Below are 72,089 nucleotides of genomic sequence, written 5' to 3' on the forward strand. Positions count from 1 at the left end.
CGGCACGCCTACGGACGAACGCATAAAACACGCGCAAAGAAATTTCTCGGTTGTGCCTATGCGGAGTCAGTTATTCAAGGAGCAAAACTCCCCATCATTTCTCTCTCACCCGCGCTCGTTCTCGCACCTGCGCAGACACGTAGAGCGCCTCGAGAAATGCCACGTCCCGCTTATATAAATTTTGAAAATGCTGCTGCAGCCACTCGCTGTCGCAGGGCGCGGGCTGCGAGCCCCTGGGTGGCGCAAGCAGAACGTCGCTTCGACGGGTGCCGTTTCTGGCCCTGGCAGACAGCCTCCCAGTTTCGATTTCGCGCGCTCTGATAGCCGAAATTCGCTGTGCCAGTTTCGCGGATAATCGCATTTGGCGAGATCCTAAGAAGTTGATATGGCTTGCGCCAAGTGTTTGTTGCAATTTACCAGCTATCTGAGCGCGCTGAAATTTAATGTTCTAAAGTAAATAATTTGTGTTTTTTAATTAGCCACTGAACACCACGTGTCACGCGTCAGGCCCTGGTCGCCACCTCTGACGGCGTGTCTCCTTAGGAACCACCGTTTTATTTAACAATGGCTATTTTTTAAATACAACCTAAAGTTTTCGTAGAATAACCCTGCATATATAGAGAATCAACGTGGCGTCTGTGCAGCGCATCGGATGCAGTGCCTGGCTTGTACGCGAAGTACCTTGGTTGAACCTACCCTCGTTCATTTCTTTCGCGACCAACTTTCCAGTATTCTTGTGAATAAACAAGTCGCAAACAGTGCAAAGTGCGACGAGCTGAGGACGACATTTTTCATTCAGTTAGTAGTTCGGCCAAACACCTTTCCGTAAATATGTTATTCTAATAAGGGTGCCTGTATTAGCACCTTAATGGGGCTGGTTTAGCGATAGAATACACCGCTGAAACGTTTAGTGGATGGGGTTTTGCTTATTTATATCTGGTGCTAACGTCTGTGTAAAAAAAAAAGTTATGCTGAAGTTCCACTGAAGATGTCTAAATATACGGTAAGCATACCCCCAATTTTAGTTGCCGCGACCCCCCCCCCCCCTAGTTTAAAGCTCGCTCACCACGAAACTCAAGCTGACCCCCCCCCCCTCGAAAAAAAATATTGATGTTGAAACAGCCCCAAATTTCAAGTTCGACTTGCCCCAATTTCAAGTTGGCCCACCTCTACTATAGGCTGCCGCGTGCATCTTCTATGAAGCCCTTTGTACGTCTATGAGTATGCATAAGTATGATCAAATGGGTGTCTCTGTGATCAATATTTTTTGTTTCAATTGTTCCTTATCACTTATAAAAAAACCAGTCGTCACCGTTTGAATTAATTGGACAAGTAAATGCGTTAACTTCACTAATTCCGAGTTTTTGCTGATGCAAGGCATTAAACTCCGACGCTACCATGTCTGTAGGTTGTGTGTAAGTCGTACTTTACGAATTTTCTTATGCATTTTACTTTGACAAATTCAATTAGTTTAGTAACGCCTGTTGCGCCACGCGGAGGGCCTGCGTGGTTCGGGACGATTGTTCTCGTATGGACTACGTCACACAAACCATCGGTTTCTGTGCGACGCGGCGAACGCCGTCGCATTAAAAGCACACGTGCGACACTCGGATCCCCGCGAACGCAGGGTGCCCTGCACCAGTTCGCTGTCACACTGGGTGTCCTGTACGCGTACTGCGTCGGCCGTTTCCTGGAGTGGGACTGGTTGGCCGTGTTCTGCGCGCCCCCTGCCGCCGCGTTGCCCTTCCTGACCAGAACTTTTGCGGTGGAGTCTCCTCGCTGGATTCTACAGAAGGGTGACACCATGGGCTCTTTGAAGGCGCTCATTACTGTGCGTGGTTCCAAGTCGCTGGTAGGTGTGAGACTTACGCAAGGTTCTTTGCATCCTCGTAGACATGCACCGAGTTTCAAACGCTGTGGTGTTCCTGCTAAATGTATTGTTTCTTTAAGAACGGTAGCACTGTGTAAAACCCCTTGCAGTGCTTGTGCGTGGTTTGAGATGTTTGCGATCGTTTGCAATGCACTAATATTCTTTTTTTTTTTGCAATCTTCTGACTCTTCGCGCAACTATGAGAAATTCCGAGGTTTATTTAGTTCGTCTATAATTTTATTGTGAATAATTATGGATAATAGAGACTTCGACTTGAACACTCAAGAAGAGACATCAGGATTGCTATAAGCGGTGGGTGGCTTTTACAGATTTATTTTAGCACTTCTGGAGAAACCTTGAAGTGCCTTTTTTTTCTGTTTTGCTAGATTGCTCGCTCAAAGCATGGCTCCGACTACGAGCTTGTAACGTGACTACGATTTCACTATGTACTCCATTATTCTTTGTTCTCCATGAAAAGCAAACTAAGCTGGCTTGAACATTGCGTTGGGCGTGTTGGTCTTTTGTTATGTGATCGAAGCGCTACGGAACGAGTTGAAGGCGACGCAACGCGGCGCTGTGTGTCAGTTTCCGTGCGTGCCGCCTTCGTCTCGCGACATGTCACCCACTTAACTCTGGTATCGCATCACATGCTAAAATAGTAATTGCTTCTGGCTTGCAAAACGTTTTACCTTTGCCCTTTCAGTATTTTCGATCAGTCGCAGTCAACTATATGTAGCTTCAAAGTCTGGACATGACTATGTGAGGTCGCGGATTGCGGGAAACAGGAAAGCCAAAGTGGGGACTTTGGCAAGGCATGACCATTGCGTATAAAAAGAATACCCGCTATTCATCTATGCGTGTTAATACACACACAGACAAAATACACACAAAATACACACAGAACGAAATTCAAAACAGCCTGTTGGGTGTTGATAACACAGGAACAATCTATGACTCAAGGTCTAACAGCATAACTCTTTTAACGCTTAACGCTTTTTTTTTACGATTCTTGCGTAATGTTGCCCTTCAGACCGACATCGAGTTCGACGCCATCCAGGCAGTGTTGCCAAAGTACAGGACCCCAGTGGCGCACTATTTGCTCGCACTGCTGCTCGTGGTGTCGCAACATCTGAGCGGCATCAACAGCGTCACCCTTAGCACAGTCTACCTGGATCACGGAGCCGACTCGACCAGGCCTTCCATGGACAGCGCCATGACTCTTGCACTACTGCAGGTGCGTTGGCGTGCGAGGAAATTCCTGTGTGCTGAATAATTCCGATGTTTCTGTACAGCCGTAGCAGTGAATTCGAAACGCGAGAAGCCTCCAAAAATGAAGCAGCGAAAAGTGTGCTCGTGGATATGTGTAACAAATGTTGGTAGACTCGTAAAATCTCACGAGCTATTCGATAGTGTCTGTTATAATTTATCCCTATATGCATTTTATCAACGTCGTTTCACCGAGCGTTCTGTCGTACACTCAAGTATAGTTTAGCCTCCCCTATCAGAGGAGCTCAGAATCTGCCAATTTCTGTACAAACAAGACATTCCGTACGATTCCCGTAATCAGCGTGTCTTCCCATTTTGTCCCTTTTCTCGGCGAGCTTGTGGCGATCTCATTGCATCGTCGGTGTGTCTGGTCTTTCCAGCAATCTGTCACCGCAAACATGACCTTTCTTGGAAATACTGCGGGAGGTCAAAAATTCCTTCTGAAGGATATAATCGTGATGTCTTGAAAACAATAAGGGACACATTTGGATCAGGATGAGAGTGAAATGAACCAATGAACAATTCATTGCATCGAGGAACCACGCCGTAGCTAAGTGGATAGGAATTACCATGGGGTCGGCAGCTTATGTATGCTCCTCAGCTAGGGGTATTGTGCTTTGCAGCGTTTAGGAGTTTGAAGTTTATTCCACCATTAGTTTTATTTAGTGCACCAAGAAAAAGCAACTCCGCAAGCGCCTTAACGAAACATCGTGATGACCACGTCTTGCCGTGGCTGCTGCCTAATGCATAGGCAGCAGCCAGTGAACTCAAAAATTTTTTCGAGACGACCTGCATCAAGATTAAACAATAACAAAAGATAGATAATATTGTTGCAGCACTGCGCGACTGAGGCACAGAAAGAAGAAGTAGAGTGGGCGCGCGTGATCTCGGGGTACTCTGCGCCGGCTTGGCCTGGCCTGTAGCTTCCATCTCGGACCTCGTTTCACCCTGTAAATAAACATCATTCGTAACATCTTTGGTGGAGGTGCGGGGTAAATCTTGGACGATCCTGGACGACCCAGCTCTACGAACTGTCTGACGGAGTAGGCGCTTAGCCGGTTTACGACCACAAGCAGCGGACATGGCCGATTCCGGAGTAGGCAGTGACGACCCCACCTGTGGCGGACCAGACAGCAATCACGCAGGTCAGGCTGGCTACTGGACACCGCTGCGAGAGCCACCCACCTTTTCGGGGAAGGCGAACGAAGATGTCGACGACTGGCTTAAATACTACAACAGAGTGAGTCGCCACAACCACTGGAGCACTACGAAGCAGCTCGATAACGTGGTTTTTTTCTCGCTGGAACCGCGCTCCTCTGGTTTGAAAACCACGAGAGCGTTCTGACAAGCTGGGACAATTTTATAGAAGAATTCACCAAGTGCTTCGGGGACCTGATCTCTAAGAAAAAGAAGGCTGAGCAGACGCTTTCCCGACGAGCTCAATTACCTGGAGAAACGTGTACAACGTACATAGAGGCTGTTCTGAAATTATGCGGAATCGTCAGCGCTACCATGACAGACGAAGACAAAGTAGGACATCTGCTTAAAGGAATCGCTGAAGATGTTTATAATTTTCTTATAACGAAGGAAGATCTTAGTACTCCGTCTGATCTGAGGAAACACTGCCGGGCGTTTGAAGCGCTGAAAATGAGAAGGCTTGGGCCAAAGTTTGGACGCTGGGACAACGTTACTACTATTGCAAGTGTGCCCGTCCCAACCCACGACATCTCCTCGGTGATTCGGCAAGTGGTTAAAGAAGAGCTTGAACGCCTTAAAGTTGTTGACGACGCTCATGTGTGCCATCAGTGTGCCTTTGATCATCGCTCTCGTGTGCCACCGGCCACCTGGGCACCTCAGAGTTACCGAGAACCTCGCAGGACCTATGCTGATCGTACGGAGAGCAGTAGCTTGCCACCGCAACCGACAAGTCTGGGACGCCGGCAAGATGCACCACAACGATTTGTTCCGCGGGCTCTTCCCTCCTACAACCAGCCTGAGAGCACGTTTCCACCCATGTCACCGGTGTCACCCGCGACAAGCCGCGAATCCCGCATTTGCTACAGCGGCGGTGTGCCTGGGCACATTTCTAGGTATTGCCACCGCCGCCAGCAGCGTGCTCCACGGTTTAATTCCTACACACCCCGCGTGCCCGCTGACGAGCCCTGGCCGTATCCCAGTTCCTTCCAGTGGCTGCAGCAGGGACGCGCGAACCGCAGTGACTCCGCCGTTTCCGATCGCAGCCGGACACCACCACCAACACGACAACGACGCTCTCCATCACCTCGTCGTCACTCGTTATCACCGCCAACATCAACTAGCTGGTGCGACCGACGGGGGTGAGGCCGCAAAATGCTCATCTTCGTCAAGACCCCCTAGTGTAAAATTGTTTAAAAACAAAGCGTGCATTTTAGTTGACAATGTGAGTGCTTTTGCTTTAGTTGACACCGGCGCGGCAGTTTCTGTTATGAGCCTGTCCTTCCAAAATCGTCTTGGACAAAAAGTTATGTTTTCTTGGGATCGGAACGCTACCTTTCGTAGAGTTGGTGGGGAAATGTTACGCCCACTTGGGGTCTGTTCTGTTTCAGTTACGATAGGGGACCAGACATTTAGAAGTGAATTTACTGCGCTTGAACGAACAACGCATGACATTATTTTAGGAATTGATTTCTTGCGTGAGTGGGGGGCAAATTTGGATTGTGGAAGTGACACGATTTCTCTTCGCCGCGACGCACGAACTTCAATGACAGATAGCACTAGTGATGCCGCGGACGTTCTTTCCGTGTCACAAGATGTGACTTTGCCCCCTCATACTGCAATGTTTGTACCTGTGAATACTTCTCGCCCTCGTACAGGTTCTTGTTGTGGTTTAGCCGAGCCCGACTATAACAATGCGCTCAAGAAAAATGCGATAGTCCCTCGCTACCTCGTTGTCACCACTGATGGTTGTACTCGTTTGTGGACAGTGAACGTTTCAACCCAATCCATAACATTGCCGCTAGGACTTAAACTGGCAAGTTTTGATGAACAAGCCATTGTCAGCGTTGGTATGGTCGAAATGTCAACTGCCGAAAAGAAATTCAACCCAAATTCCAAGCATGATAATTCTGCTGACTTTAAGCGCATGATTAACAAGTCGCTGTCTTCTAGTGAGGAGTGTCTGCTGGAAGCTGTGCTCGCTCGCTACGCCACAGTGTTTGATTTTGCTCAAGGCCAACGAGCCTCCCATACACCACCGGCGTCTCGTATGCAACACCGCATCCATACAGGGCAAGCAACGCCAATTCGTCAGAAGCCCTATCGCATTTCACCTTCAGAGAGAAAAGTCGTCGCCGAGCAGGTCGAAGAAATGTTACAGAAAGGAGTGATCCAGGAATCATGTAGCCCTCGGGCTGCTCCTGTGATCCTAGTGAAGAAAAAAGATAACTCATGGAGATTCTGTGTGGACTATCGCCGCCTAAACACCGTCTCAAAGAAAGACGGGTACCCCCTACCACGAATAAATGACGCCGTCAACTGCCTCTACTCCGCGTCGTATTTCTCTTCTGTTGATTTACGGTCAGGATATTGGCAAATCTCCATGCTTCCCTCAGAAAAGGAGAAGACAGCCTTCGTGACACCTGACGGTCTCTTTGAGTTCAACGTTATGCCCTTTGGCTTATGCAACGCTCCAGCGACATTCGAGCTATTTATGGATACCGTGCTCCGCGGACTCAAATGGGAAATTTGCATGTGCTATTTAGACGACGTCATTGTCTACGGCCGGACAGTTCACGAGCACAATCAACGCCTGTCAATCGTTCTTGACTGTATCCAGCAAGCAGGCCTTATTTTAAACTCGAATAAATGTCATTTCGGGAGCGTCAAGCTCTCGTACTAGGCTTTCTGGTCGACAAAGACGGCATACGACCAGACCCTGAAAAGATAGCAGCGGTTCGCGACTTCCAACAGCCACAATCGGTGAAAGATCTGCGAAGCTTTTTGGGCCTTTGCTCATATTTCCGGCACTTTATCAAGAATTTTGCACAGCTTCAATTGCCTCTCCCTTCACGTCTCTCCTTCACAAAGACACTCCATACCTGTGGACTGCTGACTGCGAGTCGGCGTTTCAACAGCTGAAATTTTTGTTGACTTCTGGACCGGTACTGCGGCATTTTGATCGGGAGGCGTCAACTGAGCTGCACACTGACGCCAGCGGTGCGGGTGTTGGCGCTGTGCTTGTTCAACTCTGCGATGGCCGTGAGCATGTAATGGCCTACGCTAGTCGGACACTTACAAAAGCGGAGACAAACTACACCGTTACTGAACTCGAGTGCCTAGCAGTCGTATTCGCCATTCAGAAGTTCCGTCCGTATCTACATGGCCGCGCATTCGCGATAGTGACTGACCATCATTCACTGTGTTGGCTGGTTGGGCTGCGTGACCCGTCTGGTCGGTTGGCCCGCTGGGCTTTGCGCCTTCAAGAGTACAGCTTTTCCGTTAACTACAAGAGCGGGCGCTGTCACACGGATGCTGATTGCCTATCCCGTCTCCCTTCGCCTCACACTAAAGCTGAGGATGATGACTTTGATGACTAACTACCTAGTTTCCATCTCTTCCGACTTTCCAAACCTGCGTACCTTCGAGAGCGAGCAACGTTGCGACCCTACCTTGAAATCCCTACGGGCAGCTGCACGTGAGCAAGCAGGAACAACACCATTTACTTTTCGTAATGGTTTGTTGTACAAAAAACAACTACTCGGCGGATGGTCCCCCATTGCTTCTAGCTGTGCCCGAAAATCTGCGCTCTGCTGTCCATCGTTCCATGCATGACGATATCACGTCCGGGCACCTTGGCTTTGCACGCACACTACACCGACTTAGAGGTTCTTCTGGCCCAAGCTCTGGAAAACAACGAAACAGTATGTCACCAGCTGTACTCTTTGCCAGCGCCACAAGCAAATGACGACGGCCCCAGCAGGCTATTTACAACCAGTTAGGCCACCGACGCAACCCTTTGAAAAAGTCGGCATCGACTTGCTTGGCCCGCTCCCAAAGACGTCAGCTGGCTACCGCTGGATCATAGTATGCGTAGATTATCTTTCTCGCTACACGGAAACGGCAGCACTTCCATCCACCACTGCAGCCGATGTCTCTTCGTTTTTGTTGCATCACGTCATACTTCGTCACGGCGCTCCCCGTGTTGCCATCAGTGACCGTGGACGGCAATTCACCGCCGACGTCGTTGAAGAACTTTTACAGCTTTGTGGTTCTGCATATCGGCATTCCACTCCTTACCACCCGCTAACAATGGCCTCACGGAGCGGACGAACCGAACCCTTACCAACATGTTATCAATGTATTTCGCTGCTGACCACAAGAATTGGGATGCCGTCTTACCTTTTGTAACGTACGCGTACAATAGTGCCAAGCTCGAAGTTACTGGATATGCGCCGTTCTTTTTGCTGTACGGACGCGCTCCCCAGAGCTTTCTGGACACTATTCTACCAATATCGTGACAAGAAGATCCTTCCATCGCCCAAACTCTGTGTCGTGCTGAGGAAGCACGTCGACTGGCGCATCTCAGGACGTTGTCCTCACAAGGCAACAGCAAGATTCGCTATGATGCGCGGCATATCACCGTCAGCTTTACTCCCGGTGATTATGTTTGGTTGTGGACACCTGTTCGCAAAAAGGGCTTGTACCGCAAGTTTCTCGCCACTTACACCGGACCATTCGTTATACTCAGCCGCTTGAGTGATGTGAACTATGTCGTCGCCAAAGTGACGGCAAGTAATCGGCGTTCACGTGCGACGCAAGTTGTTCACGTGGCCAGACTAAAGCAGTACAATCACAGGTATCTTTAACTCGCTCAGCGAGCTTCGTCTGCCCCCGGGGAAAATGTCGCAGCACTGCCCGACTGAGGCAGAGAAAGAAGAAGTAGAGTGGGCGTGCGTGATCTCGGGGTACTCTGCGCCGGCTGGGACTGGCCTGTAGCTTCCATCTCGGACCTCGTTTCACCCTGTAAATAAACATCATTCGTAACAATATAATGCACGCCGTTACACCCAGTTTGAAAAGAAAATAAGTGATTTCCTCAGCAAATGTACACCTGGCTATACACCAAATGTACACTTCGTAGCTTTACCGAAAAGCCGGGCAAAATTGGAAGAGTCAATTTTTTTAAGGCTGTTCAATGCAGAAATATGTTTTTCACCCTCAGTGGACATCAGTAAATGTATGATAATCCCTGATAACACAGTTATTGAAGGCATGAGAACCAACTTGCTCAGTAAATCACGTGTCTCAGGGAGCAATTGCCTAGATGGCTCGATGCCTGGATGCCTGAGACAAGCACCGACTCCGAGATAGTCCTCCTCAAAGTGTAGTCTCGAAAGCATTGTGCTTACACTAAGCTTTCGCACGCATGCGCGAGGGGACGTCGCCGGAAACATTAAATGCAATGACAATGAATTTGACCCTAAGTTAGGGGAGTGTGCCCAGAAATGGCCTGCTGTGGCCGTGAGATTCGCAATCTGTGTACAAGCCTTGGATTTCTGCAAAAGCGACACGTAGCCTAAATTTATTAACTAGAAAGTCATATACAGTTCTCATTGAATATTTTTGTCAATCAGTGAATATAGCACATTTAGTGATGTCTGCCGCCCTTTGGGATTTAATGCCGCAAATAAATAAGCATTGTTATTACCGCAAACAGTCCAAATTAATGTGGACGCTTTCCATTTGCAGTGAATGGCATATATCATATAAATGAGTCCTTTGTTGGTCTCCTTACTTTTTTCTTGTGCAGTAACCTGTGCATGTTCGCTCTTTAGTGTGCGCGATAGGAGTGGTCATAATTGAAACAGAACAGCAGAAAATGCACGTCTACTCAGTGGTAATCCAAAACCTAGCGCCCATTTTCGACTACCTGTCCGCTAAAATCAGCTAAAACGTGCGTAAGTGTTGCAGTACAATCGCCCACAACTATCTGAAGGCGGCTTTTAGAAAAGCTTACTGCAACATCAATGTATTTCGCAGCAAGTTTGAAGGACGGATATCTCGAAATTGACGCTAGCCTTAGAACTTCTTTTAAATGGACATGACTTCGCTACTGCTCGGCTTTAATACTGAAATTTGGAAAATTATTCAAAAACGAATAATAATAAACTAATTTGGCGAATACCTTTAATTAGAGACTTAATCAGGGACATTGTGAGTTTTTGCGCGAGTTATGTCCGTCTCTTCAGGTAACTTGCGTGAAAAAACTTACTTATTCACTCTGTCCCACGCTGTTTCGTTTAAAGAGCCCCTATAACCACTCTGCGCGACAAGTTGATTGAGCAGTTTATCTTTAACCGTGGGCTATACTCTACACGGGCGCTCTGTTCTCCTTGACAGGAACTTCATCAGAAGAAGCGTCGAAAATGTGTCAGTACTGTACGTCACCCTGGCACTCTTTTCCTGTTTGATGACTCATCAACTTTCGCTTTTCCGGGACACCTTCGTTTGAAGTTAACCTGCGTTCACCGGTCGTCTTAGAACCTTGTCGTTTCGCTAATCATGCGTTTTTATTGATTGGTGTATGTGAAACAACGTCGCCGCTCTATAACGTTTGGAGCTATTGCATAGGTAAAGATTATAACAAGGGCTAGTAACTGTTTTAGGAGTAAGGCTACCAGTTTTGAACAAATCGTATCCTCACTATGCTGTTTTAGTAAAGTTATTCCCTTCAAGTTGTTATATCTTACCAATGAGGTTTCGCACTTGTGAGAATATGTTAGCAAATAGAAGACTTATGGTAATTGTAAAAGCCCCTGAGTGACCAGCTAGGTTATTCTCCGTGATTAGATGCAAGCTGTGACGGCGCCTGGATTTCCTTTTTATGCTGATGCTCATGATGATGACGGCAATGACGATCACAGCGATGAGGTTCATTAACAAAATGAAAAGTGGGTGGTGGTCCTAAACAATGTCTGCCCACAATTCGGCCTATAAGCAATGGCATGTTTGGGTGCCGCATCTAATTCGCAATCTGTCCTTTCCGTTGAACAGGCCTTGTTCATTGTCGCCTTCTCGGCTGGCTTGGGGCCCGTACCGTGGATTCTTGCCGCTGAGCTCGTTCTACTCCGTGGCACAGGACTCGAGTTTGGAAGCGTGTGCGCAGCCAGCTGGACCGGCGCTTTTGTGACAGCCAACTTTGTGGCTACAACTGACACTGCACGGATGTTCGCCGTGTCCCTCTGGCTGTACAGGGTCATCGCCCTCACCGGAGGGCTGATCTGCTTCACGCTGCTCCCCAACACTGATTGGATGTCCATCGAGGATATCCTGCTAATCGATCCTGTCGAGAGGGTAAACCAGCCTTGTTGGGGTCCGCGACGATGCAATACTGAGAGGAATCAGCGTTGTCATTAGGGGGCTAGTTCGTTCATACTCGAACTATCATGCCCTGTGGGTTACAAAGTGGGTAAAAAAAGGCTAGAAAAAAAACCGAATTATGGACAGGAATAAATCGCAAAGTACAGACTCATACCTTTCTAATTTGTGCGTGTGGGCGTGCGTGCGCGTGGGCGTATTTCTGTGTCTGTGAGTGTTTCTTTTGTGACTAAAAGTGCACGGCATTGGAGGTCTTCGAGATTGAAATGAGCGCCTTGTGAGGCCCTTCATAGTTTTCGTGCAAGAAACTTCTGTTAGGCCTAAGTATTTCTGAGCAAAATTGGATTTGCCAGACCAGCCCACTTTAGGATAATCGGCACTTGTGAACTACTTGCCGCGTCCTGCCGCGGAATCTTTTGCCTCTGAAATTCACGAAACTACCTCAGGTTCTCGTCATGGCTAAAAATTTCCGTTTCATGTCGTCCGCACCGTTTGTAGGTCTCTGTAAAGTGAAAAGGCGATTTACTCAAGGACACATCTAAAACGCAGAGCCAACTGCTGCTCAAAGGGGGCCTGCGTACTACCCGCGCGGTAGCTTTGTAGTTTGCGCTGGCTTAATGGTAGCTGGTAGCGGCTAGTAGCTTAACGGCTATGGCGTTGCGCTGCTAAGCTCGTGGTCGTGAGCTCGATACCCGCCGCAGGGCGCGCTTTCCGATGAAGGAGGCGTGAAGAAAAAAAAAACCTTTTCTTCCATTTAAGTGCACGTTAAAAAGTCTCAGGTGGTCAACGTTAGCCCGTATTACAAACCGCGTGCCTCATAATCGAATCGTGGTTTACGCACGTAAAAATCCCTGTAATTTGTTTTGGCGCACATACAAGCGTCAGGTAATGATTTCATCCTGCATGCTCCATCTAACTGCTGATTCTTCGTGTACAGATGCCGCCTTCACCTTGATCAGGCACACCTTTGTGAAACTTTTCGCTGCGTTGAGGGACGTTTTCGTTCGTTAAATGAGAGCGCTGCCCATTGTAAATGAATTAGCGGTGCCTATAGACGTCCTCTTTTGCAGTATAAATGAAAGTGCAAATTAGAATTGAAGGTTGGGCGAGATACTGCTGGCTCAACTTTGAGACGGCGCGAATGCTAGGGACGCACAGATAACGACAGCTGGTGGATCTCCTGATGCGCCCTCTCGGAGGTCGTGTGCACTAACGCACTGGAGAGAGGAGTTGTTGGCGCGGAAGAATTTTGTAGAGGGCGTAAGTTGACATACATACCTCCCACTCTCAAAATGCCTTCTCAAATGAACTGTCAGTGCTGTTAACCGCCTTGTAGTTTCACATACAATTGGTGTATATTCCACATACACCTGGTGCGTGACCACGACGGATTCGTTGTAACTGAAATAAAGCTCCTCCTTTTACGCCAATACCATTACAAAATGCAGGTATTTCTTGAAGGGACGAGGGTAAGAAGGGTGGCCGTATCACTCTTTCTAGGGAGGAGGCTCTCCTACATTTTTTTTTACTTCTCACTGACTACAAAAGTCAGATTAGGGCAGTCATACATGCAATCACTGGCCTATATGTGTGTCTGCATAAGTTGCAACAACTATTTATATTGCCCTTCCCCTCGGTTTACAGGCTCGAACACGGAAGATAAGATTAAAGAGCCAAGGGCCTGTCTTCGCCCCGCCTGGTTCGGGAGGGCATGCCAGCACTAGCGAAGGCATGGCGACAGTCGCCAAGCCTCCAGTACCAGAGAAGCTGCATCCAGGTATTGAGGAAAGCTCACTGAAAAGCTTGACGCCAGATAAACAGTCGTCAGATGTCGCTCAAGCCACACCACAGGACCTGACAGCCGAAAAGCCGCAGTCAGCTGTCAGCCACTCTCCTACAGAAGCTTTAACAACGGAGAAGTTGGCTTCGGATGTCTCCCAGGGCCCGTTGAACGGTTCGGATAAAAACCTTGCCGCGGTCAATGAGCAACAGCCACGGGATCGCGACCATCGCAAGTCACCTGTCTCGTCCCAAATGTCGACAGCATCCAAGGCAAGTGCTGGTTCAACGCGCTGAAGGGATAGCGCCAGGAAGAAGTGAAGGAGGGCGCGAAACCAGACGAAAGGCGTCGCCATCGCCCGTCTGGTCTTTGACAATGCCGCGTACCTTCAGAAGTGGCATCACGTTTCTGCAGCTGCCCCCAGTTAAAAGGGTAAATAAAGTGAACGTGTGGACGCACCGAAAGCTCGCCTTATGACCTCATAGCTGGCTACTCGCCACTTGCCTTTATTTTCTATGCATGGTTGTATTCGCTCATTTCGAAGTTGCAAGAAAAATGATCCCAACCTCCCTTCGCTAGCTCTGTAGCCATGGAGCTTAGAAGTGTCCGTGTATTTAAACTGTTATTCAATACTCTTATTTCCATACATCACATTCTTACATTCTTATATGCCTGCCGCGATATCCCAGTGGATATATGGCGTCATTCTGCTGATCGCGAAGTTGCTGGTTCAACCCCAGTCACTGCGACCGCATTGCATGGGAGCGAAATGCAAAAGCGCGCTCGTACTTAGGTGCTCTTTGAAGAAACCTCAGTGGACTGAATTATTTCGCGAGTTCCCCACTGCGGCCACGTCAGCAGAGGCTCCGCGACATCACGTGTCTAACGGTGTTCGTCACAGGCTGGCACAAGGCAAGTATGCTGGTTCGACTCCCAGCAAAAGTTTTAGGTTTGAGTACGTCAATTCACTCTAGCCTAATTAACTATGCCTTAACATCAAACGTCGTGGCTTCGACTCCCACTACAGGTCGTGGGTTGGAGTGCCTTCAATAACTCGTTCGAAATTAACCGTGCCACAATTACCTTCGCCTGAATTACCAACCAAGGTCGAGGGTTCCACTCTCGCCAAAGTTCGAGAGCGCGAGTCTCCTAACTCTGTCTTAATTACCTGTGCCTTAACACCAAAGGCCGTGGGTTCGAGCGCCATATCTCTGGCTTAATTAACTATGCCTTAACACCAACGTTCGTAGGATCGACTTCCACCAAAGGTCGAGGGTTCTCCCACCAAAGCTTGTGGGTTCGAGTGCGTTTGTTATGGCTATCTTAATTAGCATTTAACCAATTAACTTGGCCTTAGTAACACCAGAAGTCTAGGGCAAGGACATTTGAACTATGGGTACTTGAACAAAAACAGGGGGATTGAGATTGAGATAATTTAGTATAGAAAATAACAGCAATCAGAACATCGACAACTGAGAGTGGGTTCCAAAGGCAAGAAGTTTTCAAGTGAAGCTTTCTCAGCATACAGATCTACGGTTTCGCCGAAGTCAGTCCATGGCTGGACCGGTTCTTACCAAGTAGATTCCTCATCACTCTTTGAACGAAAAGAAAACAAAAGCAACCTCGTCTGTCTGGCGAATTCATATCACGCTTCTTTATCATTTTTCATGCGTGCAGAACCAAAGGAAAATATCTAGAAAACACGGTCCAGTGAACAGGTATTTCATACAATCGCCATGTTCTCCTTTTTCTCCGGGGCCCCTCTACTATAGGCGTGAGCCACAGAAACATTTGCATGATCATTTGCGACTATCGTTTCTGGTTCCTAAGCCCGAAACTCTAACGAGCCGGGCCAGCGCTCCTTAAGCCGTTGCTTTAGTGAATTGTGTGTTTAGCTTCAGCGTTGAACGGAATAATATTGCGTATATTTGACGAACTTACCCCCGGTTCTTAGGCTACCTTACTATATCACTACTCCGTGCCATGCTAATTCACATGTTTGAGACGCTACTCTACATACTAATGTGATCAAATACATGAAGAAGCTTTGGTCACATATTGAAGATTGTTAAGTGGTACAGCCCTAAAGCTTCTCATTATGTGACACATCGTATTGTTGACAATAAATGGGGAATGAAGCATGAGCAGTATAAGAGAAAACCGACACAACGGAGGTCTTTTATTGAACCATTTATTATTAAAAAAAATTCTGGGGTTTCATGTGTCAGGACCACAATATGGTTATGAGGAACACCGTAGCGGGGACCTGCGGAATAATTTTTACAACCTGGGATTCTTTAAGGTGCACCCAGCCCGCGGTACATGGACGTTCTTGCATTTCGCCTGTATCGAAATAAGGCCGTCGTAGCCGGGATATGATCCTTCATCCTTAGCAGGCTTAGCAGGCGCAACGCCGAATCCACTGCATCACCTGGGTGGGTCTAATTATTATGTCAAAGATTAGTTGTACCGCTAGGTATAACAGTGCTGGCTGGTCCTTCCAGGTTTTTCATTACAGGATTTGTGTTCGCGTTTCTTCAACGAAATGCAGACAGAACTGAGGAGGCCGATGGTCGGAATAAACTGTGTTTCTCTCTCATTTATGTGGCTGAAGGAGAAAGGAACGCAAAAGTAAAGAGAGAGGGTAAAGATGATAAGAACGTAGCATGAAGTATGTACATTTGCATACATCCCATGTGCGTAGTGCATCACAAAGCACGCGCATGTGCTAAGCGGCGCTAGAGATTCACAGCAAAGTACAAGGTTGGACCACAGACGAGACGTGTTGCTTCCTCGATTCAGATTTCCCGCTTCAATTACCTCCTCGAGTGCGCCGCTACAGCACGGAAGCTGCGCTCAAGCACTAATCTCAGAGGAAACAGCACGTGGTGAAATTGTCAAGAGCGGTGTTTCTGGTTGCCTTGTGCTTTGATTGTGATTCCACGTCCATAAAATTTTCCGCTATAAAATAAGGGCTATCTACTGCAGTTTTGTGCCCTAATGAAAGTAGTTACAGATGCTTTGTGAGATTCCTTCTGGAAGCTGACATGTCTGACATATAGGGTGATTTTTGCTGTACCTATCTTATCAATGTACCAGCGGGTAAAATGACTTTTAAGAGACCATTTTGAGTCTGGCATTTATAGGGTCCATTGATTGGCGTCCATCTTCCGTTCATGAACGTCTGTGTTAAGTTAAGAATGCGCAATTAGAATATGGTGTACAACTTTGCAGGCGTCGAAGTACCTCAGGTAGGACGTGACGATATGCCTTCTTCGGATCCAACCGAGACCACGAACCGGGCAGGTAACATGCTTCCTCCGAACACCAATCCAACCCAGACCAGGGACCTCAGAGGAAGCAGTCCCGCGGAGAGCAGTCGTGGCATGGACGCTGAGGCACCGACGTGCCGCATCTGCTACCACGGAACAGTCAGCGCCGATGAGGAACACGGACCTTTGTGGTCCCCTTGCTCTTGAAGGGGCTTGATCGGCTTGGCCCACGAGCTATGCCTGGAGAAGTGGCTCCGAAAAAAGGACACTAACCATTGCGATGTCTGTCTGCAGTGCTTTTCCGTGCACCACAAGCCTGTGGTACCCGAGTCCGTTTCGAAAGCAGATTTTTGTGGCAAGGTGCACTTCAGTTGTGGAAGGTACAGGCCAATGGTATTAAGTCGATAGCAGGAAACTAGCGCTAAATGCATGTCACTAGCAAGCACGTTATAGTTAGCAGCAATTGGTAGCGCAGCGCACGCGTAATGAGGTGGCTGAGGGTTTGGCTCCCACCGGTGACAAGTTATCTTTTCGTCCAGTTGGACTTCCTTGTTCTTGATTGTCTTTAACTATTCCCTTTCAAGTGAAGCTAATTTCCCCGATGCTTTTCATGGCTTCATTGTCTGCTGGCTTTATGTGGTCATGATGGACCAAATCGAGCCCCTCGGTTCCCCTTCTTCTCTCGTTTAGTACAGTTAGCGTCTTTCATCCGTCGGTTGGTCCGTCCTCCATACGTGCGTCAGATATATTATTTGGTCAGTCGTTGTCCTTTTTTGCAGAAAAGGCTGGTCAAGGTGGCTCACGGCCTGCAGTAAGAATTTAGCTAGGTCAGTTATTGCTCCATCTTGCAGGAGCAGTCCGAAGATGTATACGACTGCTGTTTTATTTGACGCGCCCACCAGTTATGTCAATTATGGTCATAGAGAGGCAAGACAACGTGACCATTATGCCACTTTAACTTCCATGTCGAATATGTAGTATTGCCTCGCCATCTTCTTCAGTCGTCATTGAGTTCGACGAAATCAATATGGCTTAATTATTGCTTGCAGTGTATATATCTGGTAGGAAGCAAAAGTTATATAACGATGCAACGCATACCTGGTATGCTTTTGTCCTTAGGCAGCCATCTCGAGCACCAAATAGCAAGGCACAGCCCTTGGGTTATCGCACGTATTCCCTTCTAATTTCTTTCTTTTCGTTCTTGCAAATCTTAGTGGTTCTTTTTGTTTCCATTCCTCGCATCCAATTATCCGTCTCTGTTTCGCAGTTTCTTTGTGATGACTCCTGGTTGTCTATCTACAGTTTCATTCACCCAGAACATGGATGCCAACTTTCTTGACCTCTTCCTCCATTCTCTGTTCACGCTTTTCTAGTACAGATATTTGTGCACTTCAGCTGCCAGTTCTTTTTAATCCATGTTGCTGAGCCTTTCTGTTAAACTAATTTTGCTCTGTGCTTCTCTGACTTCTAAAGAGAGCCAACCGATGTCAATCTGCACAGCCTCATTTAGTTTTTTGCCGTAGCCTCCCGAAGCTAACCGGCCCAGTTATCTTTGGTTACCTCCCAACCATGCCAAGATATCCAATTTTAAGCACAGCATGGCATTTGCGAATGTTAGCGCTGGCACCGTTACTCCTTTCCAGATTCCATTTACCAGCTCGTATTTATTGTGGCCCCACAGTGTTCTGTGTTTCTTTACTGCACTATTCTGCTTCCTCTTTATTTTGAGATTATCTTTATGGGTGCTTGAGTAAGCCGTTCCTTCATTTATATATAAGCCGATTTATTTACATTGCTTGACCATATTCAAGCAATATAAGCACCTCGGCGATCGCTGAGGCATTTATATACCGCAGCTCGCCGTCGACGCCGGGCGCACAGTTGAGATCATTCTCGAGAAAACGGCCCCGATGACCCTGTAGAGCGTGGAACCGAAAATGGAGTTCCCATGGAGCCGCTCCTCGAGTTTCAGCTGTGACTGTACTGCGTTTGCCGAGCAGGCGTGTGACTTCTTTAAATGCGTAAGAATTTGTATGCCTACTCAACGAGGAAACGGGATGCCCGTCCGTCCGCCACGTAAGACGAAGCGCGGCAGCAGTAGCGACCGAATTGACGTTCATGCTGCTTCTCGCTTCAGCTCGAACTAAGCGGCCTCCACACACCGCACAGAAAGCTATCAGCACTCATTGTACTCTGTCCCCATCGCAGATTGCTTTCAAGATAAGGCCCGCGCGGCCGTCACATACGCAGGCTCCGCCGCAGTACGGTTGATCACGGTTAATAATGACTCGGCGGGGATGGATAAGGTGCTAAAGAGAGGCGACGGCTTACAGTGATAGGAACGTCAAGCCTGGCGCCGCCAAGTGCAGTAGTTTGCTTGCGTGTCCCATTCACCTTGCGTCGTCATCCACAGCGGTGCGTGTCGGCGCAGCGCTGTCGTTTACGCTGGTCGGATCAAGTTTGATAACAATGCTAATGACACCGCGCTTGGTGGAAATGTGGTAGTGCCACGGCTGTTAGGCATACATAGACAACTCCCAGAGGAGTTCCTGCGCGAATCTTTATAAGCTTATTAGAAGACTTTAGGGGAGTCTTTTACTCGCTTTGCTACGAAGCCCTCATTCTATATTTAGGTCATTTGAACTTCATTCTACGTTTCAAATAAATAGATAAGAAAAATTAGACGCAGAATCTCTTGTGGTATGTATCTAAAGTGTGCGTAAGCATTTGCTACTAAATACCCACTGTTTTTCGTCGTGTGTTGCTATGTTCGGTATAATTGCGAGAAACACCGTGAAAGAATCTTGAAATGGAGAAGCGCCGTTGCAGTACCGAAATGTTAACTGACATCAGTATGAGACGACGAAGAATAGGGGAGTAGTAACAATCTTCACTCATGTTTAGAGAACCCCCAGAGGATGTAAACGTGAGTTGAAATGAGAGAGATTCTGCAAATGAAGCAAATATATACAGCATTCATTATGTACAGTCACTATTGATAAAGACTATCGAACATATTCTCATCTAATGTTATGTTTGTCATTTCGGCCGACATCGAAGTAACGAAAGAGCGAGTATTATTTCTTTTTGACAAGCAAGAACTTGTATTTTTTCCTCCAAGACACGTAAGAAATTCTAATCTAACATTTCCCTAATCACATTCGAAGTATCGAATTACATTAGGTTCGAGCGGTTTTACAAGAAAGAAAACAATATTATCATTTGCATAAGGACGTGATCGCGATGCATTAGAGGAGGAAAGAACCCACGAACGCATAAGTTTTCGTAGAAAAATTTCTAAAAGAGTATCCTCACTAATAATTTTAGACTTTCGTTGTACTATTCTAAAACATTTAGATTACGTTTGCATGTGTGATCTCAGGTATATACGAATAAAACATCCCAGACGAGACTGGAGTCTCTTATACATGTCCTCGAGAAACTACATGGCCTATGTGCACGCCTGTGTATAATGAACGCTTTGCAATGCTCTAGGTTTGCTAACCAAGAAAAAGGCACAGCAGCGTTGCTTTAGACAAAGAATAAGGCTCCACTGATCATTTACCTTAAAATTGACTATATTGTTATGTTTGGCCCTCCTACACTTCTTTTTCCGCGGGGAAAAGAATGTAATTAAGCAAATGATCCAAATCCGGGCGTGTTTTCTGAGCCAAACCCACAGTCTGATTATGAGGCGCGACGTAGTGCGCGACCGCGGCATAATTCGGAGAACCGCAGTTTATTTAACGTGCATTTAAATCGTGGTACCCGAGAGCACTCACATATACCCCTCCCGCCGTACCGAATGCGGCCCTTGATTTAAACAGTGAAATGCCGTTATCACGGGCTTCAATACATTAAAAAAATGACGCACAAGTTCTTCGGCAATACAAATTTATTTTTTCAGTGCTTTATGCTTGTGTGAACATCAGCTTTATATTTTAAGCATGTGGTTCTTGCTGATGCTCTCGAGCACATTTTATCCGGAAGCGAAGTACCTGAAGTAATCAATAGTTTTCAGGACGTAATTCACGCCTTTCGGAAATTTCGGGAAAGCACATCTCTGCAATGAAACAAAAAATTAGGTCAAAAATCTTCGAAGCAGCGTAAGATTGACAGAAATGAAGTTGATCTCACCTGCAAGGCATCCGCAAAAGAATCAATATTGATATTGTACTTTTCTGTCCATGTCTGGAAAAGCAGATAAGGACACATAAAACGATAAATGTATCAATATTTCAACATAATACTAACTTTCTCCGGATAACAATAAGCAGCCTTCAATGAGGCTATTCTGAATTTCATATGAACAAGACTCTTTGCAATAAACATTTCCTATATTTGGGTGCTACATCAAAAGGAAACTAAAAGATGTTGCTTAAAAAAGCATGTATCACTTTTTGTCAATGCCGCAATTTTACGGGTCATTTTGCGCTGTTCTGTCGAATCTTCGCCAAAGTCCCATGGTACGTATGAGCGACAATGTGTCCTTGCATCAGCAACGACGCAAAAGCGGGTAAACGTGCTCAAAAATAATTGATTCGCCATCGCGGCCCTGCGTAGGTGAGTGTCCAGTGAATCTGCAGAACACCACCGCTATATCTGCAGGAGGCATGGGCAATGTTTTATTGCTTTTGAGCAAAGGCGGTACTGGTAGTTTAGGGTAATGGTAACAATGGGAGTAATGCTAATTCTGACTGCATGCCGCCGCCCAAAGCGGCCCTGCAACAACATTGAAATCGGAATCGGTTGGTAGGCTGGTAATTTTATGTACGAAAGGGTAGAGACGTCGCTTGCGCGTCGCAAGCTGCCGTCGCCACGGCAGCTTGCGCAGTAGTAATCTTTAGCAGGAAACGTAAGCGGAGAGCAGTTCGAAATTCGCATTGTTATAAGGAGCACCTTATCAGTTTTGTGTTCGGAAACTTGATTTGTGCTCAGTCTTTATTGAAACGTTTGCTGAAACGTAAGTGTAACCTTCAGTGAAACGTATTACAAAGATGCATGCACTGTTCGCTTCGCTCTGTTGAGTGCGTAAAGCCCCTGCCTTGTGGGAGTACGAGCCACTGCTCCTGGCCGGTCCCTGCCGCCGGGATCGGCCCACATTTTTTGCTAACGAACCCGAAGTAGAAAAATGCTGAACACTAAGAAGCTAACAGCTTGGCTGTAAAATATGGATACACGGAAGAAAACACCGTGGATGGGTATAAACGCTATTTGTTGTGGGGCGGGCTAGTCATAAAATAATAAATGTATAAGGACAGCCTGGTGTTCCTGTTTTGGGGACGTAATTTTTTCGGCGCAAACGACGAAGAAAAGATTCGGTGATCAGTCGACTCGTTTCTTTCTTTCATTTTCATTTTTGCGCTGTTTTAATGATTTAAGAATGTGGACGATATACTATATTATACCGGTTACAAAAATATAAACTCAGGCTCTCTAACTATAGCGTCAATGCGTTGAGCACATCGGATATTGTGGGAGTGCTTGGTACACGTTCCTTTTAAAGCTAAGCTCTAACGCGCCCGTTGCTGCTGCGAGCGTCGGCATCGGCGGCGTATCGGAGCGAATAACTGTAGCGAAAGGTGAAAGCGCGAACGCGAAACGGAAGCTGAAATACGCGAGCCGCGAACAGCGGAGACCAGTGAGGGCGGCCCCTTCAGTAACGTGTGCGCGGGAAATAGTTGTCATGCGACCTCCGACTGCTCGAAGCGTACTCGTGTCTGGTCTCCGCCGAACCGCTCGCTTCGTACTATCATGTGCTGGCGTGAGCTCTTGCTCGCACATATTTCGATTGCCACGGTTAGCGATTCTTTTCTAATATGATTGTATGGACGACACGAATTGTGTGGTACTTTGTGTTAGCCAGCGGCACCAGCGATTACAGTGGAACCTTCAACGAGTCGTGTTTAAAAGTCGACGCGCTTAACCCGCAGATCGGACTTTCGACGATTTCCGATTCTGCTACATGTCTCTATCAAATTCTTTGCGTCGGTATATCGCCAAATGAAAATGCGCATGGAGATGCGGTCAATTTCGCATTGGGGGAGTATCGTAGTCGTCAATAAATATTTTTTAAACTATTTCTTATTTCGCTATCTACCCCTACGCAGGAGTCCTGTGCCATCGAGTGTAAGTAATCCAACTCGATAGCCCCATGGAACTTGAAGGGATGGGTATGCTTCTCATGCAGCAGACGTAAAAGAACATGGAACAAAAAATACGTCCTTGGCTGCTCGTTCTAAGGTTGTTGAGGACAGCCGGGCGCGGAACTCGATATAGATGTGGCATTCAATTTCTTGTTATTGTCTGACGGACTTTTGGGGTGTTACGTGCTAAGCCACGATTTCATTATGAGGGAGCTGCAGTGGGGGACTCCGGATTAATTGTGACCACTAGCTGATCTTCAAGTGACCCGAATGCGTGGGACGCCGGCGCTCATGCATTTCGCCCCCATGTATATGCGGCCGCCGCGGCCGGGATTTCATTGCGCGACCTCGTGTTTATCAGCGCAACACTATAGCGGCTAAACCAACGCGGCGGGTGTGTTATTTACTTTCGTCGCAGTAAAATGCCTTGCTAAAACCAATTCGCCAAGCTTTCTCATTGAATTTGGAGAAACACACCGGTAAGCGGACCCACTCGAAGTAGTCAGAAACGACGAATTATCGAACTTGCTCGATAAAGCACCGTTTCTATGGATACGTAGCACAAAACATTCCCCTATATAGCTAAATATCTGCTGGTTAATTGCCACCAGAACCGGAGCTTGAGCAAGCCATAAACGGACAGAGGCCTCTAATAAATCATGGAGAGGTTTGCTTGGCATAGCATGCTTAGCAAGCAAGGCGCATTCTACTTCTTTGTGTTGTGTTCGATCGCATTGACATAAACCTGAAGGCACTTTCGTTTCTGTCGGTGTTCTAGTTCGGTGGTAGGCTCCAATCGTTCACAGTAGCTCTTTACATGTTCATGGCCATGTTACTGAGGCAAGTATAGCGTACCTTTGTTGTTGTAAATCGCGACACAGTAGGACTAAAGAGGCTGTTGCATGTGCGCATGGTCGTAACCAGGTGAGCCCCCCCCTCCCAGTCTGTACCTGTTCCACTCAAGAGTTGGCAATCTTACAGAGAGCTACTAGTTTTCTAGAAATTATAATTCCAATACGGCGTAACGCTCAATTATTGAAAAACAAAGCATAGGGTTTCAAGTTGTGGACTGTACACTAGAGGCGTGTCTATAGATTGTTGCAGGTAAAAGTATTTTTATTTTTGTATTCTTCTCACAGGGAAAACAAACGTGGCTGCTTGGCTCAACTTGTACGTGCACTCGCCGGCGACTTTGTAGATCTCCGTGGTAGCCTGCGAGACAGACGTAAAGTGCTGGTCAGACCCTACGTATGTGAAAATAAAAAAATAATATATAAAAAATAAACTGTGCCCGAACCCTTTTCCCGATGACTGTCGATAGGTAATGCGTTAGCAATGATGCTCTATAGCCCCAGAATGCAGTGCCACTATCGAAATGAGTCTGTGTAAGGCGTGCACTGCAGTGGAACTCCGTTTTGCGCTTCTTTAAAAAGTAATGCCAGTTCCGCGGAAGGAAACCTGTCGAAAAGTGGAGTTGGTGGTCGTTATCTCAAGTTTGAACTCGTGTTTAGCGCGATGTTCATGAAAGCCTTTTGTCTTGTTGTGGCCGTTTTGCTAGATTGGAGCTTCGCTTCCGGATACCCCACGCTCTTCAGTTGCGTGAGGTTGTGATCAAACCAGTCTTTCGCAGACCTTGCAGCTGTGGGAGCAGTGTGGCATCCAGCGCGTTATTCAGACAGAACAATATCGATTACAGCAACGAATGTATACAATATATATCTTGTAGCACACTACTACGCCCCACTATGGTCCGGTCACAAAAGATGACGGCGACAAGCCCAGCACGCTGACGGTGCTCGAGCAGTGGAATCAGTGGAATAGCTCTTTTACCTGATTCAGCGGGATCGGCTAACATATAAATTTACCAGGCACCATAGTTTGTCTGTTTTTTTTTCACAAATTGGCGACTCCGAACTTCGTGCGATCGCTCCTAGCTCCAGCTGCCTCAGCCGATTCGCTGGGCCTATCACCGCCAGGAGCTAGAGGCCCGCTGTCATTGCAGAGCGCATTCTATCCGGTTAGCCGTGGCCTCGGATTCTTCCGATTAAGTACAGCCGTTGGCGCCACTACCCGGCGAACCCAAGGTCTGCGCCCTCAAGAGCCCGGAATTCTGGTCGTTGGAATGGGAACTTGGAAAGCGACTTCGGCGTTACCGAGTTCGATTACCTCGGCCATCGCGTCCACTTGCGCGTCATTCGTCCACTCCCGACCCGCGTCAAAGCCATCCGTGAGTTTCCTCAGCCATGCGCCACCAGGCAACTGCACGAAATTCTTCACCTTGCCAACTATTAGCGCCTCTTCATTCTGTAGCATCTACACAACCTTCTGTCGAGCCTCCAGACACCGAATACTCCCGTGGCCTAGATGCGACGCCGATGACCGAGCGTTTACAGGCACCAAAGTAGCCATTGCCGGTGTGACGCTCCTCGTGTCATCAACTGCCATGGTTGACGTGGACACCACTGTCGGTTCAGTCTTGAAGATGTTCGTTTCTAGTGCTTGGCAGCGCATCGCCTTTTCCAAAAATTTTTGCACCCTCTGAGCGCCGCTGGAGCACGTTCGGCGCCGAGAACTGCCCGCGATCTGCTTGGATGTAAAATATTTTTGATATTTTCGCGAGCGATACTCCTTCCATGTCCTTGCCAACCATAAACCACTGATATCAGCACTCACGGTCGAGGAGTTCTCTCTGAACCGTCCATCGGCACCCTCCGTGCGAGGAATCTCTCTGGACTGACATCTCTGCTCGGCCTCCTACTCTTGAAGTTGCGGGTTAACTTGCCTATGCTGGCGCTTGACTTGGGATGATTTTTCTTGAAAGTGGCCAATGGCTTGTCTCCACTGGTGCTTTGCTTGCACTTCTTGTTCTCGATCCTCGGCCGTAGTGGCCTCCCCCCGCACGGCGCTTTGCTTGCGCTTCTCGCTTTCAAAGCTCGGGATTTGCGCGACGTCGGCGCTGCTGCTCTCGCTCAAGCTCTTGCTGCCGATCGCGCCGAGTAGAATCCGTGGCGTTAAAGGGCGCGCGCCGGCGAATCACCTGCTCCTATACCACTCTCCTGCCCCTCTTATGGCATATCACCGATAGTGGGTTTGCGCCATTATCTTGCCTCCCTGCCGCCACCATGATGCCTGCCCTTCGCCTCCGAAATGCATGGAGCGCCGGTGCGTGCACACTTTGAGAAACGCGTCATGCGGTAACAGGACTTCTCTCTCGCGCTTCCTTTTAGTCACGCTGCGCCATCTGGTAGCACTGCTGCGAAGCATGCGCGATGGCCTACAAGGGGAGAAGTACACTGCGCTGGTGGCTGCGATTGCTGAGATTTGTTCGCTTGATGGCCGCACATTCAGTGGCACATACTTAGTGACCCCCGTTGGTTTACAAGATACCGCTGTCGTGCGGTGCTCGTTTCGTGGGCCATAGAGGCAGACGTCTTGACGACCGCCAAAAGGAACAGGAGAACCTTATTAGCGATGTCAATGATGGCTTTTTAGCGCAGCACTGCTAGTCATGCACACGTTTACCAATAAAATTATAGACGCAGGGGTGACCGCACCCTAATTATCGCAGAAGCTGTGCAGATATCACATGAGCACGGCTCGTCCTTGAGCAACGTGTCACTGTCCTTTATGCCACAAGGAAATGAGCTTCCTGGGAAGTACTGGTATTTAGGTTAAGCGACAACATTGCTCTATAACGTTTTGTAACTTCCCTGTATCATCGTTTCGATAAACAGACTTGGTTGTTTTTGTTTCATTACACACTTTACATCGGTCTTTTCTCATAATAAATTGTAGTTGCTGGAAGCACTCATTATTGTCTGCCTCTCCTTCCGTAATTCCATTACTTCGCGCTATGTTTATTCACCACAATAATTAAGCTCACCTGGTTACTCTTTCACATAATTGTGTTCCGGTAATTTACAAACGTCTTTTATCTTCTCTCCTTTTCCTTATCACATTTGTCCCCTTACCCCATGTCCATGCGCACAGTATAGCCAACTGGAGTATTAATGTTGTTAACCTCTCTGCCTTTTACCTCTTGTACATTTTCTCTCTCTCTCTCATGACTTCAATGAGGAAAAGTTCTAAAAGCTTTTTCTGGATGGTAAGTTATGCATTACACTGAAATAGAAAGATAGGTTTCCGTTCCCTTTATAGGAGTAGTTGACGATCAAGCATAACTAGGGTACTGGTATTGTAACGGACACAACAGAAGAGATGTCTTTAAATATGTGGAAACTTTATACTTTCGTTCTACCACAGGATAGCACACTGGTGTAAGAGTCACCGTTTAACACTCACGTTGCTAGCGTCCTCCCCCACAGAGTAGCAAAGGCGCCATGCAGCGCATATCCTGTCTATTTCCTATAGTTGGAGAAACACAAATTGCGTATAATTAAAGGAAAAGCAATTTCCAACATGTCATTGGAAAATAGAAATATAATATAGATGTATCGATCATTGAGCTAATAGTTTTGTACTTCAAGGGTGATCCCTGAAAAAAAATGTTGCAGTTTAGCCCGAAACGCGAAGCCCCGATTGCTACAGAAAATTAATGGATGTGGGCATATGGGATGTGGGATGTGGGCACGATGTGGGCATAGTAGTTTTAGCAGCCGCATAAACTTGTAATCATTCGCTTACTAACCAATATAACAACGATAGAATGTGTAAGCGTAACTCAACTTGGGCGCAGGACGAATAAATACACCCTCAGAAGAAAAGGAGGAAATGAGGTATTGAGGTTACTCCTTTAGGGGAGGAACTGATTTGCCACAACGATTCCTCCCTTTACGGGGTAAATGCGAGGAGAGGAAATGTTACTCCCCAGGCGGTTACTCCAACGACGACTAACAGTTGCCCTTTTCCGATGCTCTTCAAGGGAGTAATGGTCATTCTTTCCGATGCTCCGCAAAGGTACAATTAATGAAATTAGGCATTTATACACTGATAAAAAATTACTAAGCTGAAAAAAAGAAACGTAAGGTACCCGAAAGCAAGATTCAAACACACGCCGTCACGCTCACAAATCAGGTACTCTAACCACTTCACCACGGCGGGTAAGTTGGCAGGATAGAATATTCAGAGAAGGTAAAGTTTCGGAACGCAGGTGCGGCTATGTAGAAGCGACTCGGCATTTTCTGAATGCTATGCGGGGAGAGTCTAGCGTTGAGTGTACTTCAACCATAAGCGACTGCAAGAGGAAACCTGCCCGTTATTCATAGGGTGATGGGATATTGAGACAAGGTGAAGCTTCAAAACGCAGGTGCGGCAATGTAGAAGCAACTCGGTGTTTTGTGTATGCCATGCAGGGAGAGTCTAACGTTGAGTGTACTTCAACCATAAGCGACTGCAACAGTAAAAAAATGCCCGCTATTCATAGGGTGATAGGATATAGAGACACGGTAAAGCTTCGGAACGCAGGTGCGGCAATGTACAAGCGACTCGGCGTTTTGCGTATGCTATGCGGGGAGACTCTAACGTTGAGTGTACTTCAACCTTAAGCAACTGCAAGAGGGAATCTGCCCGTTATTCACAGGGTGATAGGATATTGAGACAAGGTAAAGCTTCGGAACGCAGGTGCGGCAATGTAGAAGCGACTCGGCATTTTGTTTATGCTATGCGACCAGAGTATAACGTTGAGTGTACTTCAACCATAAGCGAATGCAAGAGGCAATCTGCCCGTTATCCACACGGTAATAGGATATTGAGACAATGTAAAGGTTCGGAACGCAGGTGCGGCAATATACAAGCGACTCGGCATTTTGTGTTTGCTATGTGGCGAGACTCTAACGTTGAGTGTACTTCTACCATAAGCGACTGCAAGAGGGAATATGCCCGTTATTCACAGGGTTATAGGATATTGAGACAAGACAAAGCTTCGGAACGCAGATGCGGCAATGTACAAGCGACTCGGCATATTGTGTTTGCTATGCGCGGAGAGTCTATCGTTGAATGTACTTCAACCATAAGCGACTGCAACATGAAAAAATGTCCGTTACTCACAGGGAATGAATGAATGAATGTGTGGTTTTTATTGGCGCAAGGGTCAGGTATGGCCAAAGAGCGCCATGCAAGTGTTAGTGATTTCGCAGTGGAGTTATGAATTCTGTGAAGTTGATGTGACGTGGCTGTAAAGGGGCCTAAAATATCTGTAAAGTGCGTAAAATGTACGTGTAATAAAATTATGGCGATGACAAATGACGTGCACTATGAGCAGTAAGGTGCATTGCAAAATAATGATACGATATTAAAAAATGCACAGGTTTCTAAGATTAACTAAAGCACCATGGCCTCGTTAGAGCCCTTGAGACACAATGGCCTGGAGGCATGTGCTATGTAGAACAACTATCACAGCGGCATCCTCTGGAGGGAGGATGCGCTACGAATTTATTGGGCTCATAACATGCAGGACAACCTCATTTAAAAAATTGAGGACTGCTTTGGTATCGAAACATGGTTCTTAACCAAGAAACATAACTGGGTGAAGAGGTATGCAATAACGATATGCAAGAGGAAAATGCTTCTTTTTTTCAGGTTCGGCTTTGCGACACTCCAAGAGGACGTGGAGGACGGTCAGCCTCTCACCACATCGACCACAGGTTGGCGGTTCATTTCCAGTAAGAAGAAAATTGTGTGTACCAAATGTGTGCCCTATTCTGAGGCGGCAGAATAGGACATCTGTTCGCCGTGATTTTGATGGGGAGGGCCAAAAACCTAGCTGTGGCTTTATAACGTGCAGTTTATTGTCTATTTATGCGTTCCACATGCGTTGCCAGTGTTGTCGCAGTTTCTTACGCAAGAAAGGCTTCAGATCTGTGACCAGGACAGCAGTTGCAGAAGAACTGTTTAGTGATGTGAGTGATGTGGCCATTTTATCAGCCAGTACATTACCCTCGATACCTCTATGGCCAGGTACCCAGCATAATACTACATGTATATGTGATATATAAATACTGCGTAAGAGGGAGTAAAATTCAATGAATACACGATTTTTAAGCTTTTGTAATGAAATTAACGCTTTTACGAGGCTTAGCGAGTCTGTGTATACAATTGCTCTGTCGAGTTTTAATTTCTGTATATGTCTTACTGCAGACAGTACTGCATAAGCTTCTGCGGTGAAGATACTTGTTTGCGGGTTCAGTAAGTCAGATATAGAAAGAGAGGGACCAACAGCAGCATAAGATACACCAGCATGTGACTTTGACGCGTCTGTGTAGAATTCGGAGCAGCTGTACTTGGATTGAAGTTCACGGAAATGCATAACAGTTTCGATGTCAGGTGCGTGTTTTGTGACCTCTACAAAGGATACGTCACAGTCTATCACTTGCCACTCCCAGGGCGGTAATAGCTTAGCTGGAGGCATTAGGCGATGCTCCAGAACAGGGACATGCATTTCTGTGCTAAGTGCTTTTGCACGCAGTGAGAAAGGAAATCTCATAGAGGGTTTATTATGATAAAGTGTTTGACACGTTATGTCGTTAACCGTTTTGAGACACGGATGTTCTTTATTGGAGCGCACATTGAGAAAATAGGTAAAGCTGATGTATGTTCTCTGGAAATGTAGTGACCACTCGTCTGACTCTGCATATAGACTTTCCACTGGGCTTGTTCTAAATGCGCCAGTGGCCAGTCGCATACCTAGATGATGAACGGGGTCTAACATTTTTAGCCCACTCAGTGCAGCAGAGTGATATACTACGGCACCATAATCCAACCGTGATCTAACGAGGGTCTTGTAAAGATTCAACAGGCACTTCCTGTCGCTACCCCATGCAGTGTGGGATAGAACTTTCAGTAAGTTCATGGTTTTTAGACATTTTGCTTTAAGACATTTTAACGCGATAGCGTTAAGGAGCTCGTGTCGCAGAAAAGCCGGTGTCGGCGTCCGCGGCGTTGGCCGTGAGCGATAAATCACGGCAGGCACTTCATAAATAAAAAGCAACTTCCAAGACGGGCTGGGTGGGAATCGAACCAGGGTCTCCGGAGTGTGAGACGGAGCCGCTACCACTCAGCCACGAGTTCGATGCTTGAAAGTGGTACAAAAGCGCTTCTAGTGAATGCGGTGTTGCATTAGAAACGTGCCGTAGAAAGTTATACTGCGGTGTATATCGGTAATTATGAGCATGTAACTTACACAAGTCGCATTTACACGAGTAGCGAAGTACGTTTCCGATACACTTCTTCTGTGCTTACCGCACACGCAGAGCCATCTTGCGGCAAACACGGAAGACCCCCTCCTCTCAGTGTACGGCGCTACCCCGACAGATGGCGCGCCACGCGCGCATTGGGGCTGTGCGCGGACCGGTGCCAGGCGCGTCGCGGCCCCGACTCCCTCTCCCCTGACGACGCTTCGCCGTGCTCCCACACGGGTTGCAGAATCAAGCGCCGTTCCTTTCTTTACATTACTATCTACCTATCTCTCTGCCCGTGCCGATGACGACGTTTGGCTGGCGTAGATCGTTTCCCCCTCCGAGACGCCGAGTTCTTTGGTTCGTTCCGTTTGCTCAGGCGCACGTTTCGTTGCCGCTCCGAACGCTGCGTTGCTCGACGCTCAGCGCGTGATAGGTGGGCGCAAAGTCCGATGCGGGGCGCCTCGTAAGTGATCGCTGCGCCGTAGTGCATTGTCTTACACCCCTTGGCGGGTCGACGGGAAGCTGTCGCGTTCCACTCTTGAAGGCGAAGCTTAAGCGTCCTCCAATTTTATGTGTGAAATGAAGGTGAGCCTGGAGTCAAGGATAACACCTAGAAATTTGTGTTCTTTGTTAACAGGAATTTGTTTTCCACCCAGTTCTACACGGCATAATAAATGGCTGGGGGGCAGTGAAAAACGGAGTGTATTCATCTTAACGATAAAAAGAGTGCAGCTAAGCAGGCCTCCCTGGGGTACACCAGTTTCCTGTGTAAAAGGACGTGACAGTGCATTACCGACTTTTACACGGAAGGTACGGTTTGACAAATAGCTTTCAATTATGTTCAGAATATTTCGACGGATGCCCGTTTCCGACAGGTCTCGCAAGAACCCGTAACGCCATGCCATGTCATACGCTTTTTCCATGTCAAGGAAGATCGATAGGAAATACTGTTTATGTATAAATGCATCGCGGATATTTCCTTCAATGCGCACAAGGTGATCGATTGTGGACCGCCCTTCTCTAAAGCCACACTGAAAGGGATCGAGCATATTGCTGAGTTCACGACATATTGTTCACGACATATTGTTCCACGAGCATATTGCTGAGATCCCGACTTAATCATCCCGCATCCTAGTTCGCAACATACCTCTATGAGCATATATTACTACAAACACATGTCGGTCCTTAACTGTTTTTACTAATGCATACACGTCGTTTGAGACAGATTCCAAAAGCTAAATTAACATTTCCGGCAAAACTCCTCTCATAATTGATTTCGGTAGTTAATTCGAGCAGCAAAGAAACAATGTCGCGACATAATGTAATACTGCCGCATAAACGCGTCATCTACGAGGCGTTCGCGTAACCTGGCTCCTCTCTTTGGCTTCTCCATGGACACACTGCGCCATCTAACGGCACCGCCAAAAAGTGTTCGCGTAGCACATGTGTGAATATATGTTTAGACAAGATTGTCTAACGTGGTTGCTGTTCAGCCCAACACCGGAGAAGATTTAAATTGTTAGTGGATATCTATCTATCTATCTATCTATCTATCTATCTATCTATCTATCTATCTATCTATCTATCTATCTATCTATCTATCTATCTATCTGTCTATCTGTCTGTCTGTCTGTCTGTCTATCTATCTGTCTGTCTGTCTGTCTGTCTGTCTGTCTGTCTTTCTGTCTGTCTGTCTGTCTGTCTGTCTGTCTGTCTGTCTGTCTGTCTGTCTTGAACCGTTTGCCTGCCAACTTGTGACGCTGGGAAATCTGTGAGCTAATGGGTAAATCATCAGGCTGCTCTGCTAACGGAACCGGGCTCGAAGCCAGCTACCACAACATCTTGGGTCACTCCGTATGTGACATTGGGTACGTCCCACTCATAAGATAGCCTGTATATGCCGCTGCTTATGTGGCGCCCTTCAGTGAACCTCTTTGATGCCAGCATGGGTATCTAATTACGTGAAACTGGTTATGCCCCCGACTTCAACGCCACCTTGCGTCACAGGGTGTGGGCCGGGTATTACTGTAACAATTTTTAAGATTTATCCCGGGGCTACCGTATAGGCCCGTGTAAGGGCCGCACTTTTTCAAAGTTCTGACAACGACCTTACAAGGGACTGAACCTTTTGGTCGAAATGGTGCATCTGCAACCGGCGCGCGTACACAACCCGGATCCCCAGGCGTACCATTTCTTCAGAGGTCAACGCGCATCTCTCGCTACCTAGTAGAGGCACGCGGAAGTACGGAGCGCGCGAAAAATTCGCTGATGCGTGCGCGTGGCATCGGTGTACCGAACGCGATTACTTGTCCTTTGCGTTTACAACAAAATTTTGGTTTGTCAACATCGAGGTGTGGCCCTTACACGAATCTATAACGATATACACCTTGAAGCGCACTACTACGCCCCACTATGTTTCGGTCACAAAATATGACGGCGACACGCCCAGCACGCTGACGGTGCTCGCGCAGTGGAATCAGGGGAATTAGGCTTCTACCTGAGTGAGCGGGATTGGCTAAAATATAATTTGTGGATACCAGGCACCAGCGTCTTTCTGGTATTTCTTTTTCCATAAATTGGTGACTCTGGTCTTCTCGTCATCGCTCTCAGCTCCAGGTTCCTCGGGAGCTTCGCTGGATCTACCGCCGCAAGGAGCTCGAGCCCCACCGTCTTCGCAGTCCGTCTTCTGTCCAGTCAACCGTGGCTTCGGATCATTGCGATCAAGTAAAGCCGTTAGCGCCACTACCCCGCGAACCGGAGCTCTCCGCTTTCAAGCGCCTGGAATTCTGGTTGTTGTAGTCGGAACTTCAGTTAATTACCGTGGAACCCTTGGTCCGTCATCCCTGTCTCAGTTCACAGTTGAGCATAACCGACCACGTCGTTGGAGAGCTTCAACCTCCTGCTAATTCGACTGTTCACGGTGTTTTAGGCTCCCCGCCCGTCGACCACCACAATAGGGGTCGACCGCCCGTCGAGCCCCTATAACCACCTTAACGCGACAATAATCCAGCGCGTTATTCCAACGGAACAGTATCGATTACAGCAACTTACAATAGAAGAGCTCGGCGACCGCAAACCTACCAATTTGTTGCGTCACATCCAAGCTTTGCCTGGAGAACCGGCTCCTTCATCTGAGAGCGCATTTCTCCGGGAACTTTTCCTGCAGTGCCTTGCACCGCAGGGGCGCATGATCCTGAACGCGTGTTCATTCTTGACGTTCGAATTTCTGGCCCAGTTAGCCGACGAGATTATGTATGTCAGTTTTCCGTCCGTGGCCCGAGTTCATCACCCCCCTGACCCTCTGCCCCACGGCGCAGCCGCTGGCGACAGCTATGCGCACTACCTTGAAGCTAACGAGGAACTCACACGGCAAGTACCCCGACTCGCATCTAAAGTCGCTGCCATCCGAACACGCCAGTCGCGTTTTTCGACGCGACCTTGCCATCTTAGCCCCGGTCACTCTGAATGCCTTTCTTCTCCTCCCGTTACGCTTTGCTCGTTCCACCGTCGTTATGGCTCTCGGGCGAACCAGTGCAGCCATCCCTGCTCTTACGCGGGAAACGGCTGGTCTGAAGACTGACGGTGATCGCTGTTCCCGGCTCTACATGCAGTCGCCTTATCCAAGTCGGTGACCGTGTCCCCAGAGTGCACGATCTCGTCGACGCTGGCGCAAATATTTCCGTCCTTCCGCCTACGTTGGCTGAGCGCCGGCATCCTCCCGACTCGACTCTTCTCGCAGCCATCAACGTATCGACCATCCGGACCTACGGACAAAAGTCGGTGACTCTTGACGTCGGCGTCAGACGTACCTTTCGCTGGATCTTTTTCATCGCGGCTGTGCGCCAGCCCATCAGCTGAGCCGAATTTCTTAGGCACAACAAGCTCATCGTCGACGTGTGGCACAGCTACATATTGGACTCCAGGACGAGATTAACCGTCCAAGGACCGTCCTCCACCGCTTCCGCCCTCCACCACTACCGTCCTCCACCGCTACCGTCCTCCCCTGCTTCCGCTTCTCCAGGGGCACCTCGCCGATCTGAATGCTTATTCAGCCTTCGTTGCTGAGTTCCCGGATGTCTTTCAAGCCACCGCTTTCAGTCCTCGGTCGCTCCCAGCGTGACACGTCCTATAAAACGACTGGCCCTCCCGTGTTTGCCCGAGCTGATCATCTCGCGCCGGATCGTCTAGATGTCGCCAAAGAGTAGTTTGAACACATGCTTGACGTTGGCTTCATTCGTCCCCTCTACCAGTCCTCCGGCCTCGCCACTCCATATGGTTGACAGGAAGACCTATGACGGGCGCCCCTGTGGCAATTACCGTCCTCTCAACAAGGCCGCTGTCCTGTACCGGTGCCTTATACCCCACATTCAGGAATTTACGTCTGCACTGCACGGCAGCACCACTTGTAACAAGGTCGACCTGGTGAAAGCCTATCACCAGATTCGTATGGAACACGTATTTCAAAGGCCACGGTTATTATACCCTTCGTCCTGTTCGAATATCTGCGCATGCCTTTCGGCCTTCGTAATACGGCCCAGACCTTTCAGCTTTTCGTTACCTAGATATTACGTGGCTTGACGTGCTCATTTGCCTATCTTGACGTATCGTCGTCTACAGCGCCACCGCCAAAGTACGCGAGGTCAATCTACGTCGAGCACTTGCAAGTCTCAGCAAGATTGGTCTTGTCGTTAACGGTCCAAAGAGCGAGTTTGGTGTTACCGAGTTGGATTTTGTCGGCCATCCCGTCAACGCGCACGGCAATCGTCCACTCTCGACCCGTGTCACAGCAATCCGTGAGTTTCCTCAGCCATCCACAACCAGACAACTGCGAGAAATTTTTCGCCTTGTCAACTATTAGCGCCTCTTCATTCTGCAGCCTCTAGACAACCTTCTCTCGGGCCTCAAGACACCGAATACTCCTGTGGCCTGGATGCGACACCGCTAACCGCGCGTTTATAGGCATCAAAGAAGTCATTGTTATGCGACGCTCCTCATACAATCATCTGTCATGGTTTTCGTGGACACCACTGTCGGTACAGTCTTGCAGGAGTTCGTTGCTGGTGCTTGGCAGCCAATCGCTTTCTTTTCTAGAAATCTAGCGCGCCCTGAGCACCGCTGGAGCACGTTCGGCCGAGAGCTGCCCGGCATCTATTTGGCTGTAAAATATTTCGACATTTTCTCGAGGGACACTTCTTCCATGTCCTTGCCGAGCATAAACCATGCACTGATTTCTGCCCTAGCATCCACACCACCCCCTACGCCCCTCCGGAAAATTCAACAGCTCGCCTACATTTCTGAATTCACCAGCGACATTCGTCACGTAAGCGGAAAATCCGACGCCATTGCCGACGCACTTTCTCACGCTGCCGCTCGTGAAATGAACCACGGCCGACCGCTCATCGACTTTACGACCATGGCTACAGCTCGGAGTGTCGCGGCCGAGCTACAGCTGCTTCGCACGAGCGGCATCTCTCTGGTATTTGAGGATATATATCTTGCTTCCTCCCTACGAGGTGCCCCTCGTTTATGATACGTCGACCGGACGTCCGCGTCATTAGGCCAAGGTTACCAGATCGCTCGAACCACAGGTAGCCAAAAGTGAAACTTTTGGGTAGCCCAAAAGTAGCGAAGAAGGTTTGTCTTTTTGTGAAGGAATATTTAAGCATATTGAATTAATTGTCGGCGGGAATACCTACATAGTTTTTCTACGCATGACCACGCATGACCTCCGTGCGCATCTTCACAGAAGCCATGCGGCACGGAAAACAGATGTTGCACAGCGGCAAGAAGTGCAGAAACGCAGGCATGCAGGCAAATTCTTGATAAGGCAAATGCAGTCTTCATTGTAAATGCATTGTTTTATTTTTCCAAGAGCACCAAAAGATCACTAAAAGAACAACACACAAATAGCAACGCGCAATAAACACGTTAAGCAATGGCATGCATTCCGGCGTTCAGTATTATTAGTTGCAGCTCATGATAATTTGCGCTTAACACCACACAATGCACTAAACGAAAAACTACAAGAAATTGCAAAACAAAGTCTAGCACAATAGATGGCGGTTGGTAGAAAATCTAGTACGATAAATCGACACAAAGAAGTATTCTATGATTAAGCATCACGAGCTTATGGCGAAGTGGAAGTGCTTGGTCCGTACAAGATATCAGAGCTGAAATGGGACGGAAATTCCTGGCCCGGTTTAAAATCCTTGAAGCAGACACCGTTCCTGGCCAGGCCAATGTTCAGGTGAAGGAGCGCTCGTCTCGTTAGACATTCAATTTCAAAGGTCGGTTTTAATGAGCGAGACCTGGCTGTACACTCGTTCGACGGCGGCATTTGATACGAGTAGAGATAGAAAAGACAGGAGGGAACGGATGGCTGTGGTTGCTGTGCGGCAACCCCAGAGCATATGTTCTACGTTGGCGTTGGAGCACAGGCAATTTGGGCAGGAAGGGTCCGAGCAAATTGCCACGGAGGCGCCATGCGGCAGGCAGGAAATTCGGCAAATTTCCATTAGGTTCAGCTCCGTGTTCTTCCTTCGTTGTGGCGCCGAGTTCACCCGCGACGCACCTTCAACGTGAGCTAAAAGCATCTCAAGCTTAAAACGTGGGACGCCGAAAGTTCACATGTGGAGACAGCAACAGTCTGTGTTCGCTGGCGCGCACGCGCGGGTAGCGTTGGTTCGCGGATGGAGATGTATTTCCTGAGGCCACGTTTCTTAATTAAAATCATCAAAAGGCTGCGATCCTTGACCTTTTGATGTGCATATGTGTTCTCTAACATATAACTTGCAAATTTTGATTTTGTACCAGACGCGCTCAATTTTCTTAACCTGCTGTCGTCTGCATTTTGATTCCAGCGTCTTTCATTTGTGCTTAACTATTTCTACTTTTTTTACACAGGAAAAAGATGTAGCCCTAAAATAGCCACATAACCAAAAATAAAATTGTGATGCCAACTCAGACATAAAGAAGCCCAATTTGGCTATAATTAGCGCAATCTGGCAACCCTGGCCCTCGCCCACACCGCCGGGCCGTCTTTGATGGTCTCCATTTTTTGCTCGTCCTGGCGTTCGCGCAACACAGTGACTCGTCACTTATCGTTATGTGTGACCAAGCATCCCTGTAGACGTCCGTAGCTGGTCAAGCGCATGCCTCAACTGCCACCAATCTGAAGTGCATCTCCACACTGCGACTTCTCTTGGCACATTACCGTCCCCGAACGCGCGATTCAACCATCTGTACTTCAATAGTGTTGGGGTCCTTCGTCACTGCGGGAGCCATCGCTACCTGTTAACCTGCATAGAGGGGTTCATCAGATGGCTTGATGCGATGCCCCTCTTGGACATGAACGGTGGAATCAATAGTTGGAGGATTCACCATACTCTGAATTAGCCACTACAGTGTCCCTTCCAACATTACTATTGACCCCGGTCGTCAATTCGACTCAACATTCGACTCAATATCTCGGCTACTCGGCGTCAATCACATCAAAACGACTTCTTGACACTAGATATACAATGGGGTCATCGAACGCTTTCACCGTGAAGAATTCACTAATGGCTTCAATTTTTCCTACATCACGGATCGAGCTCCTTCCTTTCGTTATGCTTCGCATCCGCACCACTTCTCGCAGTGACTCTTCCATCAGCGCTGCCGAGTTTACGTTTGGCGCCACTCTGCGAGTCCGGGGGGAATTCTTCGACAACTTGCCCACCGTACGCGCTAACGTTTACGACTACGCCTACCCTCTACGCAGTGCTATGCGTAATGCCTTTCCCTCAGGAAAACGACGTCCTTCCCGGCGTGTATACGTCAACCCTATCCTTGAAAACTGCACGCACGTCTCTGTGCGCCTGTATAACGCTGTACGTCGACTCTTACGGCCACCGCATGATAGTCCGTACAACGCACTGAAGCGTGCACCTAAATACTTTCTATTGCTGATCAGCGGCTGGGAAGATACGGTCTCTGTCCACCGTGTAAAGCCTGCCTACTTGGCCTCGTAGATTAAGCCACTCCTGCTGTTACACTCCCTCCCCACCACTCCAGTCATACTCGCCGCGTGCGATTCGCACTACCGCCATTCGCACTTCGCCACTCGTCCAGATCACGGCTTCCTTGCTAGAAGCGGGGATTGTAGCGAATGTATTCCGAGAAATTCCTCTTTAACCAAGGGCCTCATGTCGACTTTGCCAAGCGGCGCTGAATAACGCGGCATGTCCAGACGGAAGCACGAGAGTGGAGCCCGGCTGGCTACACACCTCATATATGACGCGTCCCTGTGGTGGCCATACTTTGTTTCACTACTTTACTTTATTGTTAATCGCACTAACGACGACATTCATTGCGGACATTGGTTCTGCGGGCATTTTTTTGGTGATGAAGAAAGGAATATGCCCAGTATGCCAAGTAAGTGTAACTAAGGTTCCATGAAGAACGGCGTCCACGCTGTTGCAAAGACTTGGCGATATTAGCTGACGTGAAAAAAGTTCATTAATGTCCGGTACATATCGAGGATCGACTTGTCATTTGCCAAGTTGGCATCAAACAGGTTATTTGAACAGCAGCACAAACCTTGTGCCACATATTCGGTAAACCAATTTGTTCGGTCGGTAGGTTTCGAAGTCTTTTCCACTCAGCAAAGCACAGCGATATGCTGTCCCTTGGCCAATGGGCTACACATGAACCAGGTTGGCCGGAAAACGGTTTGAGATATACATAGTAAGATCCCGAAAAGTCCGTTAAGTACGAAAAAAATGCCAATCTTTTAAAAAAGAGCTTCACATGACAGCTAGCTTCTTTTTGTTGCCCCTGTGGCACTATATTGCACAGAAAAAATTGGTAGGACCGATCTCATCATGACCGCCGACGATAATGCGTTTAGCATTGAATCACTATAGCGACGGAAGGTATTGCCACTGTATAAAGGACATATGTATGGGGCATGTGCTCTAGCGTGGCTACTGGCTCCAGCTTCGGGTGGATGAATTGATGCTACGAGCGTCCATTTTCGACATGATAATTTCTGCCGATTGACTCAATTTTCTCGCCATTCGAATTATTCCCCTCGTCTCCCTTGAGGGACCCCCACGCTGCATGCTTTACCGCCTTTCGTGCCGAATCTTGCACTTGGGTCTCTCTAATGCTAGCACCAAGCGTTTCAAAGAACGTGCCTGCAGGAGAAGGCCGATACGCACAAAACCTAAAAAAAATTTAAAATTCTACATGTTAAATTACAACGTTTTAAAACGCAATAAATGTCGAACAGGCTCAAGTCGTGACACTCGTTCGCACGTGTTCAAAAATGTGGCTACGGCTGACTGTCCAACAAGAGCAATATTCTCCGTATATATACATACATACTAAAAACACTAACAGCTAATGTCCTTGCCACGTACAACCTGCTATTACCTGCACATGATCGCATTTGCTGAAACACGTGGCCACAACAGGGCGCTCTGACTGTTCTACAAAAGCGAATACCCCGATACACACAAGCACATGCGCACACTTGAAGAATGGTAAAAAAATCGAATGGCTTATACCCTGGCCGCTTCCAACCTAGTATTTATAGGCTAGAAAAACCCCAGCACATCTAACAACATAAGCAAGTTCAAAGCACGCGGAAAAATCATGTTTTCGTCACCCCCACGGAGCACTTGAGGAACACGTCTGTCCGCCGCAGCTGCTCAATTCAAACTTCCCTACAAACACTCTGAGCGAACTAACAGCACGACTGCACACCCTATACGTCGCTTCTGCACAGCATGGCGCTGAGAAGCGTATATTGAATATAATGAGGCAGTCGGGCTCCTCTCTCGCGGCTCTTTCTGGACATGCTGCTCCATCTAGCAGCGCTGCCAAGACGTCCGCAAATAGCCTCACGTGCCGTAGCGTGCGGACGGTGAGGTATTGCCGGTCCCTTTGTGTTTTTCCATATTACCTCATATAATCATCCTTTGCTCGTTAGACAATCTGTTGCTTTTGGAGAAGCTGTTGACTTAATAGTTGCCAACATTTACAGTGTCATCAGAATAAAACCCTCACTCACTCCTTCTCTTGCCGCAAACAGGGGCGCAAGTGAGCGAAAGGCTCATCAAAGTGTGGCACACATCAGTGCATTCCTGGCGCAGTGGGAACGACGTTCATTGAAAAGCAGCACCTGCGCAGTGCGTCACTTGAAGGACATGTATGACCTAACAGATTTTCGACCAGACTGGTACCACCTCGTGATATGCTGCCTGTCTTTGCCACTTTCTGAAGTTCAGAACTAGCAGTTTTTCTGATGTGCATTGTGTGCACACCATGAATTGTAGGTCCTTTCTCGGGCATCGATATGGGATGTGCTGGCTAGTGGCTACAGGTCTCTGGCATATAGTATATATTCTACAGTATGCACGAACACAAAGAAAGGGGATAATTGTGGCACATTAGCCCGAAGCATCGGGCTGCTATCCTTGCGAAACCAATGTGAAGTGGCTTCGATTCTGCCGAGCACGGGAGAAATTTCAGCGGTTTCTCTGTGGTACGTTCGGCATGTCGAAATAATCTATCCTGAACTCAGTTGGTTGAAACGATGCTGAGCTCCTCTCCCACTGCACCGCTGCTACACGCTGTGCCGGCAATAGGCGCCGCCGCAAAGCCCTTTCTCGGATCCGGTTCTATTGCGCCGAGCATCTGAGAACATACGATATATTTTTTTACAATAGTGCGGCACATTCCCAAGACAATCACCTAGTAATCGATGTTGGCATCAAAGACCGTCTTTGAAGAGTATGACACACCTACTGGCACATAGGGAGAGACACAGTTCGGTATCAAAGAGATTCGTTGACGACTGAGTGCATATTCAGTGTATCAAGTCGGCATCGAAGAGGTTCGTTGATGAGCGGCACATGACAAGTGCAGCATTCCCTGTGGCTCTTGTCGGCATCAAATATGTTCGTTGGAGATCAGCACACAGGTACACATTTCCATGTACCTTGTGGCCTATGTTGGTCAGGCGCTTGGTTTGGAACCCCGTTCCCTGAGCACGGCAGCCCTGCGCGCTACCCATTTAGCCATGGACTATCCTGAGATCCAGGTTTGCATGAAAATGGTTAGAGACATAGATAAATACATAGATGGAAAGTACGTAAGGTACCCTAAGAACGATAATCGCATTAATACTTTGGACCACACACTTTAAGAAACAAGCGATGTCGTAATCCAGGAGCTTTGCCTTTAGCGTCTCCGAAACCTTCACATCCCGCTGCAAGTTTCCTGTGTTCGGTGGTGGTAAAGGCCAATAAATAGCAACAATATATTCCCTCTCGGTGGCTAGATGGGGGTTTACTATGGATACGTGAAATTTTAATGCTATTTCTAGGATATGCTTTATGTTCCTCCTTCCTTCATCAGTGGGGTGGGTGCCGTGAGAGGGAAAAATATTGTCTGTGGACAAGAGTTTTTGATTTTTGGCCTTGCAGGATAGCTTACTTACAAATTTTTTTCAAGCGGTTTGAAAGAGAAAAAAGAAAGATATTGAAATAGACGTTTCCTACGTAGTCGACAACATATATCACATACCTGTAGAACTTGCTCAACCATTATTGTAAACAAACCTGCAGTGTCGGTGTAATTTGGCAAGCCTATTTAAGTAACATTCTTTTTCCATCACTGCAGTACCTCGTGAGGCTCCTGATACTAGCGCTAGAGGTAGCCAAAAATTTTGAGTATCGTTCATTCCTGTCGGGAGGCTCCCTGAAGCACTCAGTCGAATTTTGCATGGCGTTGAATACGTTGCAAAAAGATTAAGCCTCGGCCTAAGTGTATGAGATACATACCTTAAGGAAACCTGATGAGATATTGAGCCGCTGGGTTGCTTCCTTACATGAGAAGAGCACTGCAGTTGCCACTCGACCAGTTTTCGCAGTTTCCAAAGGATCTACGGAATGCCATTAAAAAAATGAGCTCTATGTCACGTTCTCAGTAGCACTCGCAAAAAACATATAGCATCTATGCATGCGCAGACTGAGCTTCGAAGCACGTTATTGGCTACGCATTGAGCAAATAACTTTGTCATAAATAACTATGTGTAATAAAAGCCTTTGCTCTGCTAGTTCTCGCGTGATCAGTTAACATAATTGTGGCACCGCAATAAACGTACGACGGCACAAGCACCATGGACAGGCATCCAAGGTGTCATGATATTGACGAAGTTTCAAATAAAGCCCTGAACTGATTGTGGGAGGGAAGCCTTCAACCGGGACGCAGAATTATTGAGAAATGAATTTAATTAGTCAATAAATAAACGTGTAATAAAAAGGAAAACAAATGAATAATCAAAGACGAGAAGAAAGCCGATAATAAATAATATAAAGCAGTGTATAGCAGTGTAAACCATAAATGAAAACTGAGAAAGGTAAATTGTGAATAATAATAATAATAATAGTAATAATAATAATAATAATAATTTACCTGTAAATTTGTGTTTTTATTTTGATTTTATAAATTTAAAATTTATTGAAGGTGAAATGGATCAATCATGGAAAAAGCTAAATATTAATAAATGATAAGGCAATCGTTTTCTGTCACAGATGCAATTATAAATGGCTCGGCAAACGTTGCTGTGGCTGTATCCAATAGCATTGCTCCAAGTGAGAGTAAAACAGTATTGCATAAAGGCAGCCACCAGAAAGATGCCACCCGAACACATCTCTGCAAGTAGAAGTTAAGTGGGATAAGGGAGGAAGACGAAGTGAAAGCGTTCTATTTGGCCAATCCCCCACAGTGGGTGTGCGCCATCGCTTAAGGAGTACCATACCATACCATACCTATTGTGTGCTTCATGCCACTGTGTTTGACAGCGAAGCTGTATGTGGCTAGGGCTCCATTCATTTTTGTTCTTCGTGAACAAAAAATATTATCAATGGCTCATACTGTATAAGCATTCATACTCCCGTAAGCAGGCATAAAATAGAATGGCTCATAGCCCCGTAAGGCTAAAGCACCCAGCAAAGTGAAGTTAACAGTGCCTAAATTCCTTGTAAACACGCACACAACATACGCAACTGCATGTCCAAAACTTTCATCAGCAAAGGCTCATAACCTCGCGAGCAATGGCTCATACCCCCATGAACCATGGCTCATGCACCTGTAACTAAGAAAAGCAATGCAATTACTCATTGTCCCGTAAGATTCATGGGTAATCACATTTCGTGCGTTAGCTGCGATGACACTACCCCTGGTGTCGTCGGTGATGTCAATGTGCATGTGTCGGTACCAAAAAAAGGGAGCGGTTTACATGTTCAGCGTTGACAGTGCTTGCGATGCCACACCAATCCGGCCCCACCGACTACCGAGCAGCGTACGTGCTTGATTTGACATTATGAAAGAATGTGATTGCTGTTGTCAGTGAAATAATGGCCATCGATCAAGACGTTAAATGAGCGTGCTTACCTTTCATCACGATAACCAACCATCGCGACACCGAATTAGTTCGCATCTTTGTAAAAAATCATGTGTCCCACACGTGTCGTGTGCTCAACGACCTTCACTGAGTGGAATGGCTCATCGTTTTGTGTGACGTTTTCTACTGATCTGTCACGTTCACGAGGGCGTCTTTCATAAGAAAGGAGGAAGGCAATGCCACGAGGCTACCTGGAGTCGGCCATCCACCGCCTAAATCGCTCCTGATGAAAGACATCGCCAGTATAAGCATGAGTCTCTCCCAGTGCAAGGTTAGCCCCACAGAAAAAGCAAAATCAGAGCGTGGGTTCACAGTCTTCAGAGGTCGTCGTTTGAAAAGGAATCTACGCCAGTCATCACCATGGTGTGAGTTGACGAAGACTAAGGGTGCCCAGTCCTTTACGGTAGGGTGCATTGCTACATCAACAAGGGAGAATCCTATGCAGTCTTAATAGATAATTATTAACAAAATTCTTCGACCGCATAGCACCAGCCAGATAAACGAAGTTCGCATCAACGCCCACAAGAACGCATTTACGGTTGATGCGACAAATGCAACTATACTAGAGAATTTGAAGGGAGTTTAGACATTTGGCAGCATTCCTGTGCGTCCTTTCAGACTGTATGGGAAAGATATCGTAACTGGCGTTACCTCTAACGTGAAGTCTCAAATCACGGACGAGAACTCATGAAACCTGTGACATCTACAGCTCGGATACTGAATGTTCGTCGCTTCGCGCAACCACGTCGCATTCAGATAGTCTTTGACTCAGATTCCTCAGCAGCGTTTGTAAACGGAGGTTATGTGAGGCATCCTGTGCGGTCATAAGTGCCAAAGCCTCTACAGTGTCACAGATGCCAGCAGATACGTCACGTGAGTGCAGTGTGCAAGAACATCATGACTCGTCGACGATGTGACGGGAGTCACCAAGTGGAAGACTGTCAAGCGGATGCACCAAAGGGTCCTCACTGTGCTCGATTACTGGACGCGACCTCGATGTTGTGTCCAAAAATCGTGCATGAAACACCAATATACAGAAACATGGCGAAAAACAATGCTTCAGGCAGAGAGGCAGCTTCATTAGTGCGCCGACGGTGGCGCCGTTCACGCCAAGGTACAAGCGTGCCAGCAGTACAACCAGACAACATCAACCGAAGCCTCAAAAGTGCCCCGCATCTTGTCCGCACAGCCGTTAACAGAATCGGCAAGGGTATGGAAAAACCGAGCTATCGCTGCCGTTATATCGTGGCCTGCTAGAACGCCCGCAGTAACTAGCCCCGCGCAAGATGCTGCTGAGGCTGCGTTGCCTTTTCTTCGATCGATAGGGTTCTCACGAGGATCAGGCGGACGAAGGTTCTACGATGCGTGCTGCTCACAAGCTTGATGAACCAAGGTCCAGTGCATGCTTCGACAAGTGGTGAATACGAGGCATGATGTGCTTTACAGTCTATGCACGCCATCTGCTTTAGGTGCGTTACAAATTATGTATGCCCTACAGCCATTTCTCGCGACTCTACGGTAGTATCTCAATATGGTGCTCCCAGCGAGAACTTGTTCTTTTGAAGAGTTCATGTGTCGATATGTTTTTACCTAGGGGAACGCGTGTAACCTGCGTTGGCGCCTTTCACATTTTCGACATCGCATATAAAAATATCAGCTCTCTTTTGTGGCTGATGGCGAGCCCACCATTCCATCTTACTATCGACTATCAGAATATGTACAACTTTGGTCACGGAAAGACATTCCCAGAAGCAATGTTCTTTTGTGCACACGTCGTGACATGGTGTACTCCCGACATTTGGTCACCGAGCATGCTTCTAATGAATACATCTGTCTGATGCTAACGCAGAAACAGCGCATGTTATCGGTCATTGGAGGCTCAATACCACCGAAAGGGAGATTTGATCGCCTACATCTTAGTTCAGTCGTCCAAATGTGCTCTGGACCATGTAAGGTCATCGAAGACATTAACGCCCACCACCCATTATGGAGCATTGTTACGATGAATAGACGCAGTGAAGAATTGGCAGAGTTCATTCCTAACAAAGGATTTTAAACTATTAATGACTGCCCTCCTACATTTCTCCGAGACCCGACGTACAGCAGCTCCTTACACCTTCTATGGTGTCCAGAAACCTTCTACCCTCAACAACTTGTTGCACATATTCAGAGACGCATATTAGCGGCCACATACCTGCATATGTACAATTGCAAAGGTTCCTGCTGGCTCCTCCACCTCGTATTTGTTGTAATAAGTGGCAAGATTGTCATACATTGGTGGACAACTCTTTCTCAGAGCAATCGTCGCCGCCTGATCTAGAACGTATTATTACCACAGCTTTTCATCACATAACAAAATTCATGCTCATATACGTACCTAGAATTTCCATCCACACCGAATATGAAAAACTACCGTCTGTGGGTCACCACACCGTGAGGGAATACCGAAAAACGAAATCTACCTCAGACCGTACTATCTGTCGCTGAGTTCAACGGCATGTCCGTCGGCACTTTTGCAAACTGGGCACTAAGATCTGGAGAGGATAGTGTACTTCCCTTGATCATCGCAAACCACTCTAATATACGGCAGGTATCGTAGCTTACCATTTCCCCTTCAAGAAAAGTACCCGTTACGGGTTCTGGTATTGCACAACGTACATTGTACACTGTACAATGTAGAAGCGAGGTAGACTTTGCAGAGGAATACTGCAATATGATTGTGGCTGTAGCTTCTGCTCCACATTCAACGGTCGACCGACAAGCCCCACCATTCACATATCACAGTCTTGACATCATGTTCACCATGCAAGAACTAAACGCTGCACTGGATTCATATCGAAGATCATCAGCGGCTGGACCACACGGTACCACATACGCTGCGCTGCGTTCTCTGGGGGAAGACGCGCACATTGTTCTACTCTCCTTTTTCACCGCACCGTGGAGCTCCGGCACTGGGCCGGGCAAGTGTAAAAGCAGTCGTAATATAGCGCTTCTGAAGCCTGGCAAAACACCTCATGCGATATCTTCCTACACGCCTATTGCCCTCACCAACTGCGTAGGCAAGAACATGGAGAGAATTGTGCTTACAAGGCTGTGTGTTTTCGCGAAAATTACAACCTTTACCCAGACATGATGCCGTCTTTTCGCAAAGGAAGATCCTCCATCGACAATGTTATTGACTTGGCATCAACCGTCTAACAGGATTAGAAGCGTCGACGCTTGTCAGGAGCACTCTTTTTGTCATATTGTCATATGCCCTCAGGTGCATATGACAATGTGTTGGATGATGCCATTCTTGACGCACTTGAGGAGCTAGGATTTGTGGAGGTAGCATGTTTCACTGGTTAAGGAACAACATTACAGGCCGGACCACATTTATGACGAAAATAGATGGGGAGACTGGCGTCACAAAATCAGCCGCGGCATTCCTCAAAAAGGCGTACTCAGCACTACGTTGATCCATATAACCCTTATTGGCTCGCCTATATGTTGCCAGAGACTGCCACCATAGGCCTATACTCTGGCAACATCTGCATATGGGCTTCTGGCATTCCATGGCGACAACTTAATGCAAAACTACAACGTGCAGTGTCGGTCACCTCGAAGTATTTGCAGCAGGAAGGTCTACAGTTGGCACCTGCGAAGTATGCAGAACTTGCCCTTATCCGCAAGGTGATGCACCGCTACCACATACCATCGACGGCACAGCCATACCATACATATTGCACCACATATTTCTAGGAGAGATGATTGATCGATACTTCTGCTTTAAGCAAGTGTCGATGCTCAAGTTGAAATTAAGCAGCTTCATACTCATGCTTAAGTTTATAGCAGGCATCAAGTGGGGCCCGTCAGAGAGATCATTCCTACAGCTATATGAAAAACTTTTCGTATGCTACCTACGATACAGTTTAGCGATTATTACAAACATTCGCGCCTCCTTCCTACGTGCACTGGAGAACTTACAAGCTCAGGTATTAAGAAAATGTCTTGGTCTGCCACCCTGCACTACGACAAATGGCGTGATCGCGGAAAGACGTGCACCTCCTATAGACGCTTATCCTTTAAGCGAACCTTTAAGGGTGTGTCCTCGACTACTGACCTGCCATGAACGTCACGGTTTATCGACCATTCGCGTTCTACGCCTAGACAACAATTTCTCGGTATATCTTTCGCGCTGTGCCAACGTCCTTCCCTTGTGCTTTACCACGGCAAAAGCAACGGCAGTACCAGCGTGGACTTCGCCAGAACTGTGGTGAATCTGTCCATTCGCAGTGTGAGGAAAAAAACATTTATACTCTCCTCTAGACTTAGAGAACTTACTTTACCACATATATCTGAAAATTATGCCTCCTCCTTACATATATTTACTAACGGGTCGGTGTCAACAACCATTTCAATCGTGGCATTCGTAATACTGAATATGAAGATTAGTAAGCGGTTCCATCACGACCAGCAAAATATATCAACGGCGGCAGAAATTGTTGACATTCCGGAGACAATTCTTTACATATTGATGCAGCCGCGTCAGATTTGGACTATATTTTGCGATTCCAAGCCTGCATTTCAAGTGATCGTTTCTGCCCTCAGACGATTACTTACTATGCCCATGCTCAATAGGTAACCGATTTACACGATGTCCCCCTTACAGCTAGCAATTGCACAAGGCTTCAGTGGATCCCGGGATTCTGTGGCTTACGTGGAAATGAGCTCGCTGACTCGGGGGCAAAGATGGCCCTCTCTCGTTTAAGGTCCTCAATTATTTGCTGCAATATATCCCCAGTGCTGCTGAACAGAATGTCGTCTGTAAACTGAAGGTTGCTGAGATGTTCGCCGTTGATCCTCACTCGTAAGCTTTCCCAGTTTAATAGCTTGAATGCTTTCTCCATGCCTGGAATGAATACCGTTTTACAGACTGTGTCTGCTTGCTTGATTTCATCATGTATAGGTATCTTTCTACTTTTCTTGTGGAGAATCAATCTGGCCCTGCAATCTGTGTAGGTGTTTTCCAAGATATTTACGTACGCCTCCTGTACTCCTTGCTTACGTATGCCTCTATGACTGCTGGTGTCTCTATTGAATCAGATGGGTTTTCATAATCTAATAATGCCATTTACAAAGGCTGATTGTACTCTGCACATTTCTCTGCCACTTCATAAATGACATGGATGTGATCCATTGTAGAGTGTGCCTTCATGAATTCAGTCTGTTCTCCTGGTTGATTCAAGTCAAGTGTTACCCTTATTTTATTGAACACTATCTTGCTGAATATATTACACAATACTAGAAGTAAGCGAATGGGCCAATGATTTTTCAATTCTTATGCATTTCACTTTTTGTCGACTAGTATAATGTCGGCATTCCTCCAGTTAACTCTTGAAGTCGTCAGACGTTTGGTTTAAAGCGCCGCAGGCTTTTCAAGCATGATATGTCATCCATTCCAGGATTAATTCAAGAGGGATATGCTGGCGGTGTACTAAGAAAAAATGTTCTTTTTCTTTCGGTTTCTGCTTCTCGACACTCCACGAGGATGTGGAGGATGGTGAACCTTTCCCCGCACATAATATTGGTTGAAGGTTTGTTACAAAGAGCAAAAAATAATGGTTAACATAATTGTGTCCTATCCTAAGTCTGCAAAGTAGGATAGGACCAGTTCGTTGTGTTGTCTTTGTAGCAGGCCGGAAACCTTACTGTAGCTTAATTACGTGAGGGTTTTTTTTTCGTTTCAGCGTTCGACAAGCGGTTCCAGTGGTTCCTCAGTTTCTTTCGTAGGAAAGGCTTTTACAAGTCACTGGGACAGCTAGCGGTGTCATTGATAGCTTGCAATGCCATTGATGTGGTGATTTCGTCGGCAAGCACATTACCCTCGATTCCTCTATGCCCAGGAACCCAGTATGCTGTGAGAGGTCCATTAGGTGCATAAATAATGCACGAAAGGGAATAAAGTTTAATAATTAGAGGAGTTGTTAGCTTTTACGGAGACATTGAAGCTGTTAAACGCCTAAAAACTTTGAAAATATTTCTCGCTTTTATAAATTTAACTTCATGTATTTTACCACTGGAAGTACTGTATATTCCTTTGCCCTAAAGATACGTGTTTGGGGTGCAAAATGAGAGATTCAGAGAAAGAGGGACCGACAGCATCGTAACACATGCCTTCAAGCGACTTTAACGCATCCGTGTAACGTTTGGAACCTGAATACATCGAGTTAAGTTTTAAAGAGTGCAATTGAATTTGTTTCTGTGAAGCATGTTTCGTGACCTGAAAAACGATGTGTTACGTTATACCACTTGCCACAGCTGCCGTGGTGGTAGCAGCTCCGTTTGAGGCATTAATTAAGCTACGTCCAGAAAGCGAGACACTCATTCCTTCGCCGAGTTTCCTCACATGCATTCAGAAAGGCTGTCTCACTGAGGGCATAGTATTAAACAGTGTAGCAGACGTCGCGTTAATCCCAGCCGCGTAATAGGCGTGTTCAGATTTCGAAAGTACTTTAAGGAAATATGCGAGGTTATTGTACGTTATTCGCTGATCCAGCCACTGCTCATTCGATTCCACGCAGAGACTGCACAGGGCTAATTCTGAAGCCTCCCCTGGCCTGCCTAATGTCTAAAGGATCAACAGGATCAATCATATTTAGGGCAATTGGTGTAGCAGGCTGATACACCACATCCCCGTAGTCTAAGCGCGATCGTATAATACTTTTGTAGAGATTCATAAGGCGCGCTCTGCCACTGCGATAATTTGCGTGCGGCATAATTTTCACTATGTTCATTGATTTTAGGCACTTGGTCTTGAGGTATTCAGCGGGGGGAGGGTAGCTTAGTATTGAACCTAGTATGATGCCCAACAACTTATGTTCTTTGTTCAAAGGAATGTGCTGTCCTTGCAGTTGGTTAGTGGGGCAAGGAAGTAACCCACTGTTTCTCAAAAAAGGACACGGGAGCTTTTATTTGGATGGAACTTGAACCCATTTTCCTCTGCTCAAGCTGAACTTCCCTCTCGAAGGCGATAAGGTTGCAGGATTTAAAAGGGAAATTCACGTTGCTTACGTCGACAGATCAGAGAATGGCAGCGAGGTAGGGAAGAATGGAGCGCGTTGTTCTCCAAAATAAAACGCGCACAGGTTAGCACGCCATCCTTGGGTACCCAAGTTTCCTTTGTAAATGAATGCGGGATTGTGTTATTTATTTTTATGCTTGAAAGTACGTTTGGAGAGGTAACTCTCAATAATGTTCAGCATATTCCCCTTGATACCATTTCCTAGCTAGTCACGCAGTGTGCCATAGTGCCACGCAGTGCCGTAGGCCTTTCCCACGTTACAAAGTGCCCATAAAAACTGTTTATAAACAAACCCATAATGAATAATTGCCTTGACGGGCACGAGATTGTCCCCACTTGTTCGCCAGCCCCCTCTCTCTAAAACCCCATTGGCATGCACGAAGCGATGTCACTCTACGAATTGTAGAAGACGATGGAAGGTTGACACTGCGCGAAAAAAAAAGAGAGACGAGGACCCCGGAAATAACCCACAACACACCAATACTCTGCGCTCATGGTGTGTTGCTGTTTCCTTTCCTTTGTCCTTGCTTTTCTCGTGCAGTTTTAACCCTCCTACAAGCATGACCCACCATGCTCTCAAGGACGTCCTAAATAGACGATGATTTATCCGGTTTTCTTTTTCAAAAACATTGCAACGACAGCTTACCAGAGCTATCTGTCGGCAACATGTCACTTAACAACACCTTGTACGAGGGGATATTGTCTTGCGTAAGCCTAGGCGGGAAGAGGTAATTAACGGTATAAAGCACTATAAAGCAGGTATAAATGCGGGAGCAGGTATATTAACGGGATGATGAACGGTTGGCAGCCGCCATGGATATGTCGCAACGACTGGTTGTCGAGGAGGCTGTGCGGAGACGGATGCCTAAGTAAGTGGAACGGCGACAGAATAGTACGAGAGTCCTTCCATAAACAGGGAAGTACTCTTGTGCTAGAGATGCTGCATTAGTAGGGCCTCCGCAACTTGCTCTTCAACAACTCGTGGGAACGTCGGGGCGAGCTGTGTAGGAGGCGGTTGCGGCAGTGAGGTTCGGGCAACTCAGCCAATGAAAGAAGAGAAAGCTGACATGAAACTTCCCGCCCTAATGCTTGGATTTGTAGGAGCAGAGGGAGGGATCAGAGAGGAGCGCTGTGGCATAGAGGACCTCGTGGGCCACCGATGTGTTTCTGGTCAAATCTCTTTGCCTCTTAAACTCGTGTGCTTCATTTTGACATTTTTCGACATAGAAGCATCCACACGTTTGCACAGGTCCATAGCCTCTTTAATATAACTGGTGAATATTTAACCCGGCTGTTGAGCTCACTCTCTCAGAGGCTGCTCGGTGGGCGACTTGTAGCAGGTGGGGCGACCGAGCACATAAGTGAAACTTATCTCGAACACTGACCAGGACTCAAAGTCGGCTTCGTGACTTTTGTACGACAATAGAGCCGCGCTCACAAGGTAGAACATCGCGTTATTTCACTTGGAGGTATCATCCCAGCATTTCGCATGAAGACAGCCAGCTGTTGACATCATTGTCGCCCGAACTGTTGAACACCACGGTATTTATGTGGTGATAAGCGCCAGAGCAGGCCAGAAATGGTGTAGGCGAAGTCTGCTGGATAAAATCACGCATGATGGGTGACAGAGTCCGAAAATGGGAATCTCACAAGAAAATATAAACAATGTAAAATATGTTATAATGGAACATAAGAAAGGAACCGCTAATGAATGAAATAAAATAGTGCAATATGATGATTTGGCTAGCCTTCTCCGTGCACACTTCTTCTTCATTACAATTGTCCTAATTTTCCTTCTTTCTTCGTTTCGTCTTTCCATTTCTTTTTTTTATCTCTTGTTGACACAACTGACAAGATTTAGATGTTTTAAGGGTAATGTGTTATGCTTGTGTGCGTGACTCGGGAGTGCAAAGCGCCGTACATGCGAATGTGCTTGTCGGGCTGATCATCAGAGGGAGAGACAGCGGAGGAAGGAAAGGCAGGCAGGTTAAACAGACTGAGTGCAGTTTGCTTCCCTACACGTGTGGCAGGAAAAGCTGATCATTGCTTTGTGCAAAGGTTATAAGCAATAAGCTTTTTAAAAAACTTGATCTTCAATGCAAAATGCAAGCTAAGCCGGGCTACAGAACGGCCAAACTACCTGGGACTATCTGACATGACATTCAACGCAAGAAAATTATTTTGTAATGGGTTACCACTTTTCGAAAAATGATAAATAATTCTTAATTCATTTAATAGTTCGGTAATGCACGGGAACGTGATACACGACAGCATCTCACTGCACCTCATACCTCACTTGTCTTATTCTGTTTTCACCAAAAGCTTTACCCTTCATTGGCGGTTGTCGACTACAGGAAACATGCCAGAAAGAAAGCATTTCTTTCTTACCTTTTGTATTCAGTACAGACTTAGCTAAATGTCTTCAGCCAACCCTGAATGGCAGGCAGGTAGCGACATTTGTTGATTTACAACAGGAACGCAACGATGGGGAAGACGTTCGGCATGCGACTAGCATCATTTTGAAAGCACGGTCAGATGAGACGCACCGCGTTGCGTTGAGTGATAATTTTAGTTTTCGTAGAGTATGCTTATTGTCGATGCATTTTTTTGCATAGACTTATAAAGGTAAACATTTTTTTTCGGAGGGAGAGGAGCAGGCGAAGTTTGATTGAAGGTACAATGTTATACTTGTCTTTCTGGTACAACATACAATGTGTTGCACTGCACCAACGTTGCAACTAAGGTTGCTCATTTAGAATCGGGCTCTCGCAGAAAACTGCGGCTCCCAAAGTTCTCGAAAGACCCGCGAACAGCCGTTTCCCCAAAACGAGAATTATCTTGTTAGTTGAAGCACACTGACAGACGACTCGCAAAACGATGCATTAAAAACTACTCTATTTACGAGGTAACCAAGGCTATTGCGTACTTACTTAACCGTCCACCACACCATGGAAAGTTTTTGAGATTTGGAGCAATTGTCGATGGTTGCCCGTTTACGGCTACAATAACCGATAGGAGCATCAAGGACCACAAGAGGTTTCCCATTTCTCACGAGTGATGTTACACGTATTCGAACGCGGAATGCGCTCTAAAAACTTCCTGAAGTACCCTGCCGTTTCACGGAAATGCTGTCATTTTCGAATGAGCAAGTGACCGTGGAAGTATAATTAATGTTCGCGGATGTGTCCCCGCGTCGTTTAATTCACGGCTGTTCGGCAGCTACACAGATATGAAACTGTGGAGTGTCACGACTTTATTATTGTTAGATCAGGTGCTCCCACGTACCGCTCGTGGTTGCAAACTGCACCTTGGCACGATATATTCGTGCAAGCAACCGTAATGAAATATTGCTTCTATTGTAGCGATCGTCGCCTCATGCACACACCGGTCGACACGCATCGTCGATCTGTGCGTGTCATAAATAACGTACGCCATGCGTGTCTACGAATGAAAAACAACACGCTTTCGGCGGGACCGAGAAGTAAGGGCAGGCGGTAATATTGCGTTTCCTAGTGCATTCAGGCCTCTTTGGTGCAGGTAATTCAACAGAGAACAAGTGCGCTAAACACGGATGTAGTATCTGCGTCCAGCAGGATTGCGTGTATTTATTAATGCGAAGGCATTATATGCCCCACGAAGCGGAAAATCCGTCCAGCATTTGGCGTTAATATCCGAAGGTACTGAAACCCACATGACCAAGTAGGGACGTCAAGTTCCTGGCGCTAGAACTGGTGCGGCTCGCGCTGCGCGTTCTCACGGATAACAGCCACGGCGTCGGCCCGATGTCGCGGCTCACAACCAATAAATTGACTGCCAAATTCCAATATTCAGTATTACCTACGTCCAAAACCGATCTGGCTCACTCCCAAAAGTGATTTCGCTAATCCCCAAAATATGGGTGGCCCATCCTCAAAATTTACATTGCCCATTTTGAGCACGTGGCCAAGTCAAAAGCACCGCGTGCAAGAGTCATACTCCTTTTGCATGCCACTGCACGTAAGGAGATTTAAGAGCCTCTGTAACTTTTTTACGCCGTCTAATAATGTTTGGCACATATTCCTGGTGGCAATCGCTCGAAGTAAAAATAAAATAGCTTCTGGAAAATATTCTGAATGTTCTAACGAGTGTTTTCAAGAGTGTTTCACTTTTCACTATTAGGAAGATTAAAAAAATGCAGTCGAGTTATTTTTGTGTAGCACCTTTCAAAGATGCGACAGCGTTTCCGCGGGTCAAAACGTCATACGCCACATGGGGCTTAGACGTCTGGTCTTGACTCAATTCGCAATCATTTAATCCATATATCTAGTTGAGCTTGTTCTTCAGGCATATGAATGTGCTTCAAACTAGAATAAATGTAGACTGTGTCGCAATGTAGACGTCCCAATTGTATTTTCTTTACATGCTGGGTGTTTGTAAGTGTTGGTGAGGACCAGACACGAATTCCATTCATAAACGTGAAGTAGTGCCCCGCATTCTTCCTACACCAGAACTACATGGCACTCCAACCAACGCCTACCTATATATATATATATATACATATATATATATATATATATATATATATATATATATATGCGCGTGTGTGTGTGTGTGTGTGCAAGAGGCGACGAACTTTTTTTGAAGTAATACGTGTTTATTCCGGAAAATTCGAAGTGCCTTTCCTGCACATGTTACGCCGGATCCTCCGTGCTGACCTGTGAAGAAACGCCCATTATATATATATATATATATATATATATATATATATATATATATATATATATATATATATATATATATAGTCATATCATAAGAAGCGAAAAACATATACAAAGGACAGCATAGGGGCTTTACATGTATTTATTAATAAATAAAGCACTGATGAATACATGGAAATGAAGCTGGATGAAAAAACAACGGGCTGCCGGTGTCGCACGGAACCACGTCGTCGAATTTTGCGTTCGATGGTCTTACTAATTTAGCTGCCGTGGTGCAGCTTTCCAATCCAATTTCTGGAGTACTTGTGTTCATCAACTCGAGCTAAACCATGGAGTGTTAACCAGGGTCATTAAAACCCCTGAATGATGGATGAATAGAAGTATTGCCATCTGCGCTGCCCTGTCCTTCTTCGCGCTCATTCCTCCTCGTTCGTTGTCGTCCTTCGATGGCGGCAGCCCCATGTCCTATGCAGCGCAGCAGACGGCGCCACATGTTAATGTGAGCGGAATGACAGCTTTTTAGCTCGGTGCTTTCGCTTTAGCTTGTATTTATTACCTGTCACACTGAAATTACGACCGATAGCCTTACTTCAACTCTCGCGGAAAAAGGCGGTACTAACAATATTTTAGGGGGAAAAAAACATGTAAAGATGTATGCTTTCAAGTCAAAACATAGAAAGCATGGGAACACACGTTGGCGTCTCTGTATGGGCTTTGCTGAGTACGGTTTGTGAATCGTCGCAAGCAGCTTTGAAGCACGGCTGCCTCAAAGTGCTCCTCAGGAATAGAAGCTACGAATCTGTTTTGAGTGCCGCCGACTGTGATTGCTCAGTTATACAGCTACGTCGCTAAGGCAAACGAAGCAATGACTGAATCCCATGAGCCTTTTGGGCAGGATGTAGCCGGAGCCTAAAGGCTTACAATAAAGATTAAAATTATTACATTGACGCTGAGTGTGTGATCAGGTTGATAGCCTACAGTACTCTGGGTAAGTGTCCGGCTCCAGTTTTTTTTTCTCGACGAGATCGCGCATATTGAAAGGCTCAAAAGCGCATTCGAAAATATCTTAAATAATGAGCAAATGACAAAAATTCATCCTTCATGAATAAAACATCACACGCCCGGGAAGCGAATTCATTTCATTTTTTTCATTTATTCAAGCCTTCAATGCCCGGAGGTATTACACAAGGCGGGGGCAAACGATGTGTGAGGAACACTTCATCACGCAAAGGAGGAAAAAGAGGAAGAAACGATAGACGAAGAATCGAAAAGGAAACAACGCTCAGAAGGGAACCGAGCAAGCGCTACTATCATCAAAATCACTGTAAAAAACTATAATATGTGATGTTCCGGCGAAGAAGAAGACAGAAGAGACAAGAACAGGAAAGGAAGAGGAAGAAAAAGAAGTGATCAAGATGGATGCCTGTAAATAAATCAGTGTATTTTAACTCGTACTTTATATTTGGGGCAGCTGACCATGTGGCTTGAAGTGACGTTGGCAAGAACAGATGGGCAGACGACCGGGAAGACCTGCCAGCTTGATGGCGAAGATCCAGTGCATCTTCAGGAATCAGCGACTTCATCGGAACTGCTTCGCATCATCACTGAGAAGAGTCAACTGAACGAAGCGGCCCTCGTTGAGAAAGGTGTCGTAAGAATCGATGCTTCTATGTCTGAATTTGAGGTTATGTTTCCGGGACATTCAAGGATAGATTTCAAGAACGAGATTGAGCACACGAATAACGCCTTGTTGCAAGCGCTGTTTCAGAAGCAGACCACGCAGTATGAGCAACAGCGACTGATTTTCGAAGCAGTTAGCGGCTCACTAAGAGCACAGAAATCACATCAAGAAGAGTTCAAGCACGATAGTTTCGATGGGGCGTCCAATGCCGCCAACTTGTGGCTCAGATTTTATGAATACGCATGTGCGCAAAACCACTGGACGTCTTTGGACGACAAAGTGTGTAACATGCACCGTTTATTATCTGGCAATGCCAGAAAATGGTGGGACATGCGAATCGCAAGTCAATGCCGTGATTCATGGCACAAGTGGAAAGATAGTTTTCTTTCTGCTTTTGAGCGAAATCCGGTTGACAGATGGGACGACGCAATAGCTTTCAGGCACAGAGACGGGACAGCCATGGATGGTTTTTTCGAGAAGAGGCATTTACTCTACATTGCCGACCCTAATATACCGGACTCTGCAATCCTTCGACCTGATAATTCAAGGCGTGACTAACGAATCGCAAAGAGAGGTTTGTATGCACTGCCCAACCTCCACGGATGACTTACTTGCTTGCCTTAAGTATGTGTCAAGTGATTTTCTGATTGACGGTCCCATCAAAAGGCATAGTACTCTACCACTGAGCATTGACGCACATGGCGAAACGGTAGAATATTTTAATACCGAGTCCGACCAATGGGAAACGATCGAAAATGTATACCTTCTGAAGTCAAATCTCTTATTTGTTAAAATGATGTTCAATGGAAAAAGTCAGGACTCCCTGGTTGATACTGGAGCATCCGTAAGCCTGGTAAATCAGGAAATTGTCCAACCGAGCAAGGTGTATGGAGGAAGAACAGTTAGTGTTCAAAGCTATGATGGAAAAAACTAGAAGGTTGCAACACTGGGCAGAAGTAGAAGTTGAATTTCGTGGACATCACCTGAACGTAGATTCCCTTGTCATGCAGGGTGGTTGACTCCCTGTTTATTTTATCTAGACCTGATATGAAGCGATTGAAGATGAATATTTCTTGGAGAGACGAAGTGACTATTGACGGATCATTTAAGCCTTATTTGTGTGGAATTGAAAATTCACATCGAAGAGTTAGAAATGCTGATGAGATACTGACAAATTTCCCCGAACTTATTTGTGTTGAGACGTACCCGCCAGCAGCAGATGTCTTCGAGGTACCGTTTAAGCTTCGTGACGTCACAGTAGTGCGTAAAAAGCCGTACAGTCTCTCCCACGAGAAAAAGACCTGGCTAAAGGCGGAACTGCAGCAAATGCTAAATGCCGGTATTATAAGGCCATCAACATCCACTTTCGCGTCACCAATCACCATAGTACCGAAAGACGACGGCTCATTTCGCCTTTGCACAAATTACCTGCAGATAAACGGCCAAACTGATTTGTTTCCTTTTCCCATGCCCCGAATAGACGAGATCATCAATGAAACTCGTGGATCAAATTTTTTCTCTCGGATCGACCTCTGTAAAGGGTACGGGCAGGTGCCACTACAAGAAGATTACAAGGAGTACGCTGTTTTTGTAACACCTTTCGATGTATCCGAGTACAACCGCTTACCATTCGGTTGGAAGAATTCTGGAGCTTGGTTTCAGAAAATGATGAATGACATTCTTGATGAGTTCCTGGGAAAGTTTTGTAACGTATACATTGACGACTTCATCATATACTCACGTACAAGAGAAGAACATGAAAAACACCTTTCGTGCGTGTTAGAAGCTCTCAGCAAGTCATAGTTAAAGATTAACAAGAACAAGAGTAAATTTTTTCAGACGAATGTTGTCTTTCTAGGAAGAGTTTTTGACGGCAAAACTAAAACAACAAAAGAGGAGTATATACAAAGGATGAAGAAGCTCCTCAAGCCATATGACCTACACTCACTCCGGGTTTTCCTCAGACTCGCCGGTCATTTTCGTGCGTTCAGTAAGGATTACGCTGCAAAGACACGATGCCTCACCAAGCTGACGCAAAAGGATGTGCCATTTATCTGGAGTGAAGAGTGCGAGAAAGCGTACGAGTACCTTGCTGAAGCTATATCGTCGGATCCTGTGCTTGTGCTACCTGACTTCAACAAGCCTTTCGAGCTGTGCATGGACGCTTCACAATATGGTACAGGGGCCGTTCTATATCAACGAGACGCAAAGGAACAGCAAGGACGCCAACTCAAGGTGATTCGCTATTACTCTTCTACGTTCTCAAAAGCTCAACAGCATTATACGACCACAGAAAAAGAGACACTGGCTGTTGTGATGGAACTCCGGTATTTCAGAAGCTACATAGAGGGTCATCATTTCCGGCTTTTAACTGACAACCGAGCGTTAATCTACCTCTTGGGATTAACCCAGCCTAAGGGCAGGGTGGCGCGTTGGATCAGTGAAATACAACAGTTCACTTTCGATGTAAGCCATCGACCAGGTGATAAGCTTCCTGACGCAGATGCTCTTTCCAGGCTTCAGATCACAGAAGTGAGAACATCTGATCATGAACACGTTTACAGCTTGTGGGAAGGCACCGAAGACCTGACTTGCAATAATGGCAAATTTTGCGTGACAGGAACTTTCGTGAAAAAGGTTTTGAAGCTGTACCATGACAGTCCAGAGTCAGGAGGGCATCATGGATTCTGGAAAACTTATTGGAAGATAAAAAGTCGATTCATCTGGAAAAATATGAAGGAAGATATCAAGAACTACGTGCAAACCTGTCACCAGTGCCAAATTAACAAGGACAAGTATCTTCCAAGAGGGAATCAAATGGTCATCGCTAATCATTCCCAAGTACCATTTGAAGTAATTCATCCGGATTTTGCCTAAATAAAGAAGCGAGGAGAGGGAGTCAGCAAGACCCAAGCATTCCATGTCGCAATAGATGAATGCACACGCATTGCAGCTGCAAAGCCAGGAAAGGAAGACGCCAATTCTGTTTTGACGTTACTGGAGCGGAATATGTTTAAGAACACCGAGGCAGTGGTCTCCGACAACGGGTCAGCTTTCCGCAGTAAGAAGCTTCAAGAATGGGCCCTTCATAGAGGAATTGCCCTGAGAATAGCCGTACCATCCAGAAGGAAACGGCCTAGCTGAGAGGCTCGTTCGGGATTTGAAAACATTCATCGCAATTTACCATGATTTCCGAGGAGGATGGAAGTGTGCCTTGGAATCAGCAGTCAGGCACCATAATCATTCTCATACCGTGGGATTAGGATGCACGCCTAACTTTGCTGCATTAGGCGAAGCAACTTGGCTACGGGCAGACTACGACCTTGGAATCGTTGGGAAAGTAGATCTGTAGGAAAGGCGCAAGACAGAAGAGGAGCTTGCACGCTAAAGATTAACCATGAAGAGACACTTCGATCTGCGACTTAGCTCGAAGATGCCTGTAATAGTGCCTCGAGATACAGTTTTAGTCCGGAGGAGTTTAGATGGACCGAAGTCAAGATTTTCTGGGCCCTACACAGTGATAAAGACCATCAAACAACAAGGAGTTTTGAAATCGCTACACTACTTGGGACCGGAAGGAAAAACTGAAATAGCAACAGTGGGAAATGTCATACCCTATCATCCCAGGAGGGATGAAAACCGAAGTCCGGGAGGATGTGATGTTCCGGCGAAGAAGAAGAAGACAGAAGAGACAAGAACAGGAGGGGAAGAGGAAGAAAAAGAAGTGATCAGGATGAATACGTGTAAATAAATGAGTGTATTTTAACTTGTACTTTATATAATATACAACAAAATACAGACTACATAAATACTGCGAGATATATACTATGCATGAGAACGAATCACTATCAATTAATTACTTAAAAGGGGTCAAGTAGCAAATGCATGTTTAACAAACCATTCTAGGTGCATTGGATTGTTAGTTTCTTACGGAAAGTCGTGTGGTCACTGGAACAGACAATACAGTCGGGCACAGTGTTCCACAGCGCTATTGCATTTGGAAAAAAAGAATCCTTCTTCGAAGACGTATGGCACTGAATGTGCGCGATTGGAGAGCTGTGGTTGAGGCGGGGAGAGACTCTAGGCGGTGTTGTAGTCGAGGGTGTCTGGCTATTGGGTGATAGTGGAAAGAGTGAAGCATGCAGAGACGCGAGATGATACATGACGTGATTGGAGACTGGGAGGATCGAGTGTGCGTTTTAGTTCAATTATGCTGGTTTTGCTTGTGGAAAAACAGTAATGAAATAGTGTGGATATGGTAAATTTCGCAGAAAGCAGAAAGCAGAAATTTACAATTTACAATTTACAGAAATTTACAGAAATTTTACAGAAGCAGAAACAATATTTTTATGCAAAGTATGCCTTTTTTATGTGGGAACTCAAGTTTTTTGGTAGCAAGTCTACCAGCAAAGTCTCTGACAGCCAAGGGAACCTGAACTTGAAGCAGAGTTGTTAATCGTGTTCGTGCGGCTGAAAACTGGCATGCATGGCGAATAGGTTGCTCGCAACTTCGATAGCGAAGCTCTATTTGGCTAGGGTTCCATGCATGTGTGTTCCACGTTAAGAAAAACTATCATCATCAATAGCTCATACCCCCTTAAGCAAGCAAAGAATGCGATGGCTCATAGCCCTGTAATGCAGAGGCTACAAGAACTCAGCAAATTGAAGCGGACAGTGCTTAAATTCTTTCTGATTACACATAGACATTACCGAACAGAATGTCCGAAACTCATCATCAATGACTCATACTCCCGTGAGAAATGGCTCATGCTCTCTTAAGCAAGGAAAAGGTGCAATGATTGAGAGTCCCGTTAAGTTCATGGCTACTCACTTTGCGAGAATTAGCTGCTATGATGCTACCCCTGTTGGCGTTGTTGGTGGCTTAATTTGGATGTGTGAGTACCAAAATTGGAGTGGTTTACGCGTTCCGTGTGGCAGACATATTCACCTGCAATTCCACGCCGATCCGGCCCAACCGACCGCCCAGCGGCGTACGTGCACCGATTTGACCTTATCAAAGAATGTGAAGGCAGGACCGAGTGAAATATAGACCAGTGATCAAGACCGTAAATGAGTGTGCGTGTGTTTCGTAACGATGACCACACATCAACACAATAAATTAGTTCTTACCTTTGTTCTACTTTATGCGACACCTCCGTGTCATGTGTCAACAGCTTGACTGGCAAGCACCTGCACAGAGTGGAATGGCTCATGTCTTTTTTTTTGCTTCACTTTTTCCATATCGGTTATAAAGCTGCCAGTCATCTACATATACACTACTATAAAGATTAAATACCCAAGCTTCGCAAATCACGCTTATTTTGCCGATACAAGGCATTTTTTCCGTGGCGGACGAATTTTCCTGTAGAATTCGCCAAAGAATGCTTGCGTACTAAAAAAAGTGCGCACTACTGCTCAAGTAGGAAAAACTAAGTCGACATATTGCACAATGAAATAGCACAAGACATCTGCGGTAATATCAAGTGGTGTGAAAGCTGGGGAATAAATAACTCGTATACACCCCCCGTAGGGACATTTGCGTCAGTAGGTGGTTTGTGTGTTGCGACACCACGTACGCGAGCACATGAGGGTTGGACCCTCCCGCGTGTGGCCGTGCATCTCCTAGCCGTGTCTGGGGAAATTAGGATCCAGGCCGGGGGGAGGGGGGTTGAGCCGATGTCAGGTGTCCGGACCTTTAAGGCCCCTCGGCAGAGGCAAGACACCTCTTTGACTTCTGCGTCGCACAGTGAGCTCTTTCAGACTAACCCACTTGGAGGAAATCGGCAGTCGGCTTTTCCGGACATCCTCTCCAATCTTCGCCTTTTACAATGAAAGCTGTATATGACTAACCTTCCGTAGTTTTTTCAACGTCCGTCAACAGAAAAAATTATCATGTGGGTCGATCTTAGTCATAGTGCAGGAAGGGTCCAAGGTCAATGGCACATACCCCTGGGCGCTTGGGAAACTGTAACGTGCCCTTCGGGACCTTCGGGATTGCCCCACGTACAGGGAGTGCTTAACAGCTGCATCACCTGCCGCGTCCGGCATTGCATTACCTTTGGGATGGACCAGTGTATGAGGAGCGCTTAGCGCCTGCATCACCTCCACCGCGGGTGGGCCTGGTACGGCCCTATCTTGAGGATCGGCCCACGTATGGGTAGTGTTTAACGCCTGCCTCCCCCTCCGTCGCGGGTGGGCCCGGTATTTCCTTATCTGCGGGATCGCCCCACGTATGTAGAGTGATTGGGCGCTATAACGTAAAACTATTCCAAACTTTTCTATTCCAATTCTGGAATCGCCAACCGCAATTGGCGAAAAACTTTTTTGGACCACCCCTCCTTCATATCTCTGCCACGCGACGTCACGAAAACCGCGATAGCTCCCCGTCTGATAATACGTGTACACACTAAGTATGCATAATTTGACCAAACAAAACAAAAAGCGTTATTTCTGATTCGACGCCTTTTGTCATGAGCCCTCGGCTATTGGTAAAATGTTTTCGGGCTGCAGCCACTTTACCTGCCTCTCACGCGACGACACAAAACCGCAAAAACTTACTGCGTCAAAGTGACGCGTACGCGTTAAAGACGCATCACTATGTCGAACAAAACAGAATTTTTTTCTGAATAGCCGCAGGTTGCCTCGTTCCGAAAGGAATAAAAGATATCTGCCGCCGACCGCTCCGGCCCTGACTACTCCCCCCTGCCGGAGAGCGTGGCTTTATTTGCGTATAATAAAACTTTTTGTGTGGCTGTGTAACGTTTTCAAGAACTTTCGGCACGTTTACGACCTCGTTCTGCCAACATTACTTTGCTGAGGATCCGTTTTAGCGTCATTCTTGAGCTTCCGTTGGAAGCCGACGCGATTGTCGCCGAGCCAACGCAAGCTAAGAGAAAGCGGACCAATCGCAGAAGCCGGTACCACCCTCTTCATCCGGTTATTAATATTCAGTGCAGTGGCTCGGCCCCATCGAATTCCCCTCCACTTGAGCATGCTCCTCGTCTCTTGTGAGCCAATTAGATAAGACAAGCCGCTCAGTGCAGGCAATGTTATTCGTTTTTCAAGCAAACAAAAGTGACCTCCTATGAACTAGGGGAGCATTTGATTGGTTTGTTCAGACAACTGTGCGGGTGACAGCCCGATGCTTGCGTCGGGGGGTACGCAAATTTGACGTCAGGAGATTGTAATAAATACATATTGGAATAGGTTTACGTTATACGGCCCCTTGACGCCTCCTTCAATTCCGCCGTTGGTCGGCCCGTGTTGCACAATCTTGGCGATTGGCCCACGTATGAGGAGTTCCTAACGCCTGCTTCACCTCCGCCGCGGGGCTGCCCGGTGTTGCCCTACCTTCACGATCGACCCACGTATATGTCGGCTGCTTAACGCATGCTTCACCTTCGCCGTCGGTGGGCCCGTTATGGCACTGGCTTGAGGCCGAGATGAAGCAACTTGCCTTTCGTTTGAGAGCTTTGACACCAGTCAGCTTTAGCTCCCATTCCATCTTCACAGAGTAGAATGGTTATCAATTTTTTATTGTCTCACTTTCAATCTTTCCTGCCTTCTAGTCACTTCTCACTTCCACATTTCCAGGCGTCAAGGGTTAACATGGTGTAGTTATCCGACCTTGCGTATTTTATATGAGGTTGTAGTCGCCTATAAGAGCTGGCGTCTTCGTCGCTTTCCGGCTTCGTATCCGTATAAAAATTTCTAGCAAAATTTTTTAGACTGTCTTTAGACTATTTTTACTAGAACCTAATAACACTCAATTGTAATCCTACCAGCTTTCTTTATACATCCTACATCCTATACATCCTACATCCAATATTTTACTTACATGTGCTTATGTACTTGCTACTGACGTCTCACTATGCTACTACGTCGTTTGTGGGACAATTGTCCCACAAACGACGTAGTAGCATAGTGTAAAAATTTGTCAGTATGTGTGAACATGTTGGTAAAAGGCAGTATACAACCTAGAAGGTGCATGTACATAGAAAACAAAAACAAGTTTGCACTAAAAGAAGTTGCACTAAAACAGAATTCAGAGAACTAGAGAAATTCATAAAAGTAATAAATAAATGATGACTTAGTTGATTACGGCATGGCAGCTGTCGCATAATCTCTAGCAAGCATCGATTATAATGTATTTCTTATATTCAGAGCTGATGTCTCTCAGAATGTTTGCAGAGTGAACCGACCCTGCACAGAAACAAGACGGTCAGTGTTAACATCATGTTCAGGTTAGCATATCACATACATAGAACAGCTTTTAACCAAGGTTCACATGAATACTGAAATTGTAACCGTCATCCCTGTTTACTTGCAGAGGAGACGGCAAGGATGGGGTACATATTGCAATGCATATCCTTTGCTGCGTTGTATTTACTTGTGTGTTATTAAAATTAGGAAAGTGTCCAAAATGTTTTCTTAACCAATTATCTGCATAAATAATTTACTCTCTCAAAAAGTCAATTACATAATTTATTCATGGTGAAACTTGTAGCGCGCACAATAGACACGGACGCAAAGAAGGTGGACACGCGAGCGCTTGCTCACAACTGTTTATTTTTGGAAAGACAGAACGTAGCAGCGCCAGCTAGCTGCACCGAGTATGTGCAAAGCGTGTCATCGGTTTTTATATAAACAGACTACAGAGCTTGAAGCACTATTCAAGAATACAAATTCTTTGTCAGTGATAGCAACCAATGGCTGACTGATGCAGTTTTAAGCCTGCTTTATTATATGGAATGCTTCTGTAATTTGACGTGTTCGTTTATTTTTACTCGAAAACAACATGTCGGTGTCAAAAAATACCGGTTCACAGTGACATAGGTTGCAGTGGTTAGGCCACTGCGAATGATTTTCTTTCACATTCCCACTTGTCTAAACAGTGCAACCTATTTCGTTGTGAACCGTGAAACTATACGCTCAATATTTTACTATCTCTCATCCTGTACAGCCAGAGTAGGAGAGAGCAAATAATGAGTTCATGATCAGACAATATTTACTAGACATTAAGTCATCGCGAACGCTGTAAAAACGAACTATTGGTACGCTTCTTGTTTATTCGCAACTTCAAGCGAACCGCTTGACGCGGGGCAGCAGAAAAATGCAAGGAAATTGTTCTTAAAATATTTTACGTCGCTACAGTTCACACTATAGTAACCTGCCAAAATGGGGCTTAAGAAACTCAAATAAAATAACATCAAAATAATATGTTTATGAAAAATGATGGCAAAGAACATACCTTCTATTATAATTTCGAGGCAGCGAAAACTTCGGTGCATAACAGTCTTGAGGAAGCAGCTGAATGCTATTTGTGCAGTTTACAACACGGACAGCGCCAATAATAAATCACTTCACACGACACTGCATCGGAGCTGGCAAAGAAGTTCCAGAAACGTTCACATCACACAACGAAGAAAGCACCGTGGGCTTCGCAAAGACGTTGCTGCTTGGCTTGCATCGATGAATTAGCCACAACACATCATAAGCATAAACAGCAGCAAAAATAGATTGCTGCTACAATACGCTACGAAACGCCTACATCACTCCGACCGTACCATGCCGGCGTCGCAAAAGAAGTGATGGCGATCGCGATGGTCTCTCTCTTTGCCTCGACTCGGACCACTGTCAAATGTGTGCACATGCGCGGGAGAGGCATGTGACATTCTTTCCATCCACCCGATTCGCCTTGACCGCCGCGGAACTAAAGCCGTCTTTACGCCGAAACATGCCCCCTCCCCACCCCCTACCTGGCGATGGTTGACTCACACCTAGACATTTGTCGCCTCTCGGTGAAAGCTGTTGCCGGCCTTTGTGTGCGCACCCCTTTCTGCGAACTGCACTTACGCCCCAACCACTGGCACGCGTCGGCAAGCTTCGGCGAGCGTCGACGAGCGAACGCTTCGCTTCGTGTTGGTGGGAGGAAGAGGGCACGCAACCACTGGACAGAAGCTCTGACGCGCGCCGAAGCTCGCTCCTCGTCTGCGGCGCACTGTTGCTGGACTATTTTATCTACATATGGAAAAGTCCGGACTAAAACAGCCTGCTGTAAACTAAGTTTGAAAAAATAAGTTAGTGATCTGTATGCGCTTTTAGAAATAAGAAACACGTTTGAATAATGAATGTTCGCCTGCCGCAACAGTTTCTTTTTAATTTTTGAAGTAACAATAGTGCACAAAATATCGACATCAGCGCTCGCGCGTTGTCTGTCTCCAACATTGCTTTGCAAACACCGGCACGACGATGGCATATCATATCAAAAACTATTGTACAATTTCATTATTGGTAGCTCATTGCACTGCCAAGTATGTAAGAATTAGGCGTGCAAAGCATCACAGAAAAAATCTGTGTTGGAAATATTGTCACGTAGAAGCGACGGTAAAAAATAGTGCAGACTCAATCGCAACGATAGTGGCCAGCAATGTCGGCAATCGTCGAAAATCTCATCTGCTGGTCAAGCGCGTCGGTTTGCATGCATCAGTCGTCGAAAGTTACAGCGTATTCGCCGGTGCCCGCGCGCCTTGCAGAAACTACTAGACAATTCGAGTCACGTATGCAATCAGATTAGCAAGGTTCGTCGACAACAGACAGGACCATCGATAACAGACGCGAAACTTCCGATACGTTCAGGCGCATCCTGCACTGAGCGATAACGTTTAACATTTCTTAGCCGGTGAAATACGGTCACCGGATACAGATACAGCATCCGTGTCAATACAATTGCGCTTGTTGGTGCATGAAGGAAACGTGAAAAAGTGGGTTCTGAGAAAATCAGCAAAAAAAGAGTTAAAACACCTGCAGCACTCACAAAAAAAATCTAGAATAGCTAAAATTTATGTAATTCGTAGCTTGTCTCCCCCCGATTCTTGATTCTGTCAAATCTAGGCCATGGAGCACCTCTATTATTCTAGGTTGTTTTGATGCATCAACGCCGAATCTGGAGGCCTTCACATTGAGTGTATTGCTACAGAGTATTTGAGTGTATTGCTACAAGGTATTTTTACAGTGTAAGGGGCATGTTCTATTGTAACTGGTTTTCACATGTCAAGTTTGTCTTCCTTTACATTAATGAAATGACATACCACCAGATAATACAAGCTTGAGAATGGGAGGGTTTTAATGGGGGTCTTTCGTTGTCCTTTGCCAAGTCGTACTATTGAAGCACTTATTCGAATGCATGGGAACAGCTCATTTGCATAATATAAGAAATATATAAACAGGCTTTTTTCACAATTTATCCACTTCGTCACCCCAAAAAGAAATTGCAGCTTATTATTTTGAGCCTGCTATGATGTTTTGACTGAGAAAGATATATTCATTCTGTTCTGTGAGGCACGCAATAATTGCTGTGGCATACTATTTTATTGCACAACAGTCGATACAGTAGCCAGCGATTATTGAAACCCGGGAGAAATAGCACAATGCATATGATCAGCAGCATATCATATTACTGCACTTTTTTTAGTTGCACAACAGAACTGCACTGAAATAGTATACTAGTACATACTTAAACAGCACGATTTTATACTACGATAATAATCAATCATTCAAATGTTTATTGTTGTGCCCAGGAACAGCTAGAGAGTCATTGTACTGGTGCACTTAACGAGCGCTATGTGAGACAAAATGTACAGAAAACATGAATGTGGTAGACAAAAAAAATGCAAGATAGAGAAACAAATAGGGAAAAACGGAAGCGAGTAAAAGTAAAAGGGAGTTAATGCTAGGTGATTATCTACAGATGCACAAAACACAGGAAATGAACTCGGAAGTATGTTTTGGAGTCGAGTCTTATATAGCACAAGCTTGCAAGAAGGCCAGACAACGAATGTGGAATGCTACCTGGTATACTGTTGTGGCACGAACAAATACATATGATCAAGAAGCTTTATGGAATGTATAATGTCATGGATCACCTTATACAGGAACAAAATGTGTGAATAATTAAGTCTTGAATCTAGAAGTGCGAGTTCAAGTATCCATGAATTCTTTGTTAGCGCAAAACGACAGGCACAAGAAAGACGACAGGACAAGGCCTTGTCCTGTCGTCTTTCTTGTGCCTGCCGTTTTGCTCTAACAAAGTATTCAGGGATTGGCAACAACTAGCCCGCCAAGGCATTTTGCTGAGTTCAAGTATATTTGAGAAGGCTCAACTGTGGTCGCCAGAATGGCAAAAGTGGTGCTTTAAGATAGATATCTGTTTATTCTGGATACGTTCAATGAGGTCAGAATAAGATTTTCTCGTTGCACCCCCTACTACACAGGCATACTCTAGTAGTAGAAGGCACAAAGCAGTATTTCAGAAACGCAACAGGTGAGTGGAAATCATGCAATATTTCAAGAGCGTCAATGGCATGTTGTGCAATTATCTATGTGAAGAGAAGCTTAGCATTTTGTCGAAGTACACACCAAGATCTTTCATTTCATCGACCCTGGGGAGCGGAGCATCACATAGGGTGTATCAAAATTTCACGTGGTGCGTTTTCTGCATATAACTTAATGCCATAGTATTGGAAGCATTTAAGAGTACTTATTGTTTCTTCACCAGTTTGAGAGTGAAAACATGCCTTTTTGGAAGTCGATGCAGTGGTGAACACTGTTGACAGTCTCAAATAGTTTTAAGTCGGCGGCACACAAAGTCATGCTGTTCATTTATTAAAATGCTCTGAGCATTAACACAAAGCAAGAAATCAGATTTTGATTCAAACAGTTTTGACGCACTGCAGAGGATAGATGTAGGTCGGCAGTTAGTAACTGCACATCTAGCACCTGATTTGTACATGGGCAATGTCTATGCTAGCTTCCGATTGCTAGAAAAGGTACTAGACTTTAGGGAACTATTGAAGATATTTGTGAGAACAGGGAACAAATATGCTTCCATACGTCCTAAGCTCTGCGGAAGAAATACCCTAAACACCACAAGAAAGGGAAGGTTTAAGGCACTTCATACACTTGAAAACTAGGTTTTCATTGACTGATAGCGTACACACTGTGCCAGACTGAGAAGGAAGGTTACTTGAAGCATATTTCACACCATATAGCAAACAAATGTTCTGCAAAAGCATTAGGAGTGTTCGAGGCAACACCACTATTTTCATGAAGACGACGTACATCTTTGGCACTCTCTTTAGAAAAGTGAGAGTGCACAAAGCTCCAGAAATATTTTGAATGATGTGTCACGTTGGCTTCAACAAAATCAATGTGGTCGTAGTGATAATAATAATAATAATAATAATAATAATAATAATAATAATAATAATAATAATAATAATAATAATAATAATAAACTTAGTGGTTACTTGGCACTCTAGACTAAAGAAAAGAGGCTGATGCCTGTGTGTTAGAGCCTCTGATAACCAGCTATCTAGAGAAGGAATTTGCAGAATGCAGGAGGCACCTCCTTCCCCTCCACGTGCACACACGCGCATGCACACACACACACTTGCTCAATAACACAGCATGGCACATACGCACACATTCGACGGGGGCACAACACACAGGAGTGCCAGTTCAGTCCGGTTCCAAGGAAGGAGAATCCAAATGACCAAGGGGGTGGAGAGAAAGCTCTGTGTGCCAGATATAACCAGAGAGTTGTTGTGTCGGGCCATAGAGGCGCGATGAGGGCTCAGGCTGTGCTGACCACTTGTTCAGACGAACTGAAGGAAGATTAGTGCTGTTCAGAGAGCCGTCAAGCACCCTACAGTATAGACTAGTGCAATATTGCGCTGGTATTGCAGGGTGTGCTACTTGAGGGGGTTGAGGCAATCCTCGTAGGCTGGCATGAGCTTGCGACAACCGAATAGACGGAGTAGAGGGTGCGTGTTGTCCGGCGCCGAACAAGCTTATGTTTGTTAGCGTCGCGAGTTTGGTACGGGAACTATACTGATCAGTAGTACTCAAGTCGTCACAGAATGACAGAAGCGTAGAGTGCTCGGAAAACCTTACTTCATCAGAGAAGGGAGACACGGGACACAAACCCAATTATGGGTCGAAGCTTAGATACAGTGTGTGGGGTTTTGAGGAATTCAACGCGCCATTGCACGGGCGCATTTCACCTTGTTCTGCAATCCTTAAGCCACATCGTTCTCGCTCCGAACGAGTTGCCAGCGGTGGCGCTCCACTCGCACTCGCGGTGGTTCGCGGTGAGGGTGGAGCTAGTGACGTCACGGAGCGGCCCCTGGTGGCAACTGCGGTGACGGTAGCGGCTCTCTTTCTATCCTTGGGACAGCGCCCGGTACGTACCTGCTTCCTCGCGTCCGCCGACACCTTTGTGACTAGGACTCAGCTCACGCACGGGGCCTTTGCCCGTGCGGGGAGCGCGTACCTCGTGTTGATCCTATCCCTACGCTAAGCCGAAGAACGG

General features: G+C 46.5%; 1 protein-coding gene across 3 annotated transcripts; it reads right to left on the reverse strand.

The window, feature by feature from the left end:
- Positions 1 to 20,430: 20,430 nt before the first annotated feature.
- Positions 20,431 to 54,449, reverse strand: LOC142574133 (uncharacterized). Of its 3 annotated transcripts, XM_075683293.1 has the most exons (6): positions 54,271 to 54,449; positions 42,653 to 42,753; positions 26,992 to 27,054; positions 23,827 to 23,901; positions 20,681 to 20,734; positions 20,431 to 20,606 (listed from the first exon to the last, which is right to left on the reverse strand). In XM_075683293.1, exons 1-6 carry the CDS (start codon positions 54,383 to 54,385, stop codon positions 20,523 to 20,525), a joined length of 492 nt encoding a protein of 163 aa, XP_075539408.1. In that variant the 5' UTR covers positions 54,386 to 54,449; the 3' UTR covers positions 20,431 to 20,522. The 3 variants fall into 3 exon arrangements, with proteins under 3 accessions (XP_075539408.1, XP_075539409.1, XP_075539410.1); XM_075683294.1 differs by lacking the exon at positions 26,992 to 27,054; XM_075683295.1 differs by lacking the exon at positions 23,827 to 23,901.
- Positions 54,450 to 72,089: the final 17,640 nt, after the last annotated feature.

This window comes from Dermacentor variabilis, chromosome 3, assembly GCF_050947875.1.
Source record: "Dermacentor variabilis isolate Ectoservices chromosome 3, ASM5094787v1, whole genome shotgun sequence".
Lineage (NCBI taxonomy): Eukaryota > Metazoa > Arthropoda > Arachnida > Ixodida > Ixodidae > Dermacentor > Dermacentor variabilis.

Excerpts from the sequence above, each read along its gene's own strand:
- LOC142574133 (XM_075683293.1), bottom strand. The coding sequence starts at position 54,385 with ATGGGAAACCTCTTGTGGTCCTTGATGCTCCTATCGGTTATTGTAGCC. Across the intron at positions 27,055-42,652 it reads TCTCATCAGGTTTCCTTAAG|GAAATAGACAGGATATGCGC; the intron begins GTATGTATCTCA and ends CTCCAACTATAG. Across the intron at positions 23,902-26,991 it reads TGGGGGAGGACGCTAGCAAC|GCTACCACGGAGATCTACAA; the intron begins GTGAGTGTTAAA and ends TCTGTCTCGCAG.